General features: G+C 35.6%; 1 protein-coding gene across 7 annotated transcripts; it reads right to left on the bottom strand.

Annotated features, from left to right (window-relative positions):
- Positions 1–3,092: 3,092 nt before the first annotated feature.
- On the bottom strand, positions 3,093–43,270 carry FXR1 (FMR1 autosomal homolog 1). 7 transcript variants are annotated; one of them, XM_060150065.1, is made up of 17 exons: positions 43,250–43,265; positions 41,720–41,813; positions 31,798–31,869; positions 31,232–31,380; positions 30,909–31,002; positions 30,346–30,462; positions 28,841–29,011; positions 27,171–27,249; positions 23,423–23,532; positions 18,506–18,592; positions 17,312–17,369; positions 17,162–17,224; positions 11,034–11,237; positions 9,425–9,625; positions 8,653–8,733; positions 4,906–4,997; positions 3,093–4,158 (listed from the first exon to the last, which is right to left on the bottom strand). In XM_060150065.1, the coding sequence occupies exons 3-17, from the start codon at positions 31,810–31,812 to the stop codon at positions 3,988–3,990; spliced, it is 1,692 nt and encodes a 563-aa protein (XP_060006048.1). In that variant the 5' UTR covers positions 31,813–31,869; positions 41,720–41,813; positions 43,250–43,265; the 3' UTR covers positions 3,093–3,987. The 7 variants fall into 7 exon arrangements, with proteins under 7 accessions (XP_060006048.1, XP_060006050.1, XP_060006046.1 ...); XM_060150067.1 differs by lacking the exon at positions 8,653–8,733 and having other exon boundaries at positions 43,250–43,267; XM_060150063.1 differs by having other exon boundaries at positions 17,162–17,369.
- Positions 43,271–59,837: the final 16,567 nt, after the last annotated feature.

Below are 59,837 nucleotides of genomic sequence, written 5' to 3'. Positions count from 1 at the left end.
ATAGAAAACAAACACCATTTTAATTCAGCATACTCCTTAAGAGTACATGGTTAAGTATCACACAGGGTCTAACATATGATTACACTCTAGTTATATTATATTGGAAAGGCCTTTATGGGATCACCTAGTCTAGGCCTCTCTAGTTGGATGAAACGGAATATAGAAAAAGTTTGTACAACTAAGATAGTAACTCCCAATTCTGTGCTTCAGTACCCTGAAACAGTAATATAGAAGATACAGATGAATCTGAATCTAAAGTGACCCACTGATAAACCATTTTAAAAAACAAAATTAATATTTTCATTATATACACCTCCCTCATCCAATAATTAGGGCTTTTCTGGATGATTAGACCCTTGCTTGGATTTCTGGAGTAAATGATTATACCTTAAAACGTATTATTAGGTTGTCTCTTCTGTGGGTCAAAACTGGTCAGCTCCCAGCAATTTCCTGTGGTTCAACATAACTGACGTTTTCAACCAGCAGTTGAGTGCAGTTTCAAATTACCACCACTTGCCAAAAGTTTTACTATAGCAGATTGCAATTATTGCTTTATTGCAACAGTTCCCTGAAATAAAACCCAAATGCTGTCATAGGTTAATCATGGGTTATAAGTGAATATTATCCATTCAAGCATCCTAGTAAAAAACTAAAATTTTAAAATAAGGGACCTGCAAATTCACCATATCAGATATCCTTATAAAGGGTACAGGGGATCCAAGTTGTAAATAGCAAAGATAGGGAGACTGAGGCTTTACAATGAACACCCTACTTGTTGCCTTTTGGAATTTTGCCAAACCCATAGATCCAATTCAAGTTCCTTGAAGCCTTAGAAAATCTAAATATAAAAGTAATTTTCCTTTATTCATTTCCAGTAACCGCCAATCATCTGCTTACGGCATAAGCTCATTGTAGGCACAGCCTATAAGAATATTAACTAGTTGGTTTCAACCTGAAAAGAGTCGATCTGTTTGCAGAGGACACAAATGGTAGGTACTATTTCCCAATCTACCAGCAACATTCAGTTAACATACCAACTTTGCAGAGACCCTTCTGAGGTTAAACACTAGACTCATAGCAAACAGTAGCTACAAAAATACTTCCAAAGGTGATGGATCCCAGCCACAGAAGAACGGCTGACATGAATGGAGATCCAGGACAAATAGTAAAACACCAGCTTAGTGTTTTCCTGTTCTTTGGTTATTTGCTTGTCTGTATATACCTGGACTTGCTTTTTAAAGAATATTTACTTAAGCTACTACCTCCCTCAGCCTTGTCCTAAGCAACGTCTGTTTTCATGAACTCACTGGTTTGATATGCTGTTACCTCCACATTAAAATAGTTACTTAAAATTAATACTTTTATGTATCCCTATTATAATTTTAACAGTGGTGACTGACCTGTCAACAGAAACCCATACCATTTTGTGAAAGTTTTAGGCCCGTGGAAGGCTTAAAAGAGTGATGCCAAACCCAAGAATCCTAGGCTTCCCAAGTCTTCAGGAAAAGACCATTTTTACCCCCATGTAATCTCAGTTCTTAATTCATGATTTAGTTCAGATATCATACACGATTTCATATATGTATGCTGAAACAATACTTAAGCTGCACAAAACCTTTGGGGGGGCGGGGCTGGGGGGCTGGCAAGTTTTCCCATAGCAACATTCCATGTAACTTGTAGCCAAAAAAGATGCACTCCTCTCAAACTAAGTTTGGAAGGCTACCTCTATCAGGAATAGTTACCTTTGGGAGTGGGCTTTTCAGTTCTGAATCTGAGCATGTGCTATTAAAAAAAAAAAAGATAAAAGGCCTATCATGATTCTGCAGCACATATTTCTAAAGGACATTGGGATTAGTCATTTGTAAATAATGAAATCTTAATACTTATTTCCTAGAATCAGGTTATTAGTTCTAAAAAACTCCCTGGGCTAAACCCACTTAAGATGATTTTGTGTTTCTTCCGTTCCCACTGAAACAGTCTTTACAGGAGGATTTTACTGAATATTCTACCTGGAAGAAAATGAAAAATCGTATTTTCTTTATACCATATTTACCGATTTGGGGATTAATGAAAATTCTTCTCATACCTTATAATTAATTTGTAACTCTACTACTGAAGAGAAGAATAAAAAGGCCAACAATTTTACATGTTTCTGACTTTGGTGGATTAAAAAAAAGACATTTGTGGGTAATTTTATTAAGATATGAAATTACTTGATATTATTTATTCAATGTTCAAGGACTGCACTATTCACACTACACCTTAAAATTTTCAGTTATCAGGGTTTTAGGAAAAAGCATGTAATAGCATCACAACTTTAACCTCAACAGTAATAAATTTCAGGGCTAGGGTTTTACATACACTGACCTGGCAAATATTTTTAACTATAACCTGAATTGTCCTTCAGCCATAAATTAAAATCACTTAGCTTTTTTATGCACGTAAATTAACATAAATTATGCACATAAAATACTTTTCAGATGCCAAGTGAAAGAGCTTTCTTCTTGCTCAGTAGTCTTTATATAATATTGTAGAGCAACTCCCATAAACCCACAACTACTTGATATCACCTTGCAACACACTACGTTTAAGTTTGTATCTTCCTAAAATTAAGACATCTGGCTAAAATATTTACCAAAAATCCATTCATTAGTATAAGAACCTTTAAAATTATTTCCTTGAGAACCAAAAATCAAATTCGTGACATTCCTTATTTAAAAACTGCTCATTATACTTCTTTATAAAAATAACTTTAATAAAGAATCAAAGGCAAAAGTAAAATTCTGGATTTTACCCCAATGCCTTCCAAAAGTTGCCTATGATTAGAATTTTGTTACAAAGACTTTCCTAATATCAAATCTCTGAACAATTCCCTAAACCATTCTATTCTAACACACTAAATTTTTTTAAGTACTAAGATTTCAGAGGATTCATTACAAAATGATAAATTGACCAGCTAATATTTTACTACTACTTATGAGCAAGTATAAATGCATCTTAAAAAGCAATCAGAATACTACTCTAGGCCTTTAAGTAGGTCCAACTACTTTTCAACAGTTGGTATAAAAAGTAGAAAGTTAAAAATCAGCAAATGGAAGATCAAAGTTTATTTACTACCTGCATACAAAAACATATTGCACATCAAACAACCAAAATCAAAAAAAAAAAAAAAGGAAAAAAAAAGAAAAAGGGGGAAAAAAGAAAAGGAAAAGATACTCTACTGAAGACTAACATGTAGTTTATACAGAATAAACCTTCTGGAAATTGATCTTTTCAGTAGTTCAGGTTATGTCTGAATGGACATGACTAATTCAGCTTAGTGTTTTAACTAAAGCTATGTTTGATTTTTTAAATACTGTACACTTTAATAAATAAACCAAACAAAGCCTCAATGTAGAACAGTCACTGCCAATATCACCCAGTGTCCCTGCAGATGAGAATTTAACAAATGTATTCCAGTGGCCTGCAGATTTTCCTCTACATACAGCATTTTAAAAACACATTAAAACAGACCAGTTTCCAGACTAAACTAATGAAGAAATTACAATTCAGTGCAAAATATCTTAGACTGCATTTCACTCTAGTTTTCCTCAGGTGAAGAAGTGGTTGCATATTATTAAAAATGTAACAAAAGCAGCTAATGCTTTCATAAAGAATATTCCCTTAGGGATCCCACCCCCCACCCACCTCCCCCCATCTCTGCCATATTTTGAAAACAAAATAACATTTCCTATAGCCAGCAACTTTTTTTAATGTTACATATACTATTCTCAAGGCACATCTGATGATATATTTTATAACACAGTAGGTGTCAAAGTATGTTTAACATATGATTTCTTCAGGATCCCTCCCCTTTCTGAATTCCAAATGGAGGAACTGAAAGTGCGATGTAAAGACTGGCGATCCATATTCTATCTTTGGCAAGCTTGTACAAGCACTATTGTAAAATGTAATGTAAAAGAACTGTAAACTAGGAACTTCTTCAGTTTATGAAACACCATTCAGGACTGCTGCTTCTTGAGTATTTTCTTCTTTTAAGGTATTAATCTTTTCTTCTCCTGGAGTACGCTGTAGCTTAGAAATTTCATCGCCAGAAGCACTAGTTGGGCCATTTATTGCCTTTTCTGAAGGACCATGCTCTTCAATCACATCTTTTGCCTGCCAAAGGGAGACAACTTTTTCAACTTCTTTATAAATGAAATCTATAGCTGAGGAGGACAATAGCTACATAAACATTAATTAGCTAATAAATAATTTTAGTTTTCACATACCACAATGGATCAAAGAATAAAAACATTCTTAAAATTCAAAACAAATACCAATGTACTCCACCTCTCTGGGCTTTTCAACTCTTTATCTCTAGTATCTAGCGGTGCATAAACCACAGGAAGAATCTGTACCTGTTTACTGAAAACTTGCACCTAATTTCATTTTAACCACTGGAAAGCTCACCATATAAAAGATATAAACATTAATACCCTAAGTAATGCAAATAACCACCTACTTACTCACCTTTTTTTTGGAACTCACATTTACATATCAAATCCCTTAAAATATTTAAAAGAATTGAAACTTAAAGGTCTTTATCCACCACTGAGAAGAGGTATATTCAGCCTATTGTTCCCCAAATTAAGGCAACAGTCTCTATGCCCAGTATCTTTGGGCAGACTGAATTTTACGAATGCTATTTAGAGTTCTAAATGAAAAGTATTTCAGGCTCAAGCATGCATATCTTCAGTTACCTGGGGCCAAAAACAAAATCAAGAGTAGTCTTTAACTAAAATATTACTGGTCTAATTGGGGAAACAAGTGATCATACAAGTAAGTTAAGAAGTGAAAATAAAACTAAACCATACCGAAAACAAAAACAAAAACACCAAAACCTACAGGTTAAATTCTCCTTACCATTTCTTTCTTGTTTTTAGCCAAAGTTTCCCTTGGGAGGTTTCTTTGTCTGCTCTGAGACTCAGCTCTAGAAATATAATCTGCAACTGTGACTGTTGAAGATGAGAAAAAAATTACAGGTGTTGAAAAAGTACTTCTAAAGTTTATTTATGGATAAAGAGTAATTTTACTTTTAAAATAAATTAATGGTGGGTTACCCAATTCAAAATTTTCTTAAGCTGGGTACCACCTCCAACCAAAAACTAACCCTGAAAAATGTGCCTGTGGTTTAGTGCTGACTACAGAAGATTTCAAGCTGGAGAGGCAAGGAAGCCTAGATTAAAGTCCTCTTCAACAAGAGTCCAGCCATTTGCTTCTGGTTAGTCTACAGTTGTGGGGTAAGTCTGACATAGAAATCCACAACCAAGAATAGAGAATGCAGCATTGTAAGCCCAGTGTTTGCACTTATCAGTGGGGGAAAAAATGGGGCAAACTGGGTCAAATCGTGGTGTAGCATGCTTCAATTTGAAATTTTCATCAAAGATGTAAAAGATTTACTCAGAAATTAGTTGTTCTGGTTTTTTTTTTTAACATTTTCTTTAAAAGCACAGTAAGATATCCAAGTGTATTTTATGGTTCCTTTTTCACATTTCACACTAGAAACCATTCTGAGTAATCTAAAAAAAACTGCAAGCAAACTAAAGATGACAGAACACCAACCTAAAAATGTGGCCATTGATCATGGTGGGAAAAGGTCCACCATTAATTCAGTAACCACTCCCTTTCCCCATCTTGCCAATCTTTCAAGCGACTGACTGAAAAGGTGTTTGTGTTTACAATGGCAGTAGGGATACAGGGAAAAGACTAACGCAAAGGCGAAAAGACTAACCCACACTAACACCCTACTGCCAACCCAACTGCAACAAACTACCTCTGGTCTGCTAGTACACTGGACTGGCCTCACACTGCAGAACTTTCTCTTCAAGGACCTGCAACTTAGAATTCACTGATTTGAAGAAATATCAAAATAATCACCCTCTTCCTTTCAAAGTATTTACTTTCCCTCAGAAACTGATGAAGGAAAATCCCTGATTATGTGGAATACGGTGTACTTTAAATTATGGAAGCAGGTAAATTACGAAAGAATTAAAACTCGGGTAAATTTAAAATTTAAAGTCACTATGTACAGGAAGAGCTAGTCCATCAGGTTCAAATTATATGAAAATAAATCATTTTAATATAATAAAAAGCTGGATTGTATTTACAATTCATTTTTCTTAATAATGAATTAACATGCTAACACCTTTCTTTATAAGATCCAAGAACTTTCTAGAACTTTCAAGAACTTTCTAAAATTATACTGTTTACCAAGAAAGGATTCTGACATAGATAGAACTATTAAAATGAATCTTTTTAAATCCCAAGGAAACAACTTAATTCAGAACTAATACACATCTTTAGAGACACCGCTAAATAAAGATGTTTCATGTCTAAAACTGTCTCTTTCCCTCCAAATTATAAGAAAATCAATGTACTCATTTTGGAGCTTTATAAATGGTCATTTAAATTCACTGTAAATAAATTTATAAATACATTTAATAATAGTTTCCAAAATTGGGGAGAGGGATACTATCAAATCCACTTCATTATATCTACATACACAGAAGCAAAAGCATCCTATTCTAGTTTGGAGAGCACCTTAATGAATTCATTCTGTTTCCATGGTTGAGCCCTCAGTGACACCTGGAAGAACTCAGCTACCTGGAAACCCTGATGCATAGACATGCATACTGCTAAATTTGAACACGTGACAATTCTTAGAACTCTTCATCCACTATGTACAGAGAATAGTATACTTTGATACAGTTTATCAATTAATAGGCACTTAGCTGGAAAGGTAAAAATTTATCAGTGCCCCTCCCCTACCAAAGGGAGGTAAAACTAAAAATAACCTCAGTTAATTCAAAGAAAAACCTGTTTATAGCCAGTCTTTAAAATAAAAGCCACTTAAAAGTTCAAAACAGATTAATAAGTATTTACAATATCTAGAAAAAAACTGAGGCAATTTGTGCAGCATAATTTGGACTCTAGAATTTAAGGGCTCCAAAGTTAATCCACTGGACACCAGTATACTGTCATTCTTTTCTTAGTAAAGAATACTCACTGCTTAATTTATACTAAGGGCAACAAGAAATTCTGAGCAAATATTTGTTTATTTCAGAGAATGTTGACATTAACTTTGGATAGAAGCTGCCTTCGTAGAACTCCTTCCAGGGGCAAAGGAGAAAATGATGTGCTTTTTCCACCTATTGTGTGTGTGTGTGTGTGTGTGTGCGCGTGTGTGTGTTGGTTTGGGGGGCAGGGGGCACGCTGAGAAAGGCAATGAGTTCTAAAGAGGAAATTAGTACTTCCAAAGAACAGAGTAAAATAGGAATAAATGCAGTAAAGAACACAAATCATTGCTTAATTATTTAAAACTCTAAATTACTCAAGTTTCAATTAATACCATGCAGAAATCTCTTCCTCTTCTTTATCAAAGGTTTTACGTTATTCCCTTTATGTCCTTTGACTTAGTAATGAACCACCATCCACCTAGTTAATAAATTATGTTGTAATTTATTCTATCTCAAGCCCAACCTACTAACAGCTTAAATTTCCTTATTTGTAAAGTACAGCCAAAAAGTGTACATACTGCTATGTCAGCTTCAAAAAACAAAATAAATACAATCTCTTCATCTAAAAGATATTTCTAACACTAAAGAGAGAGAAAAGAAGAGAAAACAGTAACATTTCCTGGAACCTATTTTGACAATATTTAATTCTTTTTAAATTTACAACTATCTTTAAAACATCAACTTTTTTTTCCCCAAGAATGGAAACTGATACCCTTAACCAGTTTTCTCAAATGTCTCCACAACCACTAAACTTAAAATTCTAAATAAAGATACTGGAATTTACATTCTTTATTTGGGGAAAACACAAGAATTTGCTTTGGAAAGAATGCAAAATTGATTAGTTTAAAAGGGGTTTATTTCTGGTGCACACAGTTTCTTCATTGTAAATATACATGTGATTCTCCATACAAAGGAAATGGAATTATGTTCAAGATAGTATAGACACAGCAAACAAGTTTCTTTGAAGTTACTAAAAATTATATCTACTTAAATTAACATTCTAAAACTAAGTAAGTACTATTAATTTGAATAGTTAGTAGGTGTAAGGGAAAAGGCATCACACTACAATAAACAAAAACATAACATGCATTCCTCTTACTAGGAAAAAGACACTTTCAAGTATTTTTTTCATTTATACTTTTTTTTTTAAACTGTGGGTATGAGAAACCCCACAAAAATGAGGTGCTGAACCCAGATATAGCAAGCAGGCACCATGCAAAAGCTGCCCAGTTTTGCCAATCAACCTCAATCACAATCTACAACATAGTTCCTGGGATGGCAGGCCCCAACTCAAGAATGCAGAATCTGCCAAGTGGACAAAATAACGGTATTCTCAACAGTATTTCCATGTAAAAAAATTGAGACACAACATTAGTTCAATTAGACGGGTTTACTACACATTTACGGTGTGAAGGAAGAATGCATTTTCTTAAGAGTAGTAGTCGTATTAGTTGAGTAAACAATTTATGCAATGCACATCTTGAATGTATATGCACAGGTGTACATGTAAGTATAATATATTTAGAAAGCAGACACATGACATTTTTTTTTCATGCTTGTAACCTGGTGTTGGCAACAGGTCCACGCAAGTTACCTGGCTGTCTATCTTCTGCCTGACCCCTGAAACGACGCCTGCGGCTACGATTGCGTCGCTGGGGTTTTTTTTCACTATCATCTGTAATTGCAAAGTTCACCATGAACTATTCTGACAAAAACAAAGCAAAAAACAAAGCAAAAAAAATAAAAAAACAAAAAACTTCTTTCCTTCAAAGATTTAAAGAAGGGAAAAGAACCTTTTAATTAAACAGGAAAAATAAAACAATACACATTACTCACAGGAAAAATACTTTTGTAGTTTAAAACATTCCTACTACATTAAATATGGAATTATCATCCAGAAATTAAGAGGGTTTTAACTCTTGATTAAACAAACTCTAAGACTTAATTACCATCATTCAGGAATAAAGTTTTCCTTTTTTTTACCAAAGTTAATGACATTTTAGCCCTCTGGAAATCAATTCCTACTCAGTATACACACCTTCATTAGTGTCATTTATAACATTTAAAGAGGCAAACTGAAAGCCCAATTTTGGTTTAGAACAGTAAGAGTATTAAGTGCCTTGCAGTTTGAATATTTGTATTGAAGGGCACTTTAATAAACCCTCCCAGTTTCAAATTATTTGGCTATACAAATCTGAGAACTAGACATTTAAGACAGACACAAAGCCATCTACCTCGTCTGAAGTAAACACTAGGAAAAATTCAACTTGTGAATTGCATATGTTTGGGATTTTTTTTTAAAAAAAGCTTCATACATTAACAATATTATACAATAATATATATCTTTTCCCTAAGTGCTTACATACCTAGCCCATTTTCATTAACTGAAGCTGTATCAGATTCAGTCATCCCATCCATCAGAACAGCATCTTCATCAGTCCTTCGTCTACGAGACCGCCTACGACGGTTAGTACTGTGATGAGATTCGCTGGCATCAGTGTCTGCAGTCTGATCTGATTCTGTATTATCAAGTAAGCTGTATGGATTGCTGTCTGGATCTTTGAGCACTATATGCATGTCAGAGGCAAGAAATATTTGTTTAAGAGAGCTGCAGTTATTAGGAATACTCCGACCTATATTGAACTATATCAATTAATGATAAGAAACTTCAATTTTCCCCAGGTAAAAATATACCCTCTCTGTCTTCAGATAAAATGTTTTCTGTATCACTATTTTACCTGAAAAACAACAAATATAAAAACCTTTAAATGGCAATGAAATATTAAAACAGAAGAAGGGCAGACAACTTGGCTTTCTACCATTTCTCTTTGACTTGTTTTGAAAACGTATTAGGAACTAGTATATTATTACATGCTACTTTTTACATTCACATTCCTAGCTAATCCTGCCCAGAGGCTAGAGAAATAAAAATGAAAACAAATATTCAGCTAAAATGAATCAATTCCACGAAACAGCTTTTTGTCTCCATAACTGAGTTCAATGTGGTTGCTGCTTCTTTGTGCCAATGTTAATGAACTATTTCCAAATAATACTCAACACCTGCACTCCATGACATAATAGAAATCTCTTACTATGAACTGAAGCAAGCAAAACAAGTCTACACAAAAAAGCATACTAAAAAATTTGAAATTCTAACTGGTTATAGGAAAATGTGGAAATGAATGTTGAGTAGTACTCCCATCTCCAGAAAGAAAGAGTGAAGGTGGAGTAAGGTGGGGTGAGGGTGGGAAAGGAAAGGTTTTAAGATATAATTTATAAGAAAAAAAAATACCCATCTTACCTATGTGCATTTATTGCTTCCACCAAATTATAGAAGAAATTCACCTAATCACGATTTTTCCTTTCTAAGTTTCCTTTGGTAACAGCTAGCAAGCTAGCATCTTTGCAAAAGACACTAAGTTTATCCATTAATCATAAACACTAGGTAAAGTACATTTACTTTGTAATTCAGCATACTATAATTTTATAAACCTTGATAAGAGTGAACAATATACTAAAATATAAAAAACTATTTCCCTGGAAGTCTGTAAACTGAACTTTAGGACTTGAAGAATATCACTAGAACTAGAGAGTACTTTAAAGTCCCGTAAAAGGTGTGATTTGATCCAGCCTTTTTTAAAAATTTATTAAGAGTGGTTTTATTAAAAGTTGCCATACAATAATATGCTATGGATCTAGTCCATGGATCCCTGACAATTCTCAATTCTCCCCCCAGCCCATTATACTACGCAAGAACATTCTGAATATTCTAGCTAAACTTTCACTGAGAAACACTCTATAGTGCTTTTCCTTATGTTGCTATGTGTACGTGTGTATATATATATATTCTACTATTTTCCTCAGACAGTTAAAAGAGAAACTTCCAAAAATGAGTGGCCCTGGTAAATGAATTAACGTATATGAAATTATACTGTTTACCAAGAAAGGATTCTGACATAGTATATAAAAGACTACCAGAACTGATGGAAGATTTGCCACCACGTGGTCCACCACGACCTCGACCCCCTGAAACACTTCTGCCTCTTCCTCCTGGGCGTCTCCTGCTGTCACGCTGATGCCGGCTCTCTCGGTCATCTTCTCCCGCCAATGACCAATCACTTAGCTCGTCTTTACGCTCAGATTCAGTTTCAGATGGGTTAGACAGCTCAGAGTTTGTACCTTGGGAAAGAAGAAAACATAAGCCAACTATATTTCTATTAAAGAAAAAAGTGAAATTTTTCAACATTATTTCCTGCTAATCACTGTTTAACCCTACTGATTGGCTGCTCCAAAGAAAGAGAAATAAAAATGTTAATGAATTTGAAATTTATTAACTAAGAAATAATTGAATGTTAATATTGTATACTAGTAATAAAGTATTTACCTAGTCAGATAGATTAAAAATTGAACTGTTTGGATGCGCAGAAACATGGCCAATAGAATTTTGCAAAGAACATACAAAACGTTACACATCTACAATATGAAAATGCACTTAATATAGGGAAATATTTTTTAAATTTTGCCCATTTTTAGGTTTTTAACAAATTGTTAGTATTGGGTTGGCCAAACAGTTCATTTGGTTTTAAGTAAAAATAAAAGACACATTTTTCATTTTCACCAAGAATTTTATTGCACAATGCATTCACTAACCAAACGAACTGTTTGGCCAACCCAATATAATAAGAACTAACCACTATCCAATATTTAAAAGCAAATTTAATCATATTTAGAAGAATGAGTACTTTATCTGCATACTGTATTCTACCATTATTTCACTGATTCTAGGCAGCACCTTTTTTTCACATTTAACATCTCTGAAATAAGAATATTTCTTATAATTGATGGTCTCATGAACTGGGAGTGTATTTTTAGTAGCTCTACATAAAATTATGTTTTTCGCACAATAATGTCTTAAGTTTGAAGAATACAGCGTTTGAAATCACTGAACAAATTTTAGGTTACTCTAAGAAAAGACAGCTTCAACCTGACAATCAATGGAGTTGAAGCCATTATCAGTGAAACAAAACTTCAGCATGACTTTAAAAGTTTATGGACTTTTTCTAACATCCCAATGGCTAAATTCAATAGTGACCTTTTAAAAATGTAAACACTGCAAAGATTCTATGAAAGCTTACATCATTATTATTATAACACAATTAATGTGTCAGATTTATATGACCCAATCACTATCATACTCATTCCCACTTCTATTCTTTGTTAGTTCTGGGATGGCATTTTTTCATCCTTTCCTCTTAGCATAGAGGTATCCTATGCTTTTCAAAAGTTCATTTTACACCTTTTTTTTTTTCCCTGGCTGCATTGGGTCTTTGTTGCTGTGCACGGGCTTTCTCTGGTTGCAGGGAGCAGGGGCTACTCTTCATTGCAGTGCGTGGACTTCTCATTACAGTGGCTTCTCCTGTTGTGGAGCACGGGCTCTAGGCACGCGGGCTTCAGCAGTTGTGGCACGTGAGCTCTAGAGCGCAGGCTCAGTAGTTGTGGCGCACGGGCTTCTTTGCTCCGCGGCATGTGGGATGTCTCTGGACCAGGGCTCAAACCCATGTCCCCTGCATTGGCAGGCGGATTCTTAACCACTGCGCCACCAGGGAAGCCCATTTTACACCGTTTTGCTTTTACAAAAGACCTCCACAAATACCTGTTTTCGCTAACCAAAAGAAATCAAAGAGGATTTCTGCTTTAGGAAAAAAAGGCACGAAGAGAAAATAGCCTTCGGCATTTGCTTTGCAGCAAGCCATTATAGAGGCAGCAAGCACCCCAAACAGTGACAGCAGCACACCCCAGCTCCTTCCTCAGGAACTAAACTCAGCATCAAGCCAACATAGTTTTGAACTGTGTCGGTGAGCATCTGTGCTTTATCTCACGTTATTTTGTGCATCTATTAGCAAGATGTGTCCTAAGGTAATTGCTTCTTCACTTTATGCCATTTCAGCTTACAAAAGGTTTCACAGGAAAACTCTACTTTCTGATAGTGTGGGAAACCTATACATGCAAATCTATCTCCTTAAGGGCCCAGTTCAATGTCTGTAGCTTCCAACCAATATAACTAAAAACAGACCTCTCCCCTTATTTCCTTAATGTGTATCTATCATGAAGTACTGTCATGTGTTGTTTTCTATTTTCTCCAGTGTGGATTTACTTCCCACTTGGTCTACAATATAATAAAGGGGAGAGCTCTGTCTTATATCTCTAAATGCCCCCAGAAGCCTAGCAACATGCATATCAATTTTCTCTTGAGATGTGAATTTGCTGCATGATTTTGAAGTTCCTATGCTGAACTCCCAAATAAGAAAGATAAACTAGAAATACACTATATTAACTCCATAGTCATTTAATGATAAAAGCAAAATACAAGAGCTCTTCAGATACACAAAATGCTACATACTAAAGTACAGGGATTAAAACGTAAAGTTTAAAAACAAGCCTACCAACTTCCTTTCTCCTTTAAAGATAAGTCTTCTATCATCTTTTTTTCTCCATATGCCATTAAATATAGATATAGCTAGTCATTATATAAGAATGGATACGTCAGACATACATTTTAAGAAGAATATAGCACACTTCTAGTAGTGACATTCGAGTCTTTGTTAAGAAATGAGTCTCACAGTAGAGAATGAATTAAAACACTTATTTTTCCAAATGACAAAAAAGAACTTTGTTAACTGATGTCATGGTCTGGTGGAATAAGGGTAGTTTATCATTTCATGAGTAGCTAAAAAAACAAAACAAAACAATCAAAAAAAACCTTGGAATGTATCAGAACTTTGGGATTTATTTACAAAGCTATATATCCTGCCTGAAAACATTACCAAAATTTGAAGTTAGATGAGTATCTCATTTTTTAACAGAAGTTCCTTTCAAATTACCTTTAGAAATACAGTGTAGTATTTAACTCAGTATCATAAGCAAAAAAATTTTCTTAGGTTTAACCTAAATCTAATACTCAAGATACTCAAAGAGGGTGTCTAAATCATAAATAGATTTCAGTAGATAAAGACAGCTATTAAGGTCAAAAACAAAAAAAGCTAATGAACTGGCTAGTGTTCCACTTCCTTCATATTAAACATTTCTGAGATGGCATAAGGAACTCTGCAGATGTAATTAAGGTTAAGGATATTGAGGTGGGAGGATTATCCTAGATCATCCAGGTAAGGCCAAATTAATCACATGGATCTTTAAAAAGTAGAGAACCATTCTCAACTACGGAGAACCAGAGATGGCAGCATAAGGACTCTCTGTAATTACTGGCTTTATCAGACGGAGGAAGCAGTCAATAAGCCAAGGAACAGAGATTGTCTCTATAATAAGCTGGAAGTGTCAAAGGAACAAATTTTTCCCTAGAGCCTCCAAAAGGAAATACAGACATGCCAACACTTAGATTTTAGCCCAATGACACTCATGTCAGATTTCTGACCTACAGAACTATGAGATAATATTGTAAAAGCCTCTGAAATTATGATTTGTTGCATAATCAACAGAAAAATACTCTTGTTAAAATCATTGCAATCATTCCAATCTCAATTCTGTAAAATATAATTTCATGAATCCAAAAAGTCAGGGTGGGGGGAGGCTTTATAAATGATCCATGAAACCAGTTCAATTTGTAATGGCTCCAACAAATAAAAAGACCTGTTTTTAACAGAATTTTAACTCATATTTTCCCCTAAAACTTCTAAAATCACCTTATGAAGATGGTTCACATCCTTTTAAACTATAGATTTTTTTTTTTTTGCGGTAAGCGGGCCTCTCACTGTTGTGGCCTCTCCCGTTGTGGAGCACAGGCTCCGGACGCACAGGCTCAGCGGTCATGGCTCATGGGCCTAGCCGCTCCGTGGCATGTGGGATCTTCCCGGACCGGGGCACGAACCCATGTCCCCTGCATCTGCAGGCGGACTCTTAACCACTGCGCCACCAGGGAAGCCCCTGTTCACATCCTTTTAAATGAACACATATGCTGAACTTAATATTAACAGCTAAAGCCCCACATTTTATCAAATCCAACATTAAGTCATATTTTGTGTGCCATTTAAAGAAAATGCTGCCAATTAAAGTTGTAAGACATCATCCATTGTAACACATATAACTTCAGAGATGTTAACTTCTTATACAGCTTATATATATATATATATATATATATATTCACCACCTAAAAAACCTTCTGCTATTAACTGAACAAGAACATCTACAACCAAATTCAAATAATTTTTATTTCTCTGGAGCCTACTTTAAGTTCAACAGCTATTTCAAGAAATACAATGTTACTAGTTGGCAAAGATTCAGAGGTAAGAGTGCCATCTACTGAACAATCTGCATAGCTTTCTTCAATCCAAATGATATTCCTCCACCATTCTCATTTATTTCTGTCAACAAAAGCATTTTGCCAAAGAGTGACCTCTCATCAATAAGTGGACTTCCCAGAGGCTTATAAAATTGTTCAATGAATTCATCAACCAAAAAACCAAATCTGATTATTTGTACTAGTAATTTGTACCTCTAAAATCATTCAATATGTACTTAATTTCTATTTAACTACTGATTGTCTTTTGTATTAAATGTGCTTTCAGGATTTTAACAGTTCTCAATTCTCAGTCCTTCACATACTGAACACAGTAACTGGAATTCTTCTTTTCAGGCTTCAATACAGGGTTAACTTTAAAATAATGAAAAAAGGGGAAGGGAAACTTGACCATCCAACTCTACAACAAATGAAAAACAGTACAAATCTAATATAACTCTGGCATCATCAGATGATCCTTTGGTTAAACATGAAATGTGGAAGTGGAATCTGCACACTGTAAAGCTTTCATGTATTTGTTTTCCCTAAATGCCTTCTATTCTGGAAAAGGTTTATGAAACTTTTTCCCAAAGCAGTTAGGATGAGCATAGGGGAGGAGAGAAGAGAGAAGAGAAGAGAGAAGGAAAGAGAGAAGGGAAGAAAAAAAATCAGGTCACTGCTAAGATCCAAGTCCAAATGCAGAAAAATGGAACAACTCCAAAGCTGAAGACAAACTGAGAAATTTAGGATTAGAGAATTGCTGACAATCACCATCCACTGGTTCCTTCCTATATAGGTTAAGCCCCATCCTCTCAGTGAAACACATTTTAAAAAATGTTCATTTATAAAATGTTAACTAGGTTCTAACTTTTAAAGCTCTCATATTATTGAAATGCTGTATTTCACAAAATAATTCCAGATGTGAGATATTAATATTCAAAACTGCCAAATGAACCAATATAGTATATTTTAAAAACCAGTACAGATTTGCTATATGTAATCATGGCACAGTGATTAGCATATTTTTTCATTTTTGCTTTTCCTAGAGGGTAGGCAAAAGATAAATCCTAGTAATATCACCACCATCACTAGGTTTTTATTGGAAAATGTATATAATTGTACAGGGAAAATACCTGAGAAAACAAGTTGCATATATATTTATTCTAAATATTTAGAACAAACATGATCATGAGCTATAAACTTAACAAAAACATGTTTCATTTCATTACACACAAACCTTTTACTTGAACACTAAAAACCTTTTACTGTCATTAATATAAAGCATGCTGTCACTATCAAAACATGTACCTCGGAACTATCTCCTGCCCTCAAAGCCAAGATAAAGTGATGAACTAAACAATAATAAGCAGGACTTCCCCGGTGGCACAGTGGTTAAGAATCCGCCTGTCAATGCAGGGACACGGGTACGAACCCTGGTCTGGGAAGACCCCACATGCCACGGAGCAACTAATCCCACGCACCAAAACTACTGAGCCTGCTGCGCTCTAGAGCCCACAAGCCACAAGTACTGAGCCCGTGCGCCACAACTACTGAAGCCCACACGCCTAGAGCCCATGCTCCGCAACAAGAGAAGCCACCACAATGAGAAGCCTGCGCACCGCAATGAAAAGCAGCCCCTGCTCGCTGCAACTAGAAAAAAGCCCACGCACAGCAATGAAGACCCAACGCAGCCATATAAATAAATAAATAAATGAAATAAAAAATAAATCCTAAAAACAACCCCAAAACAATAACAAGCAAAATGTATTGGACCACCGAAACCACTACCAAAAAAAAAAAATTTTTTTTTTACCATAACCGGAGGTGTAATTAGGGCCCCGACGACCTCTGCCTCTTCCACTATAAGACCTAGAACCTTGTACAGAAGAGACGGTACTTTCATCAGTGGCATATCCTTTCTCTTTTTCAGGCCCTCTGGTGGAAGAAGGTCTGAAACCCATACCAATCTGTCGTAGCTGTTCATCAATCTGCAGGCGTTCCATTCTTAGCTGTTCTACTTCCTATAACCAAAACAAAAAAGGATAAATCTTACATGTGTTTTTTTGTCTTCTTAAAGCCCAGAGCTTGAGCTATATTCCAGCAAAGTATAACTGTATTCTTAGTGAACACAATTTACAAGGTCATTTGCTAATTCAATTCACCAAGCATTTACAAATGCCTTAGCATCATGTGCCAACCATGCTAAGTGCTACAGGTATGCAAAATAAAGACAATGACTCTTCTCCTTCAAGGGAATGTTTACACACAAGCATTAGAATAACCTAGGGGATGTTCAACAGACAAGTGCTGAAATAACCTAGTTAAACAGCTAATAATTACATAAAATTACCAGATCTAGCCTTCCAGGAGTAAAAACTCTGCTAAATCAGGTAAGGTACCATTTATGACAGGTACTATTAATAACCTACTTTCCTATCAAAATAATGACACTTGAGTTGTGACCTAGATGAACTGGCAGACTTGGTCATTCAGAGAATGAGGTCATTACAGGATGTGAAGGTAAGGTGTCTAGAGAAAGCTCTTGGCTAAAAGGCAGAGTATTGGAAAGATGAGTTTTAAAAAAAGGAATGACATTATCAGGGGTGCTTTCAAAATATTAACACAGCAGCCAACGATATGAGTGACTAAAAGGAAAACATAACTAGAGACAGAGCAGTTGAGATACTATAAACAAGAAAAAAACAGCAGGAATAAGAAGAGTAGAAAATGACAATTCCAACTTATAGGGAATTTCTTTTCTAAAACCTTTTCTCTTTATTCATCAACCCAGACAGACTATATTAAAAACAATGGTTAAGAATTATCAACTGATACCTATGGGGGTAGTACACATGATTCAGAGAGTATCAGTTACCAAGAAAGCCCACCTTCATTCCTGGTTCTGTGTCCTATCTGCATCAAACACAAGAGTGACCATGTCTTAAACAGTACGGAAAGAAATGTAAAAGTACAGAGGGAAAGAGAAAAAATGTACACGAGGCCAATCATTTTACTACAGCAAAGGACTTTTAATATTCTCACGCAGAAAGAAAGGGCAAATATGAAGCTGAATTAACAAAAATATTTAAAGACTTAAAATTTATTACAAATATAAAGTTAAACGTGTGGAGCAACATGATATGAACACTATACAAACCTTTAGGTAAGCAATATGATACTCTAAAAGAACTTGCACATTTCCAATGCTTTCTTTAGTGCCAACAAATACAAATGGAACCATCCCCTGTAAGAAAACACAACATCCTCAGTATTTAATATTTATGTTTTCTAATTTCTAATTCAATCTAATCTTTTAAGTATATAAACCAACTTTTAAAGAAATTTACCATCAAACTGGCATGAATTTTCAGACTAGATATATCACTTTAGTAGTGCTTTCCTTAAAAACGTAATAAAACCCATTAGCCAGGTTATCCCTATATTATGTGCTCAGATAGCAAAACTTTCAACATGTGTGTAATGGAAGGAGTACTTCGTGATCATTAATAGAAGCATCATCTACAGACTCTCAATATTTACACAATGTAAAGAAATTACTGATATGGGCAAGTAGTCACCAGTTATTAAAACAAATGAAAGGATTAACCCAGACCTGGTTTACTTAGCTGAATTTCAAAAGAGGAAGGTTTAAAAAAGTGAGGAGGAGAGTAAGATAATTTTTTTTTCCTTTATAGAAGTAAACTTCCAGCTTCCTACTGGCTAAGGGCAATGAACAGATCCTAAGTAAACACCCAATCACAGTGTCTTTCCTCATTTTCTTAATTTTACAGAATAGTTCCTAACAGTTATCTAAACAAACTGGCTTAACTTTGGATTCTAAATATGGAATTAAGTGTGGCTTAACTTTTTATTCTATGTAAGAAACTACTATGTGACTTATTTTCAAAATAATTTTTTTTTTTTTTTTTTTGTGGTACGCGGGCCCCTCACTGTTGTGGCCTCTCCCGTTGCGGAGCACAGGCTCCAGACGCGCAGGCTCAGCTGCCATGGCTCACGGGGCCCAGCCGCTCCACAGTGTGTGGGATCTTCCCGGACCGGGGCACGAACCCGTGTCCCCTGCATCGGCAGGCGGACTCCCAACCACTGCGCCACCAGGGAAGCCCCAAAATAATTTTTTAAAAATTTAATTGAATTTTAGTATGGGAGATCAAAAAGAAGAAATGGACCAGGGCAGGTGCTAAGGCTACAGTACAGAGCACAGCTATCATGGAGCTTAAAGCGAGTGACTATAAGGAAGTAATTACAACTAGGAAGGCATGAAACAAGGGACTCTAACTTAAGCTTATTAGGAAGTGAGAAAGTCTTGACAGTGTCCTCAAAAATTCACATGCAGAAAACAGAGGATATAAAGTGAATAAAAGACACAGGGGAGGGGAAAAAAAGAGATCTAAAAAGTTTTAATCACATACTGTATTTCTGGGACTATATTATTTACGTTCATTATTTAATGTTCATTAAAAATTCACTTTAAGAAATATCCCAATTCTACAGCTGAGAAAACTATTTGCTCCCAGCCAATTTCATATCCAGTTACTTAATTCTAAACAACATCCACGTGTTAACTGCCAGAACCTATGCTAAGGAATAGGATAAATAAAGTCCCTGTTCTAAAGGTAATCACAATCTCAGAAAAGATAATAAACCTTCCTGTAATAATCTCATTGTACAGCATTAATGATATGAACTTTAAAAGCACAGGAATATTAGGTAGAATGTGAATTATGCCATCCCAGATGTGGAAATTTAGGGGAATTCATAAGAGTATTATTGTCATTTAAAGCCAATATTAAAAATAAATAGTATTTTACAAGTAGATAAAAACGGTAAAGTCTTTCCGAACAGCTGATCTGCAAGGATTAAGAGAAATAGAATGCCTTGACCCCCAACTGGAGATAGTAACCAATAGTTACCTCCAAAGAAAAGGAGCAGTAAAAAGGCATCCTTAACTGCACGTATTTTACCGACTATTTTAATAGGTATTATAACCCATTAAAACAAAAAAACTGGAGTAAAGAGTAAATGATTATTACTGAATATATGAGTTTACATCTAAGTTATTTCAGTGAAATTTCTAGATTTAAAAATATTTTTTAAACTGATTATTTATAGTTAACAGGTGACACTGAGATAAACTAGCACTCAGAAAAAATAACGCTGATCCTGCTCCTGATAACATTACACCAAAAAAAAAAAAAAAAAAAAAAAAAAAACTGGAGGGAAAAAACTAGAAATGCACTTCTGAACAATCTATGACCTGCCAAACATGACACAAAACTGCAGAAGTCAGAAGGCAAAAATATTTGCCACATACATAAAGAGACTAACTTACTCAAAATGCAAAAGCTTACACACTTCAGTAATAAAAAATGACAAAACATATGCAAAGGACAATCTGTTTATAGAAAATGTCTTTCAAGCAAATGGAAAGATAATATGTACATCTTCTGGAATGGCACTAATTAAACTGTGGTAAAACTCAGTACTGGCAAATATGTGGAATACAGACATTTTCTATACTGGTGGAGGAATGTGTGGGAAAACTAACAAGATCTAAAAATTTAAATGCCATATAGCCTTTGATCTAACAAATGCACTTCCAGGAATTTACTCTTCAGTCACAAGGGATCTTTGCTGCAACATTATTTTTAAGAGCAGAAGACACAAAAAGGCAACCTGACAAGTCTAAAATCTATTAGACATGATGGAAAGAGAAAGACATGGACAGGACATAAATATAATTTATTTTTTACACCATACCTTTCTGTGCTATTCTAACCTTTACATAAACCGTGTTTCTTTTACAATTAAAAACTCAAATCTAATCTTAAAAAACCTTAATTAACTGACTTTAAATATTTACCAGGTGCCTACTCTATACAGTTCATTATGCTAGGGAAGAAGGGAGAATATGAGAATTCAGATTTGATTTCTTGACTTCAAGGAGCTCCATAACCTGGCTTAGAGACATAAGATAAACCAGAAAACAAAATGAAAGACTTAAAGAAAATCATTAAATACACAATTATATAGACAATAAAAGCTATGGTATACAGGTGGAAAGGTCATATTGGGCTAGAGGTGAGTCACCGAAGACTTCAGAGTAAACAAGTTATAAACTGAGTCTCCAGGGGATTTAGACAGCTTTTTTTTCTTTCTTTCTTTTTGGCCACGACACACAGCTTGCGAGATCTTAGTTCCCCAATGAGGGATAGAACCCAGGCCCACAGCAGTGAAAGTGCAGAGTCCTAAACACTGGACCGCCAGGGAATGCCCCTAGACAGCTTAAATTGTGAAATGGTGGCCCCAAATAAGCCAATATCAACTTTCAGATTTGTTTTCACATGCAATGTTTGGAAAATTGAAAAATTTTGTGTACTGTTTAGGTTTCCAGCTTTTCTTTAAAATATTGGAAGAAACAGCAACACATAATACATGCATTCCTACACAGCAACCAGATTAAACGTGAGCAGCATGTTTCTTTTATAGAAAGGCACAGTGTGCCCTCCCTTTCCTATCTTGTACATCCCAACTTGCTTCATAATTTACATAATGTGCTTGCTATCTTTTAGCATTTAAATTTCTTAACTCTGGCACAGAAATGGAGGTAACAATGACCAAAACTACAAACAAAGGAAAGTACAATAACTTCTTAATTTATGAAGGAGGGCCTAGAAGAATTAGCTTGCAACAAGATAGTAAATACTAGAAAGCAACTGGGAATAAGTCAAGCTAAGGGAAGACTAGATATTAGTATCAAGCTAAGAAATTAATAATTGAGTCATTAATGACCCTGCCCAGTAAACACCTTGATCTTCAGATCAATTTTAGGCAGTGGTTGTATGCCAAATGGATCACCATTATTTTATATAGTAAGTATAAATGGGGACAGTGCCAATTATAACAGTATGACACCCTCAATTTTAATCCTCATCTTAAATTCAATAAACAATGGGGTTTCCCCCCCATTTGGTGCATGGTGTTTGCTTAAGAATAAGTTAAAATTACTTGAGGTTCACAGCAGTTTTTGAAGCAGTGTAGGATGAAATCAATCCACAAGTACTCATTTGTATAACAGTAAGACATTTCTTTTCTCTCATTTGTTTTTAAGTGTGTATTTTACCTCCACATTCTAACTAATTAAAATGAATAAAGAAAATGGTATCTTTCATAGGCATCTTTACAACATCAAATACCAGCTGTGAGGCTATTTATCTGAGCCAAAATCTACAACTTTCTCTGTGTGTGTGTGTGTGTGTGTGTGTCTCTGTCTATTTATTTATTTATTTTAAAAAAAACTTACTCTGCCCGATAGGCAAACAAACTCTCTAGTTATCGTGCAAAACTGAGGAAGGTGTGAATGTACTGCTTTCTGGGAGATAATATGGGGGAAAATCCTTGCCTTATGTTCAGACATGCAACTTATACAGAGTTGACCACTGGAGCCACAAAGGTGAGAGATGCTTACAGTGGTGGATGAGAAGGAAAAATACAGCACTGTGGACAAGACATCAACATGTAAGAAAAAGACTGAAAAAGAAATTTCAGAAAGTTGGTATCAGAATTACTAGCAACATAAAGCTTAAAGATTTCAATTAAAAAATGGTTAGGGCTTACAAATTCTAAAAAAAAAGTCAAGGAAGTGTTACATATCAAGAATTCCTTCACAGCCGACTGTTTTGTTTAGAATATCAAATTCTTTACACTCTAAGTACAAAAAAAAAGAACTGTTAGGATTATCAGTCTTTTTTATTTCTCCCCCCAAAACTGGCTTTTTTACTGACATACTGAGAAACCAACCAAGGCCAAAAGCCCAAGGCCAACAACTGAAAGATGACTTGTTTTCTAAGTGTGTTAAGCAACATTGTAAGGAACAGAACTTTTTAAAAAAGAAAAATCTGCTGCAGAGCATAAGCAGTTCACCGGATATAACTTTCCTAAAACAATTTTCAAAATATAAAAAATAGTACTGTAAGTCAACCAGAAAAAGAATGGGGGGCGGGGGGGGGGAGGAGGGAGACACACGACACAAGCAAATTATGTTTTAAATACTTACATCTTCTCTAGGTAGTTTATTTTCATTGTCTCCTTCAATTCTCACCCGAACCACACCAGATTTGTCTACTATTTCTTGAATAACTTTGCCATTCTTCCCAATTACTTTTCCTTTAATAAGAGAAAACATATATAATGGTAAGTTAAAAACCAACACTGCTTATCATTTCAACACCAGCCCAAATAATTTGACTTACTATCAAATTATAAAAACCAAGCAAAACTTCATCTTCTTACTCTCAATTAACTCACCCTAAAGACCACTGAAGAACTTTATCCTTGGTATGAAACTTTCACTTCAGTACTCCCAAGGCAACTACTGTTAACTGAGATTGACAGTGCCACTCACAATGTAAGCCATTTTCAATGTCTAAGTATTTTTTAATATGTTCTATATTATTTTTAAAATATCAAGTCATATCCATTTATTTCAAAAACTTGGATATATAAATGAAGGCAAAAAGAAAACTTTTATTTTGGCATTAATCACATCAATTTGTTTACATTTATGACATATTACATATATTATTATTCAAACAACTAACAAAGTCATCAATCTGGCTTTTAAGTTCCTACTTGTTCAAAAGACACCTGTGACTTCAAGATTCTTTTAAAATGAATATTCTCTTCACCAAAATAAAATGTTGACATTTAACAAGTATTACATTTTTTACACCTGTAAGTTTTTAAAGTACTGCAGAAGTGTACAACTACATACAACATGTATATGGTTTGCTGTCTTCCTAGATACGAAATACTGTAAAATGACATAAATTCAAATTATTTACCTTCTCCACACTTAACTTGTAAGTCTGTCACATAGCAGTTATTGAGTATCCAATAATTAGAGGAGAAACTAAAAGGAGGACACGAAGATGCTCTTCCCCTTAGGAACTCACTTGTTATAAAGCTAACATACACCCATAAAGTAACAAAGCAATACTGGGTAGTGTTACCTGGTAACAGAAGTAAATGTTCAAGTAACTACCAGTGTATGGAATAGATGTATCCTAAGTTAACAGCAACATCTTATTTGTTAAGTCCAAATCCTCAATTAATTAAAATTTTATACTATATCAGCAATCTATTTCCACAATAAATTCATTTTGGTTGAAAGAGGTTAAAATGTAAGTTTCTCCTATTGCATGCTTGAGAGAACAGTTCTCAATAAAGAATAAATAAGGGGGGAAGGAGATAAATAAGGAAACAATGGCAACAATAAGCCGGTCAATACAGCAGACACTATTATAGGATTTTCAAACCTCCTTGCCCAATAACCCTAAATTTAAAAGCACCAGCAATTGAACAGGTAAAAAGAAAAAACAAAGGAGTAGGACAGGGAAGTCACATGATGTATGTCTTCTCTGAGCAGCCCTAGCAGCAGCATATAAAAGCAACCTTCATGTTAACACAGTGAAGCTCAAGCAGCAACTCCATCCTTGACCCTGCTAAAAATAAGCAAATATCTTTTCGAAAAAACAAAAATCAGATTGATATATCACACCCCCTCCCCCAAATCTTTACCCCTTCCTTCTTGTGAACTATACCAGTGGTGAGTGAATATCCATCACCCTTCTGGGGTCTGTGGCAAGGACCTACCTGCAAGTTTTATTTAGTCCCACCAGAGACCTTCAGTATTTTAACTGATCATTTCCACAGTTTAAATTCCAAAGCATATTGACAAACTGAAGCAGACCTGTAGTATAATTTGAGCACTGAGCATAAATGCTGAAGGGACAGAGTCGAGAAGTGATTAAGGAAGGCTTCCAGGAGGTGAAAAGTTTCAATTAATTTTCAAATCAATGTTCATGTAACACTTTCGATTTGGGAAGGGTGGGAATTGTCAACAAGTCTAGAACCCTTGGAACCTGAATATGTGCAGAAATCCTCTCTGAAACTTACCTACCAAGTAGTCCTCATTCCCATTTATGTCTCAGTCCTCTTTTTTTTCTCTTTCACTTGGACTAAGAAGGTACTATTTTTCAAAACACTGCTTCAACCAGAAAACATTTTGGAGGAAGATGTAGTACTACTATTATACACACCAACCAACTGAAGTCCTTACTTCTGAGTATTTCACCAACGCATAATAGTTGCTAATATTTATTTTCGAAACAGTAAACAAACAACCCAAATCACCAAAGCCAACCAAGCCAGGGTGGAGGAAAAAAAGAGACATGACAGGTACTCACATCACTGCACAGATAAATGAATAAAGAGAAAAATCTGAGAGCTACAAATACACCCAATTTCCTTATTTCTGAAGTATCAGGAATTTTTACTTAAAATTAACACTACCACAAATTCTACAAGACCAAGGCTATCTTCTATAGAATTGTTGGGCTGGAAAGAACCCTGACTCCCTTGGACACACTCACCTCCAAATCATTTTTACAAGTGAAGAAATCTTAAGTTAAATTATGTTCTGTAAAAGCAGCAACCAAAATGTTAGTACTGATAGCTGTCAATAATAGAGTATTATATAAACAACAAAGGGGATCATTTTCAAAAGCAGCTTTCTTGTCAAAGGCAATTTCATTAGGCAACAATAAACATTTGGTAACTTTTTGTTATCTTAACATTTATTAAAATTATGTACAATTCCTGAGACTTACATTTAATTGTAACCTCTCAACTCATAATCTCCAGCAATTCAGTATACAGTGAACAGTGGTTTCTAAGAACAGATTAAGTGGAGCTTTCTTAACTGGTAGTATATATCATACCCATCCAAACGTTTGGGCAGAAGTGAAAAGATTTTTATATAGTTGAACACCATGAAACTGTCCAAATTCTTGTGTTGTACACTATTATCCCAAGTGCACTACTTTTTACTGGCCAAAACAAACATCTTTTTTAATAGTGGAAGTATTTTTTTTTTAATTTTCACCTACTAATGTTTTACGGAATTTGACAAGTAAAACATGTATAGAATCTTCCTATAGGCGTAACTATATATAAATGGAGCCCAAGGGGCTCTAACTATTTAAGGTCAAAAAACTAATGAGATTCAATAGATGACCAAAAAAATCATAAAAAACCATTCCCCTAGTAAATTTTGCTACATCATGTTGATGCTTTATTTATGTCAAACTTTTAGGATAATCACTAAGTATTTAACATGTGACCAAAGCTTCTCCCATATGTCTCAAACAGCATTTTAAAAGACAGCACAGATGTAGAGGATAATAACAAAGCTGTTAAACAACTAATCCCAAGCTATAATTCTCATTTAACTGCACCTTCAAATTCAAAAATCGCCACTTAACTTAATAACCCATGGGCGCAGCAGTTTTCACTAAGTGTCAAAAACTTAATAGTGAAACCTCCCCTCATATCATCATCACCATCCTTCTCTCCTGCCTATGACTTCTTAAACTTTATTCTATGCCTTTGCAACAACTATTACTTACTCGAGGCCTACTGTGTAGAAATTTATTACCCTATTGTTAGTCCATTCTTACTTTTTCTTCTACATTAAACAGAAGAAAAAAATTACCACAAATACCTTCTCAAAAAGTACTATGACAATTTTGATGGATATATGAATGATAAAGACATCAAGCAAATGAAAATATTAAGAAAGAGGCCAAAGGATGAAAAGGCTTAAGAAAAACTATAATGACAAACTGTTATAAAAATAATACTCTACATAACTTTAAGATATCAGAAAACTCTAATTTTCAATTAAGTCACTGTACGTAATTAAGTAACATTTAACTTATTTAACATTTAGCAGAAGTACTTACCAACAAGATTCCTAGGAACCTGAATAAAATCCTCCACAAATTCCAAAAAACCTCTAGCCTTTTTTACAGCATCAGCACTCTGGTGGGGAGAGAGGGGAAACAAACATGAAATTCAACCTTGAAGAAACCCACAATCCACAACAAAAATAAAATAAGAAAAACTGAATTATTACGCTCTAGTACAAGATTCTGCTCAGACCACCAGAGTGACATTTCAAGTCAAATAATTCATGAAGTATTTTTCCAAAAAAAGTCACAGTAATCACTGAACAGCTAGGAAAGAGTCTTTTACAACCAAAATATGTTAGACATCTCTAAGGTCCCTTTTAAGCTCCTGAGAAAATTAAGAGAGTTTAACTTACTTACATTAGCCAAATTTAACCCAATCCTAAATACATCTGGCCCACACTCCTATGCTGAATTCTCCAGGTGAATGTTAAAAAAAAAAAATTGTTCAGGGCTTCCCTGGTGGCGCAGTGGTTGAGAGTCCGCCTGCTGATGTAGGGGGCGCGGGTTCGTGCCCCAGTCCGGGAGGATCCCACATGCCGCGGAGCAGCTGGACCTGTGAGCCATGGCCACTGGGCCTGTGCGTCCGGAGCCTGTGCTCCGCAACGGGACAGGCCACAACAGTGAGAGGCCCACACACCGCAAAAAAAAAAAAAAAAAAAAATTGTTCATGTTGTCTGTACTATCTGCATTGTTTTTTCATTCTCAACGTAAGAAATGATTTAAAAGGTTGTTTCTGCAGATGCATTTAAAAAAAAATTACCTACTGATAACATCATTAAAATTCCTAATCGCTAATGGTTATGATTTTAAAAGACCAGAAGATGGGGGCGGGGGTGTCTTCACCAAAAGGAATTTATAGTCTAGTAACAGTTAACTTCCACTTCTAATGTTTGTCCTTTAATAACCACAGGTCAAGTATGTTGTGTGCTCCCTGTATTATACACAGCAAAAAATTTTAAACCATATTTAATCCTCATAAACTGTAAGGTAAGCACTATTAATATTCTCATTTTACAATTCAGAAAATTACGCAGGGAAGCTGAGTAACTTTCTCCAAGCCCCCTCAAAGTGGTAGAGACAAAATTCCAATTCAGGCAGTATGGCTCCAAAGCCTTTCATCTCAATTACTTTGTTATACTGCCCACTTCTAACAGTTTCGGAAGTAAAAATCAGGCCTCTAGTAAGATTTACTATATGACTCAAATGAAAAGTCAAGACTTGAAATTATCACCCCCAAAAAACTCATTTTCTCTAATGTGAAGGATGGTCTCAATAAAGAAAAGTCTGATTTATTTTTCCAATTATTTTCCTGTCCACACAGATGTCACAATTAACCAGTGACAAAATATTATTCAAATTCAAGTTCTACAAAAGCTATTCTATTATATGCTATTTATAACTGCCAGTGCCCGACAGTAAGCACTCAAAAAATATTTGAATAAATTATCTGTAACGCACATAAAACAGTAAAATTCAGAAGCAGTTGATTAAGTAACTTTTGAGAAGAGTACACATTAAACACAACCTTTAATCCACCTACATACATGCAACGATTGCCAGGCTGATTAATTTAAAGCGTTTCACCCTTCGGAAACTGAAATTCCAGACAATAGGTAATATGTTATAGGAAAGTTACCCAAGGTGGGGAGCAAACAGCTTACCTCGCCGTAGATTCTAAATGTTCCAGTATCTTCATCTAGCTCAATAGCTGTAACTCCAGGAACCTTTCTAGCTTGTTGTATGTTACTACCATGTGTTCCTATTGCCAGGCCCATCAAATCTTCTCTCACAACAAATTCCTCATGAAAAGCTGCTGCAAGTTGCTTTGTGCACTAGTAAAAGAGGCAAATTATACTTTATTATAAAAGATCAAAAAAAATTTTTGTACACCCATGTTCATAGTATTATTCACAACAGTCAAGAGGAAAAAGCAACCCACCTGTCCACTGAATGATGAATGATAAACAAAATGTGATTATGTGAGTAAAACCAGAATTATTCAGCCTTAAAAAGGAAATTCTGATACATGCTATGACATGGACAAACATTGAGGACATTATGCTTAGTGAAATAAGCCAGTCACAAAAAGACAAATACTACATGATTCCACTTACGAAAGGTATTTAGAGTACTCAAATTTATAGAAACAAAGTAGAACGGTGGTGAGCTGGGGCTGGGAGGAAGGGGAAATGGGAAGTTGTTTAATGGACACAGAGTTTCACTTTTGCAAGATGAAAAGGTTCTGAAGATCGGTTGATCAACAATGTGAATACACTTCTCAACACTATCAACTGCACACTTAAAAATGGTTAGGATGAAAAAAAAAATGGTTAGGATGGTAAATCTTATGTTTATTTCACTATAATTTTTTTTAAAAAGGAAAAAGAACTAAGAAAAAAAGGAATAAAGGAAATTCATTTGGGGTCATATAATGGAAGGGGAAAAAAGGTCAACCCATCTATTTAATCATGGTCACAGAAAACAGTAATTCTAAAACAATTTTCCAGAATTACTGATACAGGAAGCTCTCCAATTCAGATGATTTATGTTTCAAAACTCATTCACATATCCCTTGTTTGGAACTTTTAAAGTAATAAGGGCATTCGTGTACTTATCCTAAAGATAAACGTACCCCAATTTCTCTAAGACAGCGTGTGTGCACAAGTGCGTGTGGGAGGGGGTGGGGGGAACACATCTCCTAATAGTATGGCAGCGAAGAAGAGGAGAAAACAGGAATACCTTAGGATGGAGAGAAGCAATGACAGGCTCTTTTTTAAAACTATAAGCCACGTATCCTCCTCTCTTCTTACCCAGGAGTTGTTATAGTGAACCAGTTACTAAGGAAATGCATTGTGACTGAAACAGGACAGTAAAAACCAGCAATAAAGTTCTACTGGAAATCCCTAGTGAGTTTTTAAGCTCTTTGGCACCTGTCATCCAAGTTCTAACAAATAACAGGAATTTAGCAGACAAAAGGCTATGTTTGACAAAAGTAATAGAAAAAAGTAATTCTTCTAAGGACACAATGACTCCAGTTATTAGCCATAAAACAGGTCCCAAGTTGCCTTACCTAACAGTCAAGTAGTTTCAGCCATGGAACTTGAATAATATACTCATGAAACTAAATGGGACACGCAAAAAACCTTTTACAAGTAAACCCACTTACTTCTAAATGCTTAGTGGCCTCTTCATTTCTGGACATAAGCATCAACTTCGTACGAATACTTCGCAAATGCATGTCACTCAAAATATTTACTCTCTTAACAGTTGCTTCACTGGCAGACTATAAACACACAAGTTAATCACTCAAAAACTTAAATCCTTTTTCAAGGTAATACAAACACAACCTTCCACATAAGGCCTTTCTTGATGTTCGTCTACTATACTTCTCTCCTCACCTAACATGCACCGCCCCTCGCCACAAGTTAATTTTACTTTGCTTTCTTAATTTCCATATTACTTAGATCTGCTCTTCAAATTATGATTGGGGGGCGCAGGTAGAATCCAGGATCCCATATATTAAGGATTTTATGATGTAAAGAATATTATATTGATTTTTCCTCCTTACTCCAGGAGAAATTTACAAATTAACTTTATAACTGCAAAAAAATTTCTCCCACACTGTATTTTAATAAGGTCACTATAAAACAAGTTAGCTTTTATCTTTTGAAATATTTATAAAATCTGTACAATATTCATTATCTACCTTAAAATATGGAGTTACCTTACCAGTATCATTAGCTGTGTGGTTTCTGGATGGTAAAAAATTCTGCATGCTCCTACTGCTTTCTTAAAATCTTTATGTGCATTTTCATTAGCACACCTAGGGAGAAAGTAATTCATGGGTAAGACCTAAATAATAGGTTAAATTTAGAAGGCAATTATAATGAAAACTCAGTATTTCATTTTAACACCACCCATTAAAACTTTTGTTTGTTAAAAAGATTTTCTATCACAGTTTTTGACTGGGCGTCTGGGGAAAAAAGTTCTTTGTAGCACTGAAAAATCCTCTTGATTCACAAATCAATTCAACAGTAAACAAAATTACTCACGCCTCTCTCAAATCCTCAGGAACATCCACTGTGCATTTAAAGAAGGTATTTTTTTTGACAGTTTTATTTTGATTGACAGGCCGAAGTCGTTCAAATGTGACTATTTCATTGTAAGTGGCATCACAAGCAGCATATTCAATGACATAAAACTAAAAGACATCAAAATATTTTAAAAATCCCATCTGAACAAAAATAATGAGCTTTAAATGAAGTTCTAATTACCTTGCTCAGCTTAACCAGTAGACCCTCCCCCTTGTGGCACAAATACTAAAGCACAGCTTAGTTACATCAATCTGATTTGCCTAAACTAGATTATACATTCTTACAAGCATGAACTATGGTGGTCCTCACACACCTGCGTTATTTATACCTCTGGAGAGCAGCTTTGGTGTTTGCAAATCCAGAACACAAATATAAATTACTGGTCTCATGACTTTTTGAAAGGCATGATTAACTATTTCTGAAGTAGGCTTTTAACAACTAAGAGTTAGAGTAACATTTACAGAACCAAGAGTGGAGGTATTTCCTTGAAAATCAGTCACAAAGCAAGTTTCAACATCACTTACTTCTCCTTTCATCATTCGAACTTTAGCCAACCACCATCCACATGGTTCTTGATCATTTGCTCTTGAATACACCTGACAAGAAAAAAAATGCCCTTATTCCTTCATCCAAAAAGATTTCAACACTATAGACAATGAAGTGCAAACTTCCATTAAAATCAAGAATCAAAAATTTTATTGTGAAGAATAATACAAAGAATAGCCCCTGCTCACCGCAACTAGAGAAAGCCCGCGCACAGCAACAAAGACCCAACACAGCCCAAAATAAATTAATCCAAAAAAAATATTGTGAACAAAATGAAACTGATGTACTAAACATGATTTAATAGAAGTTATATACGCTTAAATTTTACTACTGAAAAATAAAACTGAACCCTCTTTGGGCAATTTGGCTCCTTGGAAATCGAATTCCAAATTCAAGAGGGTTTACTAAACATAAATATTATTATTTTTTAAAGAGATTTATTTATTTATTTATTTTGGCTGCATTGGGTCTTCGTTGCTGCACAGGCTTTCTGTAGTTGTGGCGAGCAGGAGCTACTCTTCATTGCGGTACGCAGGCTTCTCATTGCAATGGCTTCTCTTGCTGCGGAGCACGGGCTCTAGGCGCGGAGGCTTGGTAGCTGTGGCTCGCGGGCTCTAGAGCGCAGGCTCAGTAGTTGTGGCGCACGGGCTTAGTTGCTCCGTAGCATGTGGGATCTTCCTGGACCAGGGATGGAACCCGTGTCCCCTGCATTGGCAGGCGGATTCTTAACCACTGTGCCACCAGGGAAGTCCCAATAAGTATTATTTTAAAGAAATGCTTCTTACAAGACAGTTTTATATAGTGTAAAACATAGGTCTTTCAGTTTCTGTCAGCACTGTTCATCTTCAAGTATGGCATTCTGATGATTCAAGTATCAGAAGTAAGGATAAGCTAGAACCTTAATAAGATGTATTTTAAATCTGTTATCAGTATTTATAAAATTAAGAACTGTTTTTAGAAAGTTTTTAAGATTTCTTCCTATTTTAAAATTCCTTCAAGGTATGACATTTAAATCCCTTGCTGAGGAACTTAAATGTACTAAAAGTCTAACAAAAAAATTATACACACATTTAGTCCATCTAGCAGAGTACATACCTTACAAAACCTCCTATGCAAAACAAACCCTGTATCTTACGTATTCTATAATTATCAAGTATTTTGAAATATAATACATTAGAAAAGTTTCCATTGAGAATTAGAGTTATTTCTTACGACACAGCAGTTTGTTTGATATATTTTCAATACATGAGAAAGGGGGGGGGGCGGCTGCGAAGAGATGACTAAGAAACACTCACAAAAATCTTGATTAAACTAAGGTTGCCCCTACACAGGTGGACAGAGAAATCTACCAATCAATACATGTTAACAGCCATTTGTGAAATAATGTAAACAACTACTGATAGGCAAACAGTTTTTGGAAAGCCTGAAGCTTCTATCAAGATGATAATGAGTAATCTTCGAAGTGGTGGAATACTGGAACTAAAAATAAATAAGCCAAAACTTCATGATCAACTTTACTGCATACCATGATTAGAGAAAAGCTGAGGGAAAAAAAGCGCCTATATACCAATGAAGCTCCAGTGAACTCAATTTTAGCTTCTGCATTTCTTATATGAGTAAATCTAACTATTTCTTGACTCTACCCTTTCTTCAAATCTTCCAAAATAAAAGAAATTTTTACCTTTTTTTTTTAGAATAGAATAAAACTCATTCTGTCTTGCAATTGTTATTAAGCATCCAATGAACCCTTACATAAATCTAAGACAGAATCCAGGAACCTTATTTTTCCTACATCCTAAAATACTCTGCCATCTTCTGTGACTAGAAAGAAACAGATGACAAAGAAATGCACATTAGTCAATCCAATTGGTTAAATATGAGAGTGGTGTAATTATAGGGCAAAGATGCTAACATTCTATTCGATAAAATTAGAAGCCATCAGAAGTTCCAAAATACAATCGACCCTTGAACAACAAAGGGGTTAAGGGTATCAACCCTCCATGCAGTTGAAAGTTGAGTGTAACACAGATGGCCTTTCTGTATATGCAGTTCCACATCTGCAAACTCAACCAACCACTGATCATGCAGTACTGTAGCACTTTCCATTGAAAATAATCTGAGTGGGAATTCCCTGGTGGTCCAGTGGTCAAGATTCTACACTTTCACTGCTGAGGGCCCAGGTTCAATCTCTGGTCAGGGAACTAAGACTTCCACAAGCCGCACGGGGGGGATCCGAGTATACATGGACCCATGCAGTTCAAACCCATGTTGTTCAAGAGTCAACTGTATTCTTAAACCACTGCATTCTGATAATTCAAGTGTGTAAGATGAAACAGAAGAAATGATAAACTAGAACATACCAGAGATGGACTTTAAATCTGATATCAGCATTTACAAGATGGGTATGTTCTGGGTTTATGCCTGATAGCTGATGAGCAATAAGTTAATATTCAGAAAACTTTGCTCATTTTAGGTATACATGTATCGTCAAAAACCAGGAAAACATGAAATAAAAACTTGGATTTCTTTGTTTAAATGCTTATTAAAATATCTAATAATGTTTATCTTCACCATCCTTTTATTCTTACTTCTGTAAATTTATATGTAAAATGACTTAAAAATATAAAAAAACAATAAAAATGGCCCATTAGACTCAAATGGTAAGTGCTGACTATCTTCCCTAGTATACTGAGAATTAAAAAAACAAAAAGAAAACCCTGAGAACAAGAAGGAAAGTGCCCTTTCCAAGCACTATCTTAGAAAGGCAGTTCAGCTAAACAGACTGGTATATCTCTTGTTGATCTACAGTGGATGGGTGCCTCAAGCTTGAATGCTGAAAAATGCGTCTTAAAATAAACTACCTGGTCTGTTTCACCAAAGAATACCCGTCTAGGAATCTGGCTTTCTATGTAAGTTTACCTACAAAAAAGAATAAAACATTGTGGACTGTCTTGCAGCTTTAGTTCTCACTGAACATTAAAATGCTGGATTCCATTTTATACTTACATCCATCTCTGTAAACTTCATTAATAACCGATCCCTGAAAGACAAAGCCTCTCTCATAAAGCCAAATTAATCTAAGCTCCTGGCTCAAATCAAAATGCTATGAATTTGCCTCCACTTTTGTGTTGTGGGTCAAATAACATCCTTTACAAAGTGAACAGTGTACTCAACACAATAAAAAGTCGTTTTAATAACCAAGTGTTAAAACCGCGCCCTAGCATACTACGTCCAAGATGTAGATTACTGAATTTATTTATGACTACATCATTGGAGTAAAAGCACCTCACAGAAATTCCTTTACTTCAGATTTCAATTCACTTAAATCCCCACACTATTCCAAGAAAGCAATTCACACTCTAAGGCAATGGCCCTCATTTCTCTAACATTCTAAGTTTCTTCAAATCCAAGAAAGAGCTTTAAAAAAAGACTAAGGAGTGCCCATGAGAGACCTAAAAACACAACAGTACCCAGATTGAAGAAGGCTACAGTTTCATGGAAGAATTAAATTCCAAAAGCCTATTTCAGTATTCTTTCTACCAAATGAATCCAAGTCAAACCTTACTGGCCTCCAAATTCCAGCACACAACCAAATTATGACTTAAATGGAATTCCAGTCTGGATCCTAATGTTATCAGCTTTTCATTCAAGTTAATAATGTTCAACGATGCCTTTCAAAGTTATAACCAAATAGAAATAATGTGAACACCACCAGGAGACAATTTCTACCAGTTTTTACCTAATTCTAAATAATGTTAAGCATTAAACTGAATGCTTAATCATAATGACCTGTTTTACAACTACATGAAAGACATTTATTGAGTACTATTCATATCTATTTTATCTCATTACAATCTATGAAGAAATAGAAAATGTACATTAGGAAAGCAAGCTTAACATCTAGAAAACACTAATGTGATTTATCTACTTACACAACAGTTATTATCTCATTAGTATTTGTGGCGGATACTTTAACAAATGGGTTTCATAAGTCTTGGAAACTGCCCATTCCCCAAAAGAAAAAGATACAAGTAATAAAGAATATGTTCACCTATTCTTTAACGTATGAGCATTCCCAAGCACTAAGACTAACAATGCTGACTTCGTATTATGAGAAAGACTAACTACAGACAGCTAAAATTTTCAGACTGGTTGCAAGAATCAAACTGATACATTTTTAAAGGTAAGATGTAAATTATACATGCATATTGTATTTGTCTTATAAGTAAAATACTAAATTAAAAAACTGTACGGTAAGGGGGCTTCCCTGGCAGTCCAGTGGTTTAAGACCCTGTGCTTCCACTGCAGGGGGACTCGGGTTTGATCCCTGGTCAGGGAACTAAGATCCTGCATGCCATGCGGCATGGCCAAATTAAAAAAAGAAATTGTCAGGTAAGGGAGTGTTCTACATCAAATTATTCTTAATCCCTTTATTAAATTTCTCTCAAGGGACCTATCCCAAGATTATAACTAAATTATAAAGATGTAGAACCATAATGTCTATCTGCCATAAAAGATGGAAGAAAAGGCGTATGTCACAAGAACAAAAACTTGCCTATCCGTATTTCAACCAGAAGACTTCACAATTCAAAAAAAAAGTTTTTATATATCAAACATGTTAAGCCCAAGAGGAAAAACGTAAAAAGTCTTATAAAATTATCTATTAGCTTGAGATATCAGGCTTCCTATGTAACACGTTTGTGTGTGTTACTAACTTGCTGAATAAGGTAGGCATCTTATAATAAAAAATAAGGCACCTCACATGTGAAATCACTGGGTAAAAACTCTTTCTACTGCCCTTCCAATATCCCAGAACATTATACTATATATCCAGCTTAAGAGAATCTAAAGAACTCTTCATTTTCCCATTATCTCCAACTTTACAAGCTGAGAATTATTAGCAATCTTTCTTTTTTGGTCATGCCACGCAGCTAGCCTGTGGGATCTTATTTCCCTGACCAGAGATTGAACCCAGGCCCTCAGCAGTGAAAGCACAGAGTCTTAACCACTGGACCACCAGGGAATTACCAATTTTCTTAGCAATCTTTAGTTAACAAAATCAACTATTAAGCAGACACTTATCAAAAAAAATTAATTATATTAAATACTTTGAAGATTTGAAAATATATGCCAGTTTTTATCAACACAAAGCCACCAATTAGGTTTAAAAATAAACCTTTGAGTCTTAGACTTTTCAAAACCAACTTTCTATTATAAGCCATATAATGTCTTCTTGAGGTCACTACCAGACACTAATTTATGTTTTATAATTTCATCTAAGTCTCACAAATTGGCTGGAAAGGGCAAGCCTGAAGTAGCCAAACATGTTTGTAAAGTAATAAAATTTTAGAGTAAGCCATGTGAAATCGCCAATATTTAACCATACCTGACCTACAAGAATGGGAAGTTCATATGGCTGAATTTTTTAGTTATTATTATTTTTTAATAGAAGCATAGCTGACTTACAATATTGTGTTAGTTTCAGGTATACAGCAAAGTGATTCAGTTTTGTGTATATATATGTGTATATCTCTGTGTGTGTATATATACATATATATATGTGTATATGTTCTTTTTCAGATTCTTTTCCATTATAGGCTATTACAAAATATTGAATATAGTTCTGTGCTATACAGTAAGTCCTTGTTGTTTATTTTATATATAGTAGTGTGTATCTGTTAATCCCAAATTCCTAATTTATCCCCCACCCCTTCCCCTTTGGTAACCCAACTTTGTTTTGTATGTCTGTGAGTCTGTTTAGTAAATAAGTTCACTTATGTCATATTTTAGATTCCACATATAAGTGAGATCATATGGGGACTTCCTGGCGGTCCAGTGGTTAAGACTCCACATTTCCAATTCAGAGGGCATGGGTTCAATCCCTGGTCGGGGAACTAAGATCCCACATGCCGCCTGGCACAGCCAAAATATTAAAAAAATAAGTCATATCATAAAACATTTGTCTTTGGCTTACTTCACTCAGTATGATTATCTCTAGCTCCATCCATGTTGCTGCAAATAGCATTCTTTCATTCTTTTTTATGGCTTAGTAATATCCCATTGTGTGTGTGTGTGTGTGTGTGTGTGTGTGTGTGTGTGTGTGTACACACCATATCTTCTTTATCTACTCATCTGCCAATGGACATTTAGGTTGCTTCCATGTCTTGGCTATTGTAAATAGTGCTGCTGTGAACACTGGGGTGCCTATATCTTTTCAAATCAGTTTTCTCCAGATATATGCCCAGGAATGGGATTGTTGGATCATATGGTAATTCTATTTTTAGTTTTTAAAGGAGCCTCTATACTGTTTTCCATAGTGGCTGCACCAATTTACATTCCCACCAACAGTGTAGGAGGGTTCCTTTTCTCCACACCCTCTCTAGCATTTATTATTTGTAGACTTTTTGATAATGGCCATTCTGACTGGTGTGAGGTGGTATCTCATTGTAGTTTTGATTTGCATTTCTCTAATAATTAGACATGTTGAACATCTGTACATTGGCCATCTGTATGTCTTCTGGAAAAATGTCTATTTAGGTCTTCTGTTGTATGGCTGAGCTTTAGATAAATGCCTGGACAGCTTAATGAAAAGCTCCCTTCTGGATCATTTCTGTTCTAAATCAATTACCAATGGCCAAATCATAGTCACCTTTCCATTCTTCAAAGAGGAAGGGTTCCTAGAAGCTGCAAAAGAACAAGAGTTGGGAATGTGGCACAAAATTGACAACACCCTGTAATACAGCATGACATATTAGAAAGAATAACATTCAGGACAAAAACTTACACTGGTTATTCAACTTCCTAACCTTCAGGCTACATGAACCTTGGAAAGGTTAATTAAAGTAGTCATAGAGTTTAGAAGAGGCCCTCAAGAGACTATTATGTCAAACTGATAGAATGTGTTTAAAAAGCCAGTTAGTTATATATATATTATATGGGTTAGTGTCAGCTGTTATCACTGCTATTATAGTATTTACGACTAGCACAAAAAGAACAGTAGCCAATGACTTAATTAAAAAAAAATCAATATACTATGCAATAAATTACCCTAAAAAGAATCAAGTTATATTAAAAACCTAAATACTCTTTAAAAAAGGGGGGGGCATCTCTGTAGAAGTACTAAAATGGGTTATCTTGGAGGCCACACTGGGAAAACTGGCAGATCTGAATCTGGGAAAATTGGCAGATCTGAATAAGTAAAAATATAAATTCTTAATGGCAAAAGCCACTAAAGCACAGCTTTTTAAAGAATGCCTGGGAGAAAACACAATATATAACAGGAACTTACCCATAAAATGTACACATTTCCAACATCGAAAACTACATGGGCAAAAAATAAAATAGATAATAAACAGAACAAGGGGCTAACAGCCAATAAACTAATTTAAAAGACACTCCATATCACTAGTAATCAAGGTTCAGAAAACAGAGAAGACAACAGCTTCCTTCTATCATGTTTATGAAAACTTACAGATGAGATTAATAATAATCCAGCCAGTCAATCTATGAGGAAACAAACACCTTAATGTATTAGCAAAACTATGAAGTGGTCATTCAAAAAGCATTTTTGGAGGACAAAATGGTATATTTTGCTATTATCAAAATTTTCAATATACATGCCTTTGATTCAGCAATTGAACCACCAAGATTTATACTAACAGAAAATGATTTACATAAGGACATTAACTCTTGCTTTTTTTGGGGGGGTGGTAAAAGCAAAAAACAACTTTCAATAATTTCAACAACTTCTAATTATGATACACCTATACGGAGAGGTATCATGGGGTGGTGAGAAAAAATGAGGTTAAATCTGTATGTGCAGACTTGAAAATGTCTATGGTATCTTAATTAACTGACTACAAAAATCACAAATAAAATGTATTCCCAATTTTTGTAACTTAAAAAAGCACACATATTCTTTATAAGTTCAAAGAAAAAAAATCTAAAGAGACATCTCTTAAATGAGACTTAAGCTGGGGTGGGCAGATAAGCACACCTAGATACCTACACTAAGAGGAAAGGTTCACTTTTTACTTTATGTAACTCTGTATCATTTCACTTTTTATATTAAGCTTTGTTACTTTGAATTTGGGGGGTGGGGAGCTTACATAAAGTTATTTGGCTCAAAATATAAAGCACTAACAACCATAATTCCTAAGCATTCATTCCATGGCATAAGAATAAATTCCTAACGCTGGCAAAAAAGCAAAACAAAAAAAGAAATCCACAGGTGGCAAGATTAATTTTAAACTTCTTCCCTATATAAATTTTCAAAAATTTCAAAAGCACAAAAAAATTACAAAGTAACAGTAATATCTTAATTCCAGACCATGATTCTCATTAATTTTAAGGAACAAATTTCACCAAGACTGAACCATAAAACAGAAAGTGAAATAAAACACTCTGTAATCATCAATTTCCAAATCATTCAATAAAGTTTTGTATACAACTGGGGAGGCGAGCCATAAAGATGGTCCAGGAACTGGACAGGATCTTCCCAGATTGAGACTGAGGAAAAGCACACTGTAACAACACCCTCAGCGCTCCAAGTTTTTCCTTTAAACTGAGCCTTTACATTAACAATAACTGTCTGAACAACAATTTTTAAAATATGAAAAGCACTACTCACAGAAATGACCGCCACACATGTGGCACCCTGACACAATTAAGTTTATAACATGCTTTGATTTAGCAAAAGCAGAAGGATGCTTGCTCTAATTACCTAGAGCAAGAATTAAAATCTAGGCAAAATTTTAGAAAGTGAGTTCAAGTTGTTAGGAGTTAAAGTCCTACAATTTGACTTTCTAGCCTAACATCTACAATTAACTCAAAAGAAAATTTACCATTAAAAAAATTATGAAGAATAAAAATGGCAAGTAACTAAATGAGTTCATGTGCAAAGCACTCAGAACAGTGTATGGCACAAAGTACATACTGTTAAGTGTTTTTAGATAGCTGTTTCATCATTAAAGATTGACCCATGTTCCCAGTTCTCCTACCCCAGCCTACATAAATTAGGTACAAATGAGATTTGAAAATCTCTTTCAACACTATCAAGACAACTCCTTGTGAGAAATACATTTTAGCATATTTGAGCTCCTTGGAGGTATCAGCTTCTTAAAAATCGAAAATCAAATTTTCTATCTCCAACAAACTCATTATGCTTCTATTTGACAATTATTTCCAAGTTTCTTTTTACATAACAGCAGGCATGTTAATCAAAAACAAATATAAAAGACAGACATTCAAGACCTACTAAGTGTGAAAAAAGCAAGATACAAAGAAGTAGTAAAATTTTTATTTTTTTGAAAGAGAAAAAAGGAAGAGCCTGAGAATATGTAAACCATGAAATGTGGTTTTTATCTCTGGACAGTGATTTTGGTTTTTTTCCTTTTAAATTTTTCTGAATATTTCTAGAATATTCAAAAAGGCAGTATGCTAATATTTCATATTGTTACACAGGAACTATATTAATGATCACTACAATAAAGGATAGCTACTAATACTGTACAAAGATACTGAGGAAAAAGCACAAGGCAAAACAGCAAAAAAAAAAAAAAAAAGGAAAATAATGACCAACGTCATATAGTTGTCTCCGCCAGAATCTGTGCAAAACTCAAATGCACTATCGTCTTTAGTTCTCACATTATTTTCACTTTAGTCATTAAAAACAAAAAAACTTGACCAAGGCTACAAACCTAAAAATGGTAGCATTGAGACATTAATCCCAGTTCTGGCTCCAAAACTCAAGCATTGCTACATTACACAGCCATTACCAATAGAAAGAATGGAGAAAAGGAATTAGATTTATTCTCTAACAGCTAAACAGATTTTCCAACAAGAATATTTATTTGAAACAAAAAAATATGCACACAAGAAAATAAACTTGTAAATACATACCTCTACTTCATCTCCTTCACTAATTTCTTTTTTTATATCAGGTGGTGGTGGTAATCTAACTTCATTAAATGGAACCTGGCGTTCCGGTTGCCAACTGAAGGATTAGAAAAGGAATTAACAATTTTAAAATACATTATTCTAATACCCCTAATACAGAAGCTATGTAGTCTATGCTTAGTACTGTATATTTTTCAAATCAATCATTTAGCTGTCCCCAAAGAAAAACAACCTCTGTATTAAATCTTTTTCCAAGTAGTTTGCTGAGGTAGAACAGATTTTGCATGGCTCTTGGTGAAGTTTATAAATAGTTAACATCATTGACAATTATACATTGCTTCCAAATTACTCATCCTAAGGTAACAGTACATACATTATTCTGCAAATGAAGTAGGGTAAGTTCAGAGTAACGAACTGCTATAGTGGGATCAACTTATTACAAACACTTTTACCACTCAATGATTTATTAAGGAACACAATTTCAGAGATTATAAAATATAAGCTGCATAATTTCTTAGTGTACATGTTCACAGAAATATAGAAAACTACTCAATTATTCTGAATAGCTAAATTATGAAAGGATTTAATTTTCTTACACAGATAGAATTTCTTTTCTACAATGAACACATACATTGTTATTAAAACCTAGAAAAAACTTACTTTTAATCTTTGTAGCAAATATGAATGTGTTAAAACTACTACTTGAGCTGTTGCTTAATTTTTTGTGGGTTGTATTTTATAACTAAGTTGATAAAGCTAAAATGCTTTCCTACTTTAAGTTCTAATAGGTCATTCACATGCCTGGGAGGTAGAGCAGCACGTAAAATACTCCTATGGCTCCCCGTGCCAACGCTGGGCAAAAAAGGAGACAAGTAAGACATTTGAGTGCTTTCTTTCATCTTTACTGTCTAAATGGCAGCTGCTAAAAGACAGAAATCATCTCAACACTTGTTTCTACAAGAAACAGCTGTTGGGCCAATATCTATTCAGGCAGTTACAGAAGCAGCATAAAAGTGAAAGTTAACCAGTTTTCTTTTCTGACCTTCAATTATATAGTGCTCCTTTATAACCCTTCCTAACCAAGCCCAGAACACAGTCTTTAACGTTTTTAGCACAACTTACCTAACCTTTACAATATCTATACAACTTTTTATTATTCCTTATGAATAATCAAGCAATTAAAGACAGCCTAATACTTATCTACAGCATAATTTCAAAATTCTGCGTTTTTAAGAAGCATATTATAATCCCATTCGTGCCATCTATTTTTGCAAAAACTACTTACTGATTCACGTCCACATGTGATTTGACAAAGAAAGGGGTCATGGAAGAAGTGCCAAGTGAATTGTGAGCAGAAAACCAGGTGAAGTCACCAAAAACTAGAATTATTTGAACTCAAAAAGATAATCAAACCAAAGACCCCCACCCAAAAGCACACTCATTTTCCACTGGCAATAGAAACAGCCAAAAGCAAACAGTTTGGCACTACCAATCTTCAAAATTAGGATCTCTATCAATAAAAAAATAACTTACTTGTTCTCAAAAACAACTGTGAGAGAGTCTTCATGAACATCTTTGATAAATCCCTATAAAGAAATTAAAAGGAAATAAATATTCAATTAAATGTTACATTAACTCTAAACCACTATATTAGAGCTACAAAAATGACATGGAGTACTAATAATAACCCAGAGCTTGGAATAGGCTAATCTGGGTTTGATTTCCATCTCCATCATTCATGAGCTGTTTGACCTTGGCAATTACTTAACCTCTCTCTTTCATGATTACAAATGACATTAAATGACACTGTACTACTGTCAATCAGAAGAGCAATGTTCTCAACCTTAGCCAAATGCTTACACACTCTGAACCACTTGGTACTCAGCAAAAACTTTTCTGAAACGTCTTTATCATACTACACTCCATAATGTACACTGTAAACTAATTAAATACACATACTTGCAGTACTTGGTTAAAACATGGCAAAAATGAGTACATCTGTTTACCTCATCTACCTCCCCAAATATTTAAACACTATGTGTCAGATATTATTTTAAGCAAATTAACAAACCAAAGACTAAGAAACAAACTGACGGTGGAAAAACCAAAAAGCAAACAGATCAGCACTGCCACCCCAGAAAATCTTTGGAACTGAATATAGAAAGTCTTATAGAGGAAAAGGTAACCAATGAAGCTGAAAATAAAATCATTTTATTTTCAATCACCAATCACAGAATGTATATAAGTCATGTATCCAGTCTCTCAGTACCCTCCTCCCACATTTGCTACTAAATTTTATGATTCTGTAATTTGGCCTTGATCTCTCTCCAGCTAGAAATACCTGTGATCAACTTGTGTATTATGGGAAATTTCAATGCATATATCTTCATGTGAGGTCTAAAACTCAAGATACTTTCAAGAATGCTATAGTTGGGGTTTCCCTGGTGGCGCAGCAGTTAAGAATCCACCTGCCTGCCAATGCAGGGGATGTGGGTTCGTTCCCTGGTCTGGCAAGATCCCACATGCCAGAACAGCTAAGCCTGTGCACCACAACTACTGAGCCCGTGTGCCTAGAGTCTGTGCTCCACAACAAGAGAAGCCACCGCAATGAGAAGCCTGTGCACCGCAAGGAAGAGCAGCCCCCGCTCACCGCAACTAGAGGAAAGCCCGTGTGCAGCAACGAAGACCCAAAGCAGCCGAAAATAAACTTATGAAAGAAATATAGTGGCTGCCAGAAAATTTAAAGTAGCTCTTGCCTTGCAATTCTGAAGACATTTTTTGTTCTTCTTTCTCCTCCCAAAGCTAAAAACTAAGAGCTGCCAACTAGTTCAAGTTGTGATTATCTGATCATGCTACAACAATGACTTCCTGGCCAGTTTCTCTATTTCTACTAGTTCATCCGCACATCTACTTTCAGCAGTCATTCTGGTCAGCACTTTCATAGTTATGCTACCAGCAAATCCATCTCTATTATACCCTTGCCATTTGTAAGGACTATTTTCATAACCTGAGAATTACCAAATTCATGAATATCAGAGTAAAACATCTTTCCATCACAGATTAGTCATTATTTATACTTTCACTAACATTTTCTAGTCCTTCACAAACAATTTTCATAGTTTGAAATGTTTCATTAATCTTTATCATTTCTGTATAATTTATACAGCGTAAGTGCAAATGAGAGCTCCAAATCACTGGGAAATTCTACTCCTCGTTATAATAAAAAGGTTTTTTCCTATCTAAAAATCAGTGCTTATACTGCTCCCCACCCCCACTTTACATCCACCACAAACATCAGCATCATCTTTGTCTGGGTGCACACACTGTTCACACACTTTAAGAAAAAATACAGCTCTGGAACCTACTCTTATTGCTAATATCTTCAGGCATCAGATTAAACAAGCTAAAAACTTGACACCCAAATAAAGTATTTGGACTGTAGTGAATAATCAGAAAACATGTTCTAATCCCCAAACCCTAGATTCTAGGGATAAGAGGTTTCTAATGGCCAGATTGCTATAAAATTGATGCATTTGATACAGGACACAGTCAACACTTTTCAATTCACCAGAATAATGGCAGGTCCCTATATACTCAAGAGATGGCAAACGGCAGGGTTATGTCTTTGCCAAAATGTTTGAGTCAGGAGACACCAAATAACAATGGCAGCATTTTCCTGCACATGGTGTGGGTGGAGGGCGGGAGGGGGGGGGTGGCTTTATGACTAAGTCTCCATAACTTCTGTCTTTCTTGTTAGTCCAACCTTCGGGGAGTTGGTCTCTTTTCCTATTCATACTCATCTGGTCCAGAACCCGTATTTCTTAGAATACTCTGACATTTCTTTTTCTTCTCCCCATACACCTACAAACATGGAAGCCCAAGCCATCATAAAATGGTCCCTTAATTTGTTCATTCACAAAGCCTGGTACATGTTTACACTTGAAACTCTTAACTATAATTTAAAATTACAGATAAGTAACAAGGCACTTTAACATATTTAAAGTGTAATCAAAATATCTTAGAATGCTATCCCTGACAAAATAACAAACAGCATCATACAATAAAAACCCAGGAATGCCAAAAATGATGTGTAAACTAGGAGTAAGGGAAGAACAGAGGGAATAGCAGGAATCTCTGAGCCCTGGAAGCACTAACTGAAGAATTTTTTTTTTTCAAAACCAATCTAGCCTAAAATAAAACTTTAAAAAGAAAACTCAAAGATTCAGTAAGGTGGCAAGTTAACCAAATTAGCTTTTCTAGCTAAAAATAAGCACTGGAAAATAAAACAGACAAAAAAATATTCTACTAACAGCAAGGTCCTAGAAATGCCCTCAACAACAAAAAAAATGTACACGACCTACGTGCAGACATCTGAAACTTGACTAATGAATAGAAATAGGCTATTTAGGGAAATGTAAAGCACTCTTGATATTTTAAAATTTTCAACATGCCCCTAAATGGGATCCTACTAAAACACAAAGGAATGTGTAATTCTGTTGAGGGAATAGGAGTTAACCTTAATAAAATTACATCAAAGCCTATCTTAAAAACAAATAAGAAGGCATTCAGTAAGGCAACTTTTAAATGGGGGTAGAGAATAATGAGAAAACATTATCCGTACCAAACACTGAAAGTTATTTTAAAGCTACAATAATCAGGACAAAAAAGACAAGGTGCTTGGCAATTTTGAGGTGGGAGCTTCAATGGCCTGTGGAAAGAACAAGGTGCATTCCAGATATCTGCCTAACTTAAACACACATTTTTGAAGTTACAGAACACTATAGCTGAAAAGAATGTTTTTCAACTCGATGAGGGTAGTCACAGGGAGAAAAAATCCTATTGATAAGCAATAATACACATGGTATGAATGAACTTCAAGAATTGAAAGAATGAGATTATAAATACAGTCAAAAGTCAGAACAGATGGCTGTGGGAAAACCACTCCGAAGAGAAACATTATTTCTTCTACAGACCTTCCAGATCCCTCATTTTAGAGAAAGAGAAGCTGAAACTATATACATCTATTATAGCCCCAAAGTTTTACTCCCTAGGAGGTTGTAAACACTGAATTTAAAACCTCATCTTCTGGGAGTTTCCTGGTAGTCCAGTGGTTAAGAATCGGTCTTGCAATGCAGGGGATGATGGTTCAATCCCTGGTCTGGGAACTAAAATCCCACATGCCTCGGGGCAACTAAGCCCACACCAGGCAACTACTGAGCACCACAACTAGAGAGAAGCCCAGGGACCACAACGAAGACCCGACACAGCCAAAAAATAAATGAATGTATGTTTTAAAAAAATAAATAAAACCTCATCTTCTGTCTGGAACTCTTTTCAATTAAATCATTATCAATTAAATGACAAAATGCTTTTGCTAATTCACAGTTTTAAACTCTAAAAGGTTACGTCTGGCAGCAACACTATTATGAAGAAATAAGGCACCATTCCTAAAAAGCCTATTTAAGGCAAAGTCCCAGAACAAAATATCAAAATCTAATTTACAACTGGAAAGGCAGCTACCTTGTTTAATATACTAATCAATTTATCAGAGGCTTTGCTTAAGTGATGGCTGAGCAATCTACAGAGATCCATGAATCCCTTTGAGAACATTCCCACTAAACTCATTAGGAACATATCATCCTAGTCTAAAAAAATTCCTTTGAAAAGTATCATTTCAAATTCATCTGCTACTTCAGATTTTTCAAAAATCCACTAATGACCTCCCATTATTACAATTCATTACAACACTAAATTCACATATCTTACAAAGGGGGAAGTAGAAACTTAAAAAAACTTAATACTGGGACTTCCCTGGTGGCACAGTGGTTAAGAATCCGCCTGCCAATGCAGGGGACGTGGGTTCGAGCCCTGGTCCGGGAAGATCCCACATGCCGCGGAGCAACTAAGCCCGTGAGCCGCAACTATTGAGCCCACACGCCGCAACTAATGAAGTCCATGTGCCTAGAGCCTGTGCTCCGCAAAAAGAGAAGCCACCGCAATGAGAGGCCCACACACCTCAACGAAGAGTAGCCCCTGCTCGCCGCAACTAGAGAAAGCCTGTGCAAGCAACCAAGACGGAACACAGCCAAAAATAAATAAATTTATATAAAAAAAACCTTAATACTCAGCAAACTACTACCAGAAGTCAGACAGCCTGAATCCTCAAAATGAGGTTTAAAGTGGAAGCCCATACCCAAAAACCCAACACTTACACCCTAAAGCTGTAACTCTTAAACCTCAAAATTCTTGTTAGAAGAGTTTACTGATTGCCAATAGACTGAGCAAAAAAGGCCAGCAAGACACAGAACAAGCTTCCTAAATGGAGGCTACGTTTTCAATGACTCTTATCTCAAGTGGTAAAAGCAAGGATTCATCAGGAATCAAACCTCTAGTTCACATTTATTCTCCTAAGCAAGCAAAAAGTTCTCACAGTCACATTACTGCCTCCTTCAAACCTGATCAAGTATTCTTATATAATTTAAGATCTACTCCAGTTTTTCTCTTTAAAGTCTTTCTCAGGATCACTGGTATGACATTTAAAAATTTTATATTTATTTGGCACAACAAATAACTATATTTTAGTTCCCTTTTCCAATGTATTAAGACATTACAGTTGATGGATCAATTATTGAAGCAAATTTGTGATAAAATGCTGTATTTCTAAAAATAAACTGACTGACATAGAGAACAGACTTGTGGTTGCCAAGGGGGAGGGGGGTGGGGGAGGGATGGATTGGGAGTTTGACATTAGCAGATGCAAACTATTTTATACAGAATGGATAAACAACAAGGTCCTACTGTATAGCACAGGGAACTATATCCAATGTCCTGTGATAAACCATAATGGAAAAGAATATGAAAAATATATATACGCATAACCAAATCACTCTGCTGTACAGCAGAAACGCATTGTAAATCAACTCTACTTCAATAAAATAAAAATTTTTAAAAATAAATAAAAATAAACTGTTTAAAATAAATTCTCAGAACATTAAGAGGCACTGGATTCAGTTTGTTAGATCCTGCAGGGCCTTTCCTCTGACTGGGTAAACTCTCCATTTTCCCAAACTCCACAGTTAAAATTTGCTGCTGTGGATAAATGTAATTACAAAACTATAACCCATGAGTAAAGAAAAATTAATAGCATAATTTATGCAAAATTCGCCTCAGGTTTTTGTTTTTCAAGAACTGACAAAATGGATGATGACTTGTTATTCTTTGATCAATTATCAGTTTGTTTAGTGTTTCATTCTCTGGCCCCAGTCTACTTTCCCAGCCCATCAATTCTAACAATTTTGCATCCCTGCAATCAGGATGCTTCCTACAATTGATGGCATCTTAGAATAGCCAATAGCTGAATGGCTGCCAGGATATAAATGTCACTGTTAAGCATGCTCAAACGTGGTTTGCTTGCAATTTTCTGTGGCACTTGATTGCAACCCCTCAATAGTTCATTCAGCAAACCAATGAAGTAACATTTTAGGAAGGATTTAGGTTTCTTACCAGAAGGTTGTTCTGTTGACACCTTCTGATAAAATCAAGAAAGCACCAGCATCAAAACTTGCAGAGTGGGTGAAAATTCTTGGAAGAAAATCCTGGAGATAATAGAGGAGAGCTCTTTTAAAGTATGCTTGCAACATCAATGCTCTCCATGGCACTGAGGAAGATATTGTGAGAAGAAACACAATCATCTGAACCTGAAAATGTTTTAGCCAATTTATTTTGCTTCTATTTTCCTTATGTATGCAAATGTTTAAAAATAATCTTTCAGGTGATATAGAAAAGAATTTTAAAAGATAAAACTACCACTCATAAATCAATTGGCAACATTTCTTCTTTTTTAGTGCCTCTTACAACTGATGCCATTTTATTTTTTTATTTTTTTTGGATGCCATTTTAAATACAATGAAATTGTATGGCTCTTCCACTGATTTCCCAAATCTACATATGGAAAAATAACCTGTTCCCTGGACTCTAAAACCCAACTTCCAATTACACATCTCTACCCATGGCTTACTTTTATACCTAAAATCAATCAACATGTCAACAGTCAGTATCATCTGCTGTCCTGCTTTTGCACTCTACACATGTATGATCCATTTTACAGGATTAAAAAAAAAAAGTGAATACAGCAAACTATTTCTTAATCAGGGTTCTATGAGAATACAGCCCAATCACTAAGTCATTCATTGTGTGTAATGAACTTCTCCCCCATGCATCTAGAATAGTACTAGCCATGCACAATCCTTGGAAGAATTGAGAAAACGGTGTTCCTCAGCTTTATAGTTCAGATGAGAAACTATAAGGTTGAAAAAACTGACTTAGGGACTCCCAGACCTAAGCAATTTTACACGAGTCTCAGTCTGCAAACTGAAGGAGTTGAAGCTTCTTAAACTAAGGTAATTCCTAGGCACTCAAAGGTGTGCCAAGAATACTTAAAGCCACTCCTCCCCCCAAAATACTACGGTTAATCTTCCTGGAACTTTTATGTCAAGTAATTTAAAGAATTTAATAAACACTTTATGTTTCTGGACTGTGTATACATTTAACAGATACAGAAAGAACTCCTTATTAGGGAAAGGGAAAAAAACACTTACTGAGCAATACAATATACTGGTTTTACTGTTAAGACTGGTCTCAGATCCACTACTTACTATGCAGTAGGTAAAAGAAGAGAGGGCCCAGAGCAGTAAGGTAAGGAAAATAAGACTCTTTTAACTGGCTTTACTTGCCCAAAAGCAAGTCACAATATCCTCCTTTAGGAACTCTTTATGGTCTTCCCAGAGCACCCCAGAGACTTTTTGGAGCAATTCTCAGAAGGTTCTATCAATCCTGAATGGGACCCAGCTCTCCTAGATGGTGGACTTCCTCCCATCCCAATCTTAGAAGTGAGGAAGATCTGGCTGATGAGTACAGTACCTAATTTCCCCATGTGCAAACAAAAACGAAACAAAAAAAACTTTAAAACAGAGAATTATTATTTAATACATGGTGCTAGCACAACTGCCTATGATATTCAAAATAAGACTTGATGTAGTAAATATGAAATAAACAAATAAAACACTTTAAGAAAACCTAAGGAACTGTATGTATAATCTGGACACAGGCTGTCTTAACCAGGCTGGAAACCCTGAACCCTTAACAGGGAAAAAGTACTTCAGTATGTAAAAAACAGAACTTCTCTATGGCCCGGGATACCAGAGAGTTAAATTATAGATGGGGAGGGGGTATTCATATAATGAGTCCTAAGAAATCTCAAAAAGCAAAAAAGGACATCCCAGAAGGAAAATGGGGATAAACAAGTAATTTATGGAAAAGCAAATCCAAATGGCCAACAAACATTAAAATTCCCATGTGGGGATTTGCAAATCAAAGTTGCAACCTTTACATCCAAGAGATTCACAGAAATCAAAGATTATAATGCCTATTTCTGGCAAGGATGTAATAAAAAAAAAAGCTGACATTCATCGATTGAGAAAATACAAAGTGTTAAGCCTTTCAGAATGCAATCTGTTAACATTTATTAGAGTTAACAGGTAAAAGTTCCCTTCCACCAAGCTATCTCGCTCTTTGAAACCTATCCAATGGAAACACACATGGAGCAGAAAAAAAACTGAAAACAAAATGTCTATTAACTAGGGAATGGCTGGATTTCACAGTAATTCTTATGGTGAAATATGTAACCATTAAAAAATAAATTACACTCCAACAGAAAATGGCCAAGATGTAGATTATCTTATTTCTATAGAGCAATACTGAAAAACACCTACGTTTGTATCTGAATGTGCATCTATGTACATTCCATGAGTATGAAGAAAAATCTGGCACAATGTATACTTGGCTATAAACAGGCTACCTAAATGGATTGTGAATGAGAGATCATGTGGAAAAGGGAAACCAAGGGAAAAAGAAAAAAATTTACAATAAAGCAAGTCTGTATATGCTTATACATATGTATAAAATTATACACTTGCATATGCATGTATAAATATTTTTAAAGAGTTGAGATTATCCTTAATACTGTCAATCTGCACTATTTCCATACAGCACATATATACAGACATTACCACTCCCCACATCTTTTTAATTTTTCCATCTCTAGTGACCTCAAATCCACATTCTAAGTAATAAACTCGTTTGTTTGATGTTTACATACAACATCTAAAAGATCTGGGTTGTTATTTGATTCCAGTAACGAGCACATTCAAGACTGCTGCAATCGGGCTTCCTTGGTGGTGCAGTGGTTGAGAGTCCGCCTGCCGATGCAGCGGACATGGGTTCGTGCCCCTCTCCGGGAAGATCCCACATGCCGCAGAGCGACTGGGCCCATGAGCCATGGCCGCTGAGCCTGCGCGTCCGGAGCCTGTGCTCCGCAACAGGAGAGGCCACAGCAGGGAGAGGCCTGCGTACCCCAAAAAAGACTGCTGCAATCAAAAATTTTCTTAACTTCAAACAATACACACTTTTATTTTAAAGGACCTACATCTATGTCCGGAAATTATTTCCAATCAATGGACACATGTTCTACAAATAAAATCCACAAATTTACTAATTACATTATGTATTACAGAAATTATTGCATCATTACGGAGTATGTTCTTTTAAGGAAAAAAGTTACTCAAGGCAAGCCTTCAGCATCCCTTAGTACTGAACATTTAACTGTTCTGAATAAAAAATGACAATGAAAATGTGAGGATTTCATAAGAATACATAAATATCTACTAATGCTTACATACTAGTAATGTTCTTGGCTTATTAATTTCACAAGTTTATAATATCCAACAGTTCCTGAAATAGAAAGACTCAGAGGTTTCAAATGGCCACACAAAACTATAATGACTTTCCTGTTGCCAAGAGCTGAGTTGAAGTTCTTTATAATTCTATATATGCATTAAGTTCTGGGACATATCTGAGCTTGACCAGGATCAATGTATAACCCCTCAAAAAAAAATTTAAGTTCAGCTTGAATCAAAATCACAAATAATTTAGTTTTGTATATATGCATTTATACAAATATTAACAAGTCAAAAGAGTGTCTAGAGGGGCTTCCCTGGTGGCGCAGTGGCTGAGAGTCCGCCTGCCGATGCAGGCGACACGGGTTCGTGCCCCGGTCTGGGAAGATCCCACATGCCGCGGAGCGGCTGGGCCCGTGAGCCATGGCCGCTGAGCCTGCGCATACCGGAGCCTGTGCTCCGCAACGGGAGAGGCCACAGCAGAGAGAGGCCCGCGTACCGCGGGGGGGGAAAAAAAAAAAAAAAAAAAAAAAAGAGTGTCTAGAAACCAAGAATGACTGATCCATTTGTTCATTCAACAAATATGTACTGAAGGTCTACTAATGAACTATACATATCAAGTCACTGGAAAACTTAAGACTTGAAAATAACCTGGAAAACTATTAAAGCAAAAAGCTATGAAGCAAGAAAAGTTCTACTTTTTTTTTTTTTTTTTTTTTTGGCCACGCTGTGCAGCATCAGGATCTTAGTTCCCCGACCACGGACTGAACCCCTGCCCCCTGCATTGGGAGCACAGAGTCTTAACCGCTGGACCGCCAAGAAGTCCCAAGAAGTTTTACTATTATTAATTAGCCAGAATAAGAAAGGCACAGAGATAGGAACCCGAAAAATGAGATTCCTGATTCTGAAGAAATACTAACAGGGAAATGCCATGTTGCTTTGCCAACAACAACTATAAATTTCATAGTTATTACTGGGGAGACCTCTACTCATGCTCCCAAAAAAGCTAAGCAAAAAATGCTGAGGCTAGAGTATGGAAGACAAGTTATAACAACTAACATTTAACTTAGATTTAACTTTGGTTCAACTTTGCCATGGCTATCAGCCTCTTTAATGTAAGGAAAAATAAATTGAAGAGATTGTTGTCCGTGTAAATAGATATTACACGTACAGATTAAATAACAAAAGTAATGCTTTGCATTACTTAATTTTGTTTTGCTCAAGCTATTCTACATTTGGTCCTAGAAAATTTAGATTTGGTCCTAGAAAATTTTACACCGGCGTCACAATAGAATTTACTGCTATTAGCTAAACATCTGCCAAAGAATATTCTCAAGCCTTTTGATAACTACTGTGTCACACCTTAAAATTTGAACAGGACGTTTCATACATATACACATATAAAAAAGCATTTCAAACATTTCCCAAAATACCTTACATATAACAAACACTATAAAGCTAGCAATTAAGGATGGTATAAATCACAACTATCCAGCACAAATTATAATTTGAGCCATATGTCTAGTTTTAAAATTTCTAAGTATATTAAAATAAGTAAAAAGAAACAGCTGAAGTTAATTTTAATAATTTAACCCTATATACCCAAAATATTATTTCAACATGTAATAAAAAATTTAAAACTGCAGTCTTACATTCCTTTTTTCATACTAAGTCTTTGAAATCTAGTATAACTTTTACAATTAAAGCACATCTCAATTCAGGCTAGTATATTTCAGCCCCATGATGAGTGGCTACCATCGGAAAGGGCAGATTTCTGTAATGTGAAGCAAAGCTCAAATCATTTCTCCAGGAATCCTCCCAATTCAGTCCTCTTGACTCCCACTGTATTGATCAGAATTTATAATTAATAATTTGATAAGCCATATATTCGTACTTGGAAAAAAAATCACATAATGGTTAGAGATCAGGCTCTCTGAAGTCCAAAACATCATTATGAATCTTGAATCAGCCTATTAATTTTATGGATAGATTCGCTTAGCCTCACTTTCCTCAACTGGGGTAACATTATCTCTTTCACTGTGACTGAGAGGACTAAGTAAGATAAATTCATGTAAAGTACCTACACAGTCTGATAGTCTGAGTGCTCAGTAGATAATAGCTGTTATTGTTGTTAGAGCTAGATAGGACCTTAGTGAACTAACAACCTAGCAGATTCCACCACTTGATAAACTGTCAAAAGAAATCCAAGTGCCTCATACTGCGGATGAAAAACCTAAGCCCTCACAAACTAGCTAGTACAAGAATTAGGGGTCAATCATAGAATGCATACTGCTCTTCAACTACAAAAAAGCAAGTCTGCTACATCCTTAACACTGTGGTAGAGAATTCAGTTCTTGAGTTGTTATTATCCTGTCAAGTGTCTGCCGTGTCTTCCTAGCTAAAACATAAGCTTACTGCCGTGAGACTTCCTTTGGCGAACCTCTCATGCTATGCTGAACTAGGCAACTGGAAGTGAGAAGCCCTGGCGTTAAATCTCATTTCAGCTACAGTGTAATTGGGACATTATTTAATCATTATTGTCAGTTTCCTAATATGTAAAATGAGGATAAAAACACATACCTCATGCAGTCCCTGAGAGAACAAAATCAGGAAATACATGTACAAGCCTCAAAGAATACACAGTAAACAGTTAATAGTAAACTATTATTTTACTCGCAGAATACACACAAATATCTGAAGATATAAAAAATATAAAGGTGTATAGAAAGTAAAATATGGAAAAAGTATGTTTTCTGTAAGTAAAGCCAAGGCCTTGACAACAAATTCTCTAGATAGGTAAGATTACGGTTTGTTTTGTTTTTTTAAATAAATTTATTTATTTTGGGTTGTGTTGGGTCTTCGTTGCTGCACGCGGGCTTTCTCTAGTTGCAGCGCACAGGCTTCTCATTGCAGTGGCTTCTCTTGTTGCGGAGCACAGGCGTGGGCTTCAGTAGTTGTGGCACATGGGCTCAGTAGTTATGGCTCACGGGCTCTAGAGTGCAGGCTCAATAGTTGTGTCGCGGCATGTGGGATCTTCCTGGACCAGGGCTCAAACTTGTGTCCCCTGCATTGGCAGGTGGATTCTTAACCACTGCGCCACCAGGAAAGTGCCGAGATTACAGTTTTCTTTCTTTGCTTTTGTGTTTTCAGATTTTTCATTAATTACACATTGTTCTTGTAATACAAAAACAAAACTTCACAGGAAAAGTATTTAAATTTAATTTTTAAAAATTAGGGCTTCCCTGGTGGTGCAGTGGTTGAGAGTCCGCCTGCTGATGCGGGGGACACGGGATCGTGCCCCGGTCTGGGAAGATCCCACATGCTGTGGAGCGGCTGGGCCCATGAGCCATGGCCGCTGAGCCTGCGCGTCCGGAGCCTGTGCTCCGCAACGGGAGAGGCCACAGCAGTGAGAGGCCCGCGTACCGCAAAAAAAAAAAAAAAAAAATTAAGTGGCCTTTTCACTTAGTTAAATCCTAGTTCTTTTACATATTTAAAAAACTGCATTTTAAAACATGTACAAAAACAGCTTCGTAACATCTGGAACTGTATGTTCTTAACTTAATAGTGTCCCCAGTAAGAGAGCAACCATCTTTTCCTCAATTACTAATCTCCACAAAGAAATCAACAATATTCTACACTAACCTGAAGTCAGTACATTTTCAAAACACAACTCCTTTACTGTAACTCTACAGACCATCATCATTAGCAATAATAAACCTATTACATAATTTACTCTCAAATTTCATTTAAATATTAAACTAAAGCAAAAAGGAAATTTTGCAAATATTATAGCACTTTAAAATGTTCTATAGTTGATCAATTACACAGTCAAAACCAGAAATCACGGAGCTCTAAAAGTAATTCTATCTTCTACAGAGAAGGCCTGAAAATTCATTCAGCCATCTTAGAGATCACACATTTCCCTGGAACACCATGGAAACTTTCCTCTCCAAGAGCCAGAAATTGAGTGACTTACTTTCAACTTCTATTTAAAATTATATTCTGCTCATGGCTATGCAAGCTGCAATGCTATTACAAAGCTTAAAATCATATACATCAGTTAAAAAGCACTTTAATGACCCCAAATGGGCACAAGGCTTTTTTGGGGTTAACGAAAATGTTCTAAAATAAGATTGTGGTAATGGTTACACAACTCTGTAAATACACTACCAGAGAATGTAAATTCCATCTGAAAGCTTTAAAAAGGAAACAAAAAGAAAAAAGGCATCTTAAATGATCAGTAGTATAAACCCTATGATGCCTCACTCCAGATAAAAAAGGCTATAAAAGCGAATTTTTATATAAAATTACATCCCCCATCAAGTGCTTAATTACCATATTTCCCATTCTTCCCAACCCCTATAGAGTTATCTGGCTTCAAACAAGAGTATATCAAGTTTTTATGTCTTTAACTACCATAGATCCACTGTTAAGTAAAAGTGCAGGATGCAGAACAAAGTATTTAGTATGCAATCATTTATGTAAATATTTGGGGGGAAAAAAGAAACTATCCTATTTTGGGGTTGAATCTTCTTCACCGGTTCCAATTATTTTGTGCAATTAAGTTTCAGTTCCACTAAAAATCTTTAATCAATATCTACAGCGCACTGCCTCAAGCATGATGATACTGGCTACTAATCCCATGACTTTGAAATTCTTCAATGGCAATTCGCATTTACAGCCAAGTGTGTTGGGGGTAGGCAGGGCAGAGAAAAGGGGAGAAAATGAGGAGGAAAATCACAATCACCTGTATATTGAAAACCACCAATGAAAGAAAAGAATACACCAAAATGTTACCTGCTGTTATCTCAAGGCAACTTCTGGTTTTTTCTGATAGTTTCTAAAATCCCTCACTGACCATGTATTATTTTTTAAATTAAAAAAAAATTACTTAAAATAAAATTACTTCCACACTAAACAAAAGCCAAACTGAAAACTCTACACAGTATCTGTATGATTATGTTTAGGACATTCTGGAAAAGGCAAAACTATGGGGACAGAAACCACCCCAGGTTCTGAGGGTGTGGAGAGAGGATGACTGCAAAGGGGCAGGATAGAAATTAAGGGGATGGTGGAACTATTCTATCCCTCCATGCTAGTGGTAGTGGTTACACAACTGTTAGCATTTATCAAAGCTCACATAACTGTATGACAAAAAAGATGCACTTTACCATATGCAAATTAATCTCAAAAAATTCATGTAATTAAATTAATAAAACTGCTTCTGCGGTGACCCAATATTTTTTCCAAGCGGACAGTTTCATGGGATAAAAAATACTGTAGGGCTTCTCTGGTGGCGCATTGGTTGAGAGTCCGCCTGCCGATGCAGGGGACACGGGTTAATGCCCCGGTCCGGGAGGATCCCACATGCCTCGGCGCGGCTGGGCCCATGAGCCATGGCCGCTGAGTCTGCGCGTCCGGAGCCTGTGGTCCGCAATGGGAGAGGCCACAACAGTGAGAGGCCCGCGTGACGCAAAAAAAAAAAAAAAAAAATACTGTAGACTACTGAACTACTTCAAAAGCCTCATTTTATACAAAAGACTATAGCCCAGGGATATTTGGTCAAGGGTGCATTGCTAGACAATGTTAAGTAAGCTTAAGTATGTACAGACCTAGAATTCCCATGTGTTTAACTTCAAATGCACGGCTCCTTCCACTTCATCATGCTCACTATTTCAGAGTTCGAAGACCGTAGTTTACACATAGTGCATGTACAAATGGAATATGGCAGGACATAAAATTCCAAACGTTCAAGTGCTATCTCAGTAGAGACAACGTGACTAGGGTCCTTCCCAACCTCTGCCAAAAAACCACCTTACTTTACTTTGTTAGACAAAAATGGGTAATGGAATCAAAGTCTAAGAATCAAGCAGATTTTGTAGAGTATGGATAGGTATCAACAACAAAATACTTTGGAGTTCCAAAATGGCGGCATTTGATTCGTGAATTGCCAAAAGCAAAATAAAACAACAAAAAAACTTTGGGAAACCGAAGTAAGATGGTAAACAATCTTTACTAAAACATTCAAACTGACGATCTTATTCAACCTTATGAATTAAAAAAAATAATAAATGTATAGCAGGTGAACAACATAAATAAAATATACTTGGATAAAAAGAAATGGTGTTGTATCTACCATCAACATGCTGAAAATAATTTGTTAAGGCAAAATAATCTTTTCTGTATTTCGATATGCCAGGAAAAAATGCATACCTCCATTACACAAGAACTGAATAGCCAAATAGTAAAAATGATACAAATATGATGAACCTTATCTACCCTTGACAAGAAAAAGTATAAGCCCATTCTTTGTGCATTGTGCCACAATTGTATCTGCTGTCTTTCAGAGAAGGCAGCCATTAGGTTTAAGAACAGAAGGGGACTTCCGGGAAGTGCAGTGGTTAAGACTTCGCCTTCCATGCAGGCGGTATGGGCCGGATCCCTGGTAAGGGAACTAAGATCCCACATGCCTCTCAGCCAAAAAAACCAAAGCATAAAACAGAAGCAAGAGTTGTAAAAAATTCAATAAAGACTTTTAAAATATGGTCCACATCAAAGAAAATCTTAAATAAAGAACAGAAGTTAATTAAGTATCTACTCAAATTTTACTCAAGTCTTTTCTCTGACACCTAGTTGTAAACCTAGACTGATAATGTAACCAGTCACACATTAAAGGATTAAAGGACTCCTTTCCACCAAGCAGTCCCAGTTTTTACTTCATGCTAGCCACCTTAAGATTTAAACTTGTAAATACTTACGGAGATCCTTCAGAGCCAACTGTGATTCCCCACCATGCTATTACCAAGTGATAACTAAACCAATTCCACATAGCTAATTAGCAAACTAGGAAAGGAAAAGCAACGCTGAAACTAGGAATTATGACCACGTAGTAAAAAAAATTCTGTGCGGGATAAAAGGCACGCTGAAACGAAACCCAGTGAGAATACATTCTGCGTACTCACAATACTACTCCTGTATTAGGAGAAGGCCCTTCATAAAAATAGCCAGGACTCTCAAACATTTGAGATGCTGGCTTAGTGACACTGACTGACAGACAACAGCTGGGGAGATTTTGTATTGATCTTGTAACCTCGTGGCATACTTTGGGAGAAAGGGAGAATCGGGAGAAAGGACCGTTATAATGGCAAAACTAAACTGTAAGGATTTCATTTTCATCTATGTCACCCCTACACTGGAAGCCCCTACTAAATTCCTCTACTCTCGAATTCCTCTTCCGTTTTCCAGATCCGATCCCACAGTAATGCACCTCCTTCCACCCGATGGAAACAAAAAACCTCGAGGGGGGGGTCAACACCTTCCCCAAACACTGGGTACTAACTGATAGAGAAACTAGTCACCTCCCCACCTGTGTCTCCTTAATCCATTTC

This window comes from Lagenorhynchus albirostris, chromosome 5 (genome assembly GCF_949774975.1).
Source record: "Lagenorhynchus albirostris chromosome 5, mLagAlb1.1, whole genome shotgun sequence".
Lineage (NCBI taxonomy): Eukaryota > Metazoa > Chordata > Mammalia > Artiodactyla > Delphinidae > Lagenorhynchus > Lagenorhynchus albirostris.
The sequence above is the reverse complement of the archived record's forward strand: the minus strand, read 5'-3'. Positions and strand labels throughout refer to the sequence as shown.

Bases quoted from the DNA above. Each gene is read 5' to 3' on its own strand.
- FXR1 (XM_060150063.1), bottom strand. The intron at 9,626-11,033 runs GTAGTCTTTTAT...ACATGCATATAG, and splicing joins CAAATCTTCCATCAGTTCTG to TGCTCAAAGATCCAGACAGC. The intron at 8,734-9,424 runs GTATGTAAGCAC...TTGCAATTACAG, and splicing joins AGTTAATGAAAATGGGCTAG to ATGATAGTGAAAAAAAACCC.